Below are 72089 nucleotides of genomic sequence, written 5' to 3'. Positions count from 1 at the left end.
TATGGTAGTTCTATTTTTAATTTTGGGGGGAATTCTCATATTGTTTTCCATAGTAGCTTCACTCATTACAGTCCCATTAACGATATATAAGAGTTCCCTTTTTTCCACATTCTTGCCAACATTTGTTATCTTTTGCTCTTAAAAATGTTATTGTAACAAATGTGAGATGCTAATTGTAGCTTTAACATTTCCTTGATGATTAGTGAACTTTTTTCATGTAACTGTTAGCCACTTGTATGTCTTCTCTGGAAAATGTCTATGCAAGTCCTTTGCCCTTTCTAAAATTGTATTGGTAGAAGGTTTTGTTTATGTTTTGTTGCTATTGAGTTGTAGGAGTTCCTTATATATATTGGATATTATATGTAAGGAACTTCATCAGACATATGGTTTGCAAATATTTTCTCCCATTCTTTATGCTGTCTTTCATTTTGTTGGTTATTTCCTTTGCTGTGCAGAATCTTTTTGGTTTCATGTAATCCTACCTGATTTTCGTTTTTGTTGCCTCTGATTTTGATGTCATATCCATGAAATTATTGCCAAGGCAGATGTCAACAAGATTTTTCCCTAGAAATATTCTTATATAAGTCTCTTAGAAGACATGTTTTTATTTCTTTTGAGGACATAGAAATGAATGTGCTGAAATACAGAAAGGAATATATTTAATTGTACAAGAAATTGACAGATAGTTTTCCAAAGTAAATGTATCATTTTAAACTACCACCATCAATGTATGAGAGTTTCATTTGCCTCATATCCTCACCAACATTTAGCCTTGTTAGTTGTTTTAATTTTGGTCATTATAATGCTTACAAAGTGGTATCTCATTATGGTGTAGTTTGCATTAGTCTGAGAACTAATGATGCTGAGGATTTTTTCACAGAATTATTTCCCATTCATATAAATTCCTTGTGAAGTGTCTGCTCAAACGTTTTCTCATATTGAGTTGTTTACAGTTTTTATGACTGAATTATAGAAATTCTTAATTTTGATAAATGCATTATTTATCAGATGTGTATATTGCTAATATTTTTCCAGTCTATGGTTTGACCTTAAGTTTAATTTTCTTAAAAGTATCCTTTGATGACAAGTTGTTAATACTGATGAAGTCCAATTTATCATTTCTTTATAAGTAAGGCTTTTCTTTTTCCTCCTCTAATAAAGGCTTTCTTACTATGAAATCATGAAGATACTCTTGTATATTTTCTTTCAAAATCTCTTTAGTTTTAGTTTTTACAGTTAGGTCTATGACCCATTCCAAAATAAGTTTTATGCATGTTGTGAGGAAAGTGTCAGGGTTCATTTTCCCCCATACATTTATTTGGTTGTTCCAGCATCATCCACCGAAAATATCTTCCTTTCCCTATTCAATTATATTGGTACCATTGTTGGAAATCAATTCATGGTAACTTCCTGTGTATATTTCTGGGCCTTCTCTTCTCTTCCATTTATCTATTTGTATATTGTTACAAATACCACACTGCAGTGATTACATACTTTTCCATAAGTGTTAAAATAACATAAATTGTCCTAATTGTTTTTCTTTTTTTAAGTGATAAAAATTGTATATATTTATCATGAACAACGTGATGGGTGGAAACATATATACATTGCGGAATGGCTAAATCATGTTAATTAATGTATGTATTACCTCACAGAATTATTTTTATGTGGTGATAACACTTAAAATATGCACTCAGTAATTTTCAAAATATAATACATTGCTATTAACTAGAGTCACCATGTTGTACATAGATATCTTGAACTTATTCCTGCAATGTAACTGAAGTTTTGCATCATGTGACCAACAACTCCTCAACCTTCCACCTCCCAGTCCCTGGTAACCACCATTCTACTCTTTGCTTCCATGAGTTCAACTATTCTAGATTCTACATATAATACTATGTGGTATTGGCCTTTCTGTGCCTGGATTATTTCACTTAACATGCCCTCCAGATTCATCCATGTTATTGCAAATGGCATGATTTCCTTCTGCTTTTAAGGCTGAATAGTATTTATTGCCTATATGTACACCACAATTGTTTGTCCATTCATCTGGCAATGAACACTTAGGTTGATTTTGCATCTCAGCTGTTCTGAATAATGCTGAAATGAATATCAGAGGGCAGCTATCTCTTCGATATTTCATTTCCTTTGAATATATACCCAGAAATGGAATTGCTGGATCATAAGTTGGTTCTATATTTAATTTTTTGAGGAACTTCCATACTGTTTTCCACAGTGGCTGTACTAATTGACATTCCCATCAAGGGCATACAAAAGTTCCTTTTTCTCCGCATCCCTGCTGAGAATTATCCTCCATCTTTTAAAAAAACAGCCTCTCTAACAAGAGTGCGGTGATGCTCATTGTAGTTTTGATTTGCATTTCCCTGATGCTTAGTGATGTTGAGCATTTTTCATGTACCTGCTGGCCATTTGTGTCTTCTTTTGGTGTCTTTTCAGGTATATTGTCCATTTTCAATTTGGATTATTTGTTTTCTTGCTATTGAGTTCTTTATACATTTTGGATATTAACACCTTATCACATGTATGGTTTACAAGTATTTTCTCCCATTCCATAGGTTGTTTCTTCATTCTGTTGATGGTTTCCTTTGCAATGCAGAAGCTTTTTGGCTTGATATAATCCCATTGTCTATTTTTGCTTTTGTTGTCTGTGCTTTCCTGGCCGTATCTAAAAACTCATTGACTAATGTCATGAAGGTTTCCCCATATGTTTTCTCCTAGTACATTTAAAATTACTAATTTTGTTTAAATGATTAATCCATTTTGAATTAATTTTTGTATATGGTGTGAGACAATGGTCTAATTTCATTTTTCTGCATGTGAATATTCATTTCCCTAACACTGTTTATTGAAGAGGCTAACCATTCACAATTGTGTGTACTTGCCATCTTTTTCAAAAACCAATTGACCACAAGTGTATGTGACTTGATGCTTTTCACTGCTGTTTTTTAATTTTTTAACTTTTTTTCACTTGCTGTTTTTAGAATTCTCTCTTTGCCTTTGATTTTTTGACAGTTTGACTATAATGTGTCTCAGAAGAAACCTTTTTGGATTGAATCTATTTGGGGGATTTTTGAGCTTCTAGTATCTGGATGTCCATATCTCTCCCAAAGCTTGGGAAGTTTTCAGCTATTACTTTATTAAATAGGTTCCTATCCGTTTTTCCATCTCTTATCCTTCTAGAATTCGCATAATATGAATACTTGTTCATTTGATGGTGTTCCATATGTCTTGTAGGCTTTCTTCTTTTTATTTTTATTTTTTCTGAATGGGTTATTTCAAAAGACCTGTCTTTAAGTTCAGAAATTCTTCTGCTTGATCCGGTCTATTGTTGAGGATCACAACTGTATTTTTTATTTCATTAACTGAATTCCTCAGCTCCAAGATTTCTGTTTGGTTCTTTTCTTTTTTCTTTTTTTTTTTTGAGACAGAGTCTCACTCTGTCACCCGGGCTGGAGTGCAGTGGCCAGATCTCAGCTCACTGCAAGCTCCACCTCCCGGGTTTACGCCATTCTCCTGCCTCAGCCTCCCAAGTAGCTGGGACTACAGGCGCCCGCCACCTCGCCTGGCTAGTTTTTTGTATTTTTTAGTAGAGACGGGGTTTCACCATGTTAGCCAGGATGGTCTCTATCTCCTGACCTCGTGATCCACCCATCTCGGCCTCCCAAAGTGCTGGGATTACAGGCTTGAGCCACCACGCCCGGCCTGTTTGGTTCTTTTCTATATCTGTTTGTTGAATTTCTCATTCAAATAATAAAGTATCTTCCTGATTTCATTGAATTATATGTGTTCTCTTATATCTCACTGAGTTTCCTTAAGATCACTATTTTGAATTCCTTTTCAGATATCTCATAGCTTTCCTCTTTATGGGGGAGTCTACTACTGAAGAATTATTGTGTTCCTCTGAAGGTATCATGTTTCCTTACTTTTTCATGTTTCTTGTGTTTCCTGTGTTAATATCTATACATCTGGTGAAACAGTCATCATTTTTTCCAACTTATATAAAGTAGGTTTCCTAGGGAAATAATTTTTTCTTGTAGATGTGTCCTATAATGTCAGTTGGGTAGGCTGCTTTGGCTTTGGTTCTGGGTAGGTGCAATCGTGTAGTCTCAGTATGATTTTTCTGCTGGAGCAGGCCTAGGCCCTGGGTCTACTGGAGCTTGGGACACATGGATGACCTGGAGCCTGGGCCAGTCTTGTGTTGGGGCAGGTCTCGAGCCTGGGATTATGGGTGCTGGCCTGAAGGCTAGATCCACAAAGGCTGGCCTGGCTCCTGATGCTACAGGGGCCAACCTGAAACCTAAGTTCATAGGGAAGTTCTGGAGCCTGGGTCTGTGGGAATTGACCCAGCACTGGAATTACTGGAACAGGCCTGAACCCTGAGGGCCAGTCTGGTGGTACAGATGGTCCAGAGCCTGAGGCTGCTGAAGCCAGCTTGGGGAAGGTCTGGTGACTGAGTCTATAGGGCAGGCCTGGACCCTGAGTCTGTGGGGACTGGCCTGGTCCTAGGGTAAGCCTGAAGCTTGGGGCCACTGGGGATGGCCCAGCACTGAAGCCAGTCCAGAGCCTGGGGTCACTGAGGTCAACTATGTGATGGGCCCAGAGACCGGGTTTCCCAGGCAGGCCTGGAGCCTAGGTCTGTGGGATCCAGCCTGGCACTGAGATGGATCTGGAGGATCAGTCTGTGAGTCCTGGCTGGAGTCTGCCAAGTACCAATGAGTCCAGTGGTCACTTCCTTCTCCTCTTCCCAAGAAGAAAGTTATCTCTCTTCATACTATACTGCCTGGCATTTGGAAAAGGATGACACAGGTAATGTAAAACTGTTCTTCCTACTCTCTTCAATATGCCTTTTCTTACTTCTATGCTACACCTGGGTGCTGTAATCTCTTACCTGGTTTCCTTGGCTCTGGTGAAGGTATTTTCATGTGCATACAGTTGTTCAAATTGATGTTTCTATGGGGGAGATGAACACTGTAAAGTCCTATTCTGCCATTTTTCTGATGTCATACCCCCTGCTATTATTCTTTTTCAAAATAATTTTGGCTATTCTAAGTCTTTGCAGATAAGTTTTATAGTAAGCTTGTGAATTTCTATCTCCTTCCCCCGCCCCCCAAAAAATACCTGCTAGAATTTTGATTAGGATTGCATTTGAATCTATGGATCAAGTTGAGATTTGACATGTTAACAATATTGAACTTTCCAAACTATAAATGTTATATATCTCTCCACTTATTTAGGTAGTCTTAATTCTCTTACAATTTGTAATTTTTAGTGTAGAGGGCTTGTATATTTTGTTAAGTTTATTCTAAGTATCTTATGATTCCTGATGCCATTTGAAATTATATTTTTAAATATCATTTTCTAATTATTTGTTGCTAGTATATGCAATTGCAGTTGATTTTATATGTTGATCTTTACCATTAGACAGTGCTAAATTCATTTATTAGTTCACATAGTTTATTTGTAATTTCTTTATTTTTTCCATAAATAAGAATGCATCACAGAATAAACAGAGTTTTACTTCTTCATTTTCAATATATATGCTTTTAATTTCTTTTCTTTGCCTTATTACACTAGCTAGGACCTCCAGGTCAATTTACAATAGAAGTGGTGAGAGCTGACATCTTGGCCTTATTCCCAGTCTTAGCTGATATCTTTGCCTTGTTCAATATTTCATCAGTAAATATGATGCTAAATGTAGACTTTTTGGTCATTCTCTTTATCACATTGAGAAAGTTCTCTTCTATTCCTGGCTTACTAAGACTTTTTATCATGAATTTCTTTAAAATCTGTCAGTATTTTTTCTGAATTTATTGTAATCATCATTGAAGTATTTTTTCTTTATTCTAGTAAAGTGACAAATTATATTGATTTTTTAAAAATGTCAAGCCAACCTTGCATTCCTGAGATAAACCTTGGTCATGCTGTATTGTCCTTTTCATATATTCCTGAGCATTATTTACTAATATTTTGCATCTGTATTTTTTTGCATCTGTATTAATGAGTGTATTGGACTGTAACTTTCATTTGTTGTAATATTCTTCTCAGATTTTGGTATTAAGGTAATATGTGTCTCATAAGACAAGTTTAGAAGGGTAATTTCTCCTCTATTTTCCAAGAGTTCATTTTACACTGATATTTCTAAAACATTTAATAGAATTCATCCTAAACAAGTTCATATTTTTAAAAAAGAATTCAACAGTAAGGGTATTGGATCTGGAGCTTTTTTAAAAATAAGGGAAGTGTTGATTAACTTTTAGGTTTATAAAGTTAGATATGCATTCTAAAATTTCTAGGTTACAATTACAGTAATAAAAATAGGCTGTATATCAGAATTAGTGAGGGGATGATAATTATACCACCCAATCCAAAAGAAGGCATAAAGAGAAAAAAATAAATCAACTTAGGGAAAACAAGTCAAATATATAGCACAAAATAAAGGGACAGAAAAATTCCAAAATATCCATAATAACAAAAAAGTAAATAAACTAAAATCTCCATGTAAAGACAAATATTTTCAGGGAGGATTAATTTTTAAACATCAATCTATATACTATACACAAAACATGCCTTGAACATAATGACAAAGAAAAGTTAGAAATAAAATTATAAAAAAGGGTATACACACAAGTACTAACAAAGTAAAAGCTAATTCATGTCAAACCAAATAGACTATAGCTGTTGAAGCTTAGGGCACAAAGCATTACCGTAAAATGATAAGTTTTATTTCACAGAGAAGTTATTTCATCAAAACATGTATCAGTCTAATATCATAACCTTAAAATATATAAAGCAAAATGGACATAATTGTAAGAAAAATTTAACAAAACCATAAATCAACTGTGAGATTTTCATATACCTGTAGTGGGCCCCCAAAATATATGTCTGTGCTTAAATCCCTGGAACCTGTGAATGTTACTGGCAAATGGCTTTTTAAATTGATAATTAAGGTTTTTGAGATCATCCTGGACTATCCAGTAGGCTCTAAATCCAATGACACATGTCTTTACAAGAGAAGAAAGAGGAGAAAACTCAGGCACACAGAGGAGAAAGCAATGTGAAGACAAAGGCAGAGACTGGAGTGAGGGAGCTGCAAGCCATGGAATGCAAACAACGGCCAACAACCACCAGAAGCCTGGAAACAGGCATAGAATGAATCCTTCCACAGAGTCTTCAGAGGGAACACAACCCTGCGGTAACTGTGATTTTGAACTCCTAGCTTCCAGAACTCTGAGGGAAAAAAATTCTTTTGTTTGTAAGCCACCAAGTTTGTGGTAATTTATTACAGCAGGTACAAGAAATGTATACACCTCCCTCATTCTTAAAAAGGAAAAAACGCATAGACCAAAACTAAGAAAAAAAGAATCAAACTATATAACTAACATTTTTATTTTCTTTTTAGATAGAGTCTCACTCTGTTGCCCAGACTGAAGTGCAGTGGCACAATCATAGCTCACTGCAGCCTCAACCTCCTAGTCTCAAGTGATCCTCTTGCCTCAGCCTTCCAAGTAGCTGGGACTCTAGGCATGCACCAACATACCTGTCTAAATTTTTTAATTTTTTGTAGAGATGGGGTCTCACTATACTAGCCAGGCTGGTCTCAAACACCTGGCCTCAAGCAGTCCTCCCATCTTGACTTCCCAAAGAGCTGGGATTAACAGGCATGAACCACTGCACCCAGCCTAATTAAAAATTTTGATCTGATAGAAAATACAGAGCACTGCATCAAATAATCAGAAAGACTTTTTAAAAATTAGCACTCATGGGCCAGGCATGGTGGTTCACATCTGTAATCCCAGCACTTTGGGAGGCCGAGGTGGGCAGATCATGAGGTCAGGAGATCGAGCCCATCCTGGCTAACACGGTGAAACCCCATCTCTACTAAAAAAAAATACAAAAAAATTAGCTGGGCATGGTGGTGGGTGCCCGTAGTTCCAGCTACTTGGGAGGCTGAGGCATGGGAATGGCGTGAACCCGGGAGGCAGAACTTGCAGTGAGCTGAGATTGGGCCACTGCACTCCAGCCTGGGTGACAAAGCGAGACTCCATCTCAAAAAAAAAAAAAAAAAAAAAAAAATTAGCACTCATGAAATTTTTGTGAACTGGGCATAAAGCAAGTCTCTAAAAATCAGTATCATGAATCAAGTTATCTGACTATATTAAGTTTTAAAAAGATCAAGAAGACTCTTATAGTGTTTTAAAAATCTAAAGGCAAGCATTACAGATAAAATAACATTGGGTATTTTTACGTAATTAGAAATGAAAGATAATGAAAATTCTACATGTCAAAACGTGTGGTGCATACCTATAGCAACAAAGAGAAGTATATTCTTATATGATGAAAAATGAAAATAATAAGCTAAGTATTCAAATTAAGACTTTATTAAAAGGAAAAGAGCATAAATCTAAAGAATGTTAGAAGTGAGAAAATAATAAAGAGCAGAAATTAATAAAATGGAAAGAAAATACTTCATAGAAATAATTTTTAAACTGAAAAATTGTTCTCCAAAAGAACCTCTGGAAGACCGAACGAAAAGAAAAGAAAATACAAAAAAAAAAAAAAAAGAATAAAAGGAGGGTATAACTATCGGTGCAAAAGATATTTTTAAAGCTATGGTGGATGTTTATCTGCTGATTTTTGTTGTTTCCATTTAGATAGGAACTGGCAGTGCATGTGTGTGGCCAGATGAAAGGATAAGCATAAGCTGGTGTGATCTGCAATTTGGGCCATCTGCCTTTTTCTAAAAATTAAACACTAACTTCTGGCACTCTATCAAGAAAAGCTAGTATGAAGTTTTTGACTCCTAAGAGTACTTTTCTTATATTGCTGTGATCAATATTTTGTTTAAACTGTTTATTTGTGCAACGAATCTTGGAATTCTCACACTAAGAACATTGCTAGCCTATTCTAAATAAATTCGTAACATATCTCTATTTCTGAGTGCAGCCTGTTTTCTGCTATAATTAGCACCACGCTCTGATGCTAATGTTCTTTAGTTATGGAGTTATGAGATCCTCCACCACGCATCTATTTTGAAAAGGTGAAAACCTTACTCCTTTTTTTATCAAAAATAAATGAGGCAATCCATACTGAAAATGCTTCAAGGAATAATAGGAAATATAGTTAAAAGTCCTTGTAGTTTTTGACTGCAAAGTGTCACTTACATGCTAATTAGCCACACTATAAGTATATATTTCAGATTAGGAAAGTTGACCTCCCTTACAGTATGGTGTAAAATAACTAACACAATATAATATCCTGCTATGCTTAAGTATTTTAAAGTTAAAGATATAATATCTGCAAATTTGACAAACTCACTCAAAAGTTTAGATAGAAGAACATAAAATTAAGAAGTCAATATAACCCTGAATCATAACAAGATGAATAGGTTTTCCTTCTTATATATCTAAATTTGCCATAAAGTTTTATAATAAGGATAATATGGTATTTGCAATGAGATAAACAAATAAACCAATGAGATCAGAATAGAGACTAGGCCAGAAATAAAGGAGTATACCCTTGAAAAATTGATGACAGCCTGGGCACAGTGGCTCATGCCTATAATCCCAGCATTTGGGAGCCCAAGGCGGGAAGATCATGAGGTCAGGAGACCGAGACCATCCTGGCCAATATGGTGAAACCCCGTCTCTACTAAAAACACAAAAATTAGCTGGGCATGGTGGCCTGTGCCTGTAGTCCCAGCTACTCGGGAGGCTGAGGCAGGAGAATCACTTGAACCCGGGAGGCAGAGGTTGCAGTGAGCCGAGATCGTGCCATTCCACTTCAGCCTGGCAATAGAGCCAGACTCCATCTCAAAAAAAAAAAAAAAAAAAAAAAATTGATGACAAAGCTGACATTGTAAACTAAACATATATTTCCCTATATTTTGTAGGAAACCTTTAACGTTTTTTACACTTAAGATGTAATCCATCTAGAATTGATTTTGTGTACATTGATAGAAGAACCAACTTTATTTTCTCCAAATAATACCAATTGTTTCATTTATTGTATAGCTCTTCCCTTTCCCATTGATTTGCTGTGTCCACTTTGTCAAATATTGTTTTCATCTAATAAACACAATTTTGAGAAAACAGAACATATCACAGAATAATACATCTGTTATTTCTTTTATGTAGTATTTTTAAATGTGCAAAACTAAATTTACTGTTTAGGAATGCACACATTTGAGGTAAAATTATAAAAAGAATACAAGGAAACCATAAATTCAAAACTCAGGGTAATGGTTATTATAGGAAGAAGTGAAGAGTTGCTTTGTTTTATTTCTTCATCTGGGTGAGATACACTGAGGTCCAATTATCTTCATTCTCACTGCATACAGACATTATATATAGTCTTTTAATGTATACTTCATAATTAAAATAGAAAATATATAATGGTTAAAATGAATAAATAGTTGAGACAAATAGTAAAAGAATATAACCAAAAAGTTAATATTGAGCTGAAAGATCTGGTTGAAAAGCTCTTCTAGATAACACCAAGATGGACAAAAAATTAACAATTCAAAATGAAAAGATGAGAAATCCAAAAACGAAAAATTTTCAATAACCATCATGGAGGAAGAAGGAAAAAAAAATGACCGCGGCATATTTAAAGAAATAAGAATCTACCACTTGCAGGTGATGGAAATGTTCATTATTTTGATTGCATTGATGGTTTCATGGGTACATATATCTGTCAAAACCCATCAAATCACACACTTTTAATATATGCAGTCTATTGTACAATAATTATATCTCAATAAAGCTGTAAAGAAAAAAATTCATATGGAGTAAAAACAGAGAAAAACAAACTAGGATTAAAAGCACTTAGAGTTCCAAGTTAGAAACAGGATAGATAAACATAAAAAATAAAGAAAACCACTTAAACACTTAAAATGAATCTTGAGGACTTCTAAGACAAATAAGATGCTCCTAAAAGTTTCCAAAAATGTTTGTAGAGATGAAGAACTGCCTATTAAGGAAAAAATATCACATTGAAATCAGACTTTTCAAAGGTAACATCAGATACAGAGAGTAATGTAAAATTTCCAAAGCCTTGATGAAAATAAATTTAAAACTATGAATATGTATCCAGTGACACTCTCTCTTAAAAGTTAGGGCCCAATATTTTAAATGATGGAAAACCTCAGAAAATTTACCAAACTGCCACCTTATTTGAAAACTTCTATTGGGAAGGTATCCTAGCAAGAAGCAAATAAATCAAGGAGGCTATATTTCACATTGGGGACTGTATGATCCAGAGTTTTATTGATCTCTTCAAGGTACCCTGAAGCCTGACTATTCACTGCTATGGCCTGTGACAGATAAACTGTCAAGTGTCACTCTTGTTCTATTTCTCAGTCAAAAGCAGTTTATTTGCATTTTTCTGGAGAAGGAGAGGGGACAGAAAGTGGAAAGTAGGTTCTGACCTCCTTGCTGACTAATAATTTCATTAATAACATGGAAGATTGTATTACTGTTCAAAATATTTGCTAACCCTCCTGGGGAAGAATTATGCTTTCTCCCTACCACATTGATCTCAGGTTTTACCATGTAATCTCAATGTACCTCCCTGTAAGAGGATGATTTATCTCTGTCATGATTGACTCAAATGTGGCCATGTGTCATACTTTGGAAAAAAAGTCACAAGTATCGCTTCTGAGCACAAGTTTTAAAATCCAGTTTATAGTTCACCATTCCTCTCTTTTCGTAAGTCCAAACACCAGCCATATCCCAGTTTAAAGGCTGCTCTCTAAGTCTAGGTCCTGAGGTAAAGACCATGTAGTAACAAAGCCACAGCTGTCTCAATGACATGTAGCATGATAATTAAATGTTTATTGTTGTTAGCCATTGAAATTTTGGGTCACTTGTTACCACAGCATAACTTGGCCTAAGTTGATGGATACATTCAACTTACGCTTCTGTAAGCCCTATAACCTCTCTTCGACTCTGAGCTGCCGCTACTTCTCCTTCATCCAACACAGATCTTATTGCCAACAGGTAATTTTGGTGAGATAACTTCCATTTCTAGCTGTGTTCATTCATTTGCATGGCTATAAAGAAGTATCTGAGACTGGGTAATTTAGAAGAAAATAAGTTTATTTGGCTCACGGTTCTGCAGGCTGTGCCTGAAGCACGGAGCAGGTATCTCCTTCTAGGAGGGTCTCAGAAGGCATGCAGTGATGGTGGAAGGTGAAGGGGAGCCAGTGTGTCACATGGTGAGAGTGAGCAAGAGAGAAAGAAAGGAGATGTCAGGCTCTTTTAAACAACCAGATCTAATGTGAACTTGTAGAATGAGAACTCACTCATTACCGCTAGGATAGAACCAAGATATTCATAAGGAATCTGCCCCCATGACCCAAACAACCCCTTCTAGGCCCACTTCCAGCACTGGAGGTCACATTTCAACATGAGATTTGGAGAAGACAAAACATCTAAACCATATCACAGGGAATCATAAAGTATCCCAAATCTTTTCTTCCTACTCCAGAATTGACTGGGGCATCTGCTCTTCTGGGGGCCAAGGCAAAGCCTTCTCCACCTAAGTCCAGCAACACTCACCAATCAACTGCAGTCTTTATGTATATCTTGGTGTTCTGAATATAGTAAGTGAATTGTCTCTAGGGGCGATAGAGGTAGCAGAAAAAAAGAGATGACAATGGACTGAGAAGTGAAGGAGGAGATTGTGGCATAGACTATCCTTCCAAAAAAAAAAAAAAACTGGCTATAAAGAGAAGCAAAGACAAGGAAGTAGTTGGGGGATCAAACAGCCTGGAGTTGGATAGCCTTTATTTTTATTTTTATGCATTTATTTTTGAGACAGGGTCCCGCTCTGTCACCCAGGCTGGAGTGCAATGATCCGATCTTGGCTCACTGCAACATCTGCCTCCCGGGTTCAAGTGAGTCTCCTGCCTCAGCCTCCTGAGTAGCTGGGATTACAGGCACCTGCCACCACACCTGGCTAATTTTTGTATTTTTAGTAGATATGGGGTTTCACCATGTTGGCCAGGCTGGTCTTGAACTCCTGACCTCAGGTGATCTGCCTGCCTTGGCCTCCAAAAGTGCTGGAATTACAGATGTGAGCCACTGTGCCTGGCCTAGGCTTTCTTTTATACTCCAAATGCTTAGCTTCCCTTTAGTCCTGTTACAGAAGAGTAATTCCCAGTTTACAGAGGTAAGCCAAAGTTTTGGTTTCATCTTTCTTGTGTCTGTACTCACCATGTTTCTTTAGCACAGCTGGTATTTCCCTGCCATTCCCAGGACAACCAAGGCTGGTTTGAGGGAAGCCAACTCTCTCCAGAGGAGGAAGGGCTACTAATTGTACCCACTTCATTTTCAAATAGGAAAAACTTGAGCAATAACAGTGGTAAAGCCCAATGTATAGAGGGATATATAATAAAACTAAAGTAGAGAAAGGAAGATTATCTCTGTGAAATAGGAGGTAAGAGCCCAAGCTGAGAGCTGGAGAAGCAAGAGTAGTTAAAAAGTAAATAGGGAAATAAACAAACCTGAGACAAGAATTTTTCTGAATCTCCAACAAATGGTGAAAACAGATCAGCTCCACTCACTGAAACAAAAGAGCAGTGACAGCTTGTGGCCAGGGCCCTCACCAGAGTGGTTTTAGCACATCCAGGGGGCCCATAGAGGAGAACTCCCTTCGGTTGTATCAGGCCCATCCTAACAAATTCCCGAGGGAATTTCAGAGGCCACTCAATGCTCTGAAAGTACACAAAAAGAGAAGAGTTATTTTAGAGTAATGAAACTTTTCAACTGTGTTTACCTAGGTATATGTGTGCATGGGCATACACACACTCATGTTCAGAATCAGAGCTATCAGAGACAAGACTAATCCTTTCCAGAGCTTCTTGATCCCTTGATTCTTAATTAGTAGAATTTGTGGCTAGGAGCTTTCTACACTCCTGTGTCCTTAGCCAGACCTCTCTTGGTAACAGCCATGTCAGTAGCCACTCTGTCCCAGGACTAGAGGCCCCTTTGCTCTGGCTAATGCCACCTCATCCATGAGCACTGAGCAATTCCTGACTCTCTGGGGCCTACCACCCCACACCAGGGCCTGCCTGGCACAAGATCCCAGGGATTTGATGAAAGAAGAAATAGAAGTCACATAAACTGATCAGGAGTTTTCCTCAGGACTGAGGGAGTAAAAGGTGATAAAACAAGAGAAAATCCTAAGTCTTAAGAGAGCCATCTCCAAAAAGACCCATGCCTGTGCCAGCAGATACCTGAACACTTCGGCTTTAAGTCGCTGCCTGTCTGTACTTGTCTCTGGTCATATCACTGACTGGAAAGCAAAGTCTACTTTTCCTGGGGTCTGTCTGGAGGCCTCTCAACTCCAGCTGCAGGAACCAAGTCTCCTTCCAGCAGCAGTGCCCTATGGCAACAGCCCAGCTCAGAAGTCCGAAGACCCGTCGGACCCAGAACACCTCTGCTCAGCAAGGTTGGTGAGAGAAACCCGGAGGCATACAGACATATGTAACGGGAGGGATCTGCAAAAACAACAGGTCCAAGCCCCATATCCTACACAGCAGGAAACTGGACACAGATTAAGGATGTGTGTTTCTCAAAGTCAAACACTGCTAACTCAGTCAACCAAATAATGGCTGAGCCAGAAGGTTGAGGCTTCTGCCCTTCCTTCATCTGGAATCTTTCTATTCTGTTTCTTTATGTATCAAGTTCTGGACCCCCCAAAAAGTTAGCCTTTTATTTTAAAATGTGTTACTAGCTGCAGCAGCCAGATGAAGAGTAGGAGGGAGATTTCCTGGAGGATCAAAAATGAAGAGAGCGGAGAATAGGGATAGAGATTTTTATTTCTTCTGGACATTGAAGTTCTAGTTTTAGAAAGGGATTTAGTCATGGAATCCTTGCTTCAATGAAATCCTACTACACAAATCAAATATTATTAAACAGATAAAAGGAGAGACAAATCGATTGGGGTGGCTATGAGGGCAGAGAGGCACCCTCTAACTCCTCACCCCCTCAACACATATGGTGGCCCCTGAAGTGCTATCACAGAGCATACAGGATTCTGTTTAATAGACTTTGTAAATACTGTTGGGGCAGTGTTCTGGGATCCCAGGTCTGGGGCATTTCAAGAGGGCATCTGGTCCAGTCACATGTACCCAAGTGGAATCAAACCATCGAGATGTCCAATGATGATGGGGGGAAGAGACCATGAGACAAATTTTTCTTTAGAAGTTCAGCTTCCTTTGCCCTAGCACTTTTCTCTCACTTCAGTTCAGGTTTCTCCTTTGCCTTTTATCTCTGGAGAAAATAAAACTAGGCTGGGTATTTCCTGAAAATCTCCAAGTCCTTTTTACTGCACACATGCATGCAAATATATATATATATATGTTCAATGAAAAAATAATTTTACAACATCAGAGAAATAACCATGGAGACTCAGAAGGGTAGGAGGGTGGGAGGGGGCTAAAGGATGAGAAATTACTTAAGGGGTAAAATGTACACTATTCAGGTGATGGCTACACTAAAAGCCCAGGCTTCCCCACTACACAATATATCCATGTAACAAAACTTCACTGTACCCTCTAAATATATATAAATTAAAAGAAAGAAAAAGAAAAATGTCCATCAGCCTAATACCCAGTAGAGAAATCTATTTTTCAAAATTCAATGTCAGTCTTTGTTCATACATATATAAATTTTATTTTTATACAGCAGATCATAGGCTATATGGTTTACAAGGGTATGTATTTCGTTTACTCAGTTTTACAAATAAATAAGTTAAGGCTTAAAAAAGTGAACTCTTCCCAGATGATCCCACTAGAATGTGTGGGCCAGGACAAACTAAGCCCCTTACTCTAAGACTAGTGCTCTTTCTATAGTTCAGTTGACACAGAACTATAGAGACCATTGGTTGGGTGTCAGAGCCAAGGAATACTGGCATATATTATAATTTAAGTGAACTCCCTACTAAGCCAGGCGTGGTGGCTTATGCCTGTAAATGCAGCAATTTGGGAGACCATAGCAGGTGGATGGCTTAAGCCCAAAAGTTCAAGACCACCGTGTGCAACATAGCAAGACCCTGTCTCTACAGAAAATAAAAATGAAAAAAAAAGTGTCTGGGCATAGTGGTACATACCTGTAGTCCCAGCTACTCAAGAGGCTGAGGCAGCAAGATCACTCAAGCCCAGGAGGGCAAGGCTGCAGTGAGCCATGACTGCGCCACTGCACTCCAGCCTGGGCAACATGGTGAGACTCTGTCTAAAAAAAAAAAAAAAGTAAACAGAGCCAGAGTCCAAGACCCTTCTAAATCAGGATACTTTGCAGCTATACAGATGGGACATTCATGGAGCCAGACTTACCCTTTCAAAGTATTTTCTCACAAAATATTTAGATGTGTGGGGAGCTGAAGGAAAAAATTTTTTAAGAGGCGAACTCCCTACTAGCAAAGTTGCACATGATCCGCTAACCACACAAGACTCAGCTCTAACAATTCAAAACCACCAAGTATGATGCACTTGGATGCATACAAGACTAGCTGAAACACCTGGTTCTAGTTTCAACCTTGACTGGTTTTAGTCCCAATCTAGTCCTCACTTTGCTATGAGACCATAGGCAATGTATTCTCTTCATTTGTAAAATGAAGGGATTAAAGTATAATATGTAAATATCCTTACATAGTGTGAGTCTATGATCTTACCATTCTGAGAAGGAATCATTTTCCCATAGACCTCCCAATGCTTACCCAGAGAAGATTTTCTAGGCTTTGCCACTGGGGCAGTTTGTCTCATTTTGACTCTAGGACCTACCTGATTCGTATGCACTTGGTACCTTTACTAAAGAGTGATGGAGGTATAGAGTGAAGGCTTCAAGATCATGCAGAGACAGTGCTAGAAGGTAGGAAAGAAGGGCAAGTGAGGAGATTGTATTTAAGATGACACTTCCTTATCCCAAGTTTCCCATTTTGGGCCATAGGTAAGAGGTATACTTATCTGTTAAGTAGAAAACTCCTGTTCAGTGAGAATGACTCAGATGAATGCCCTGCCAAGTAGAGAACCATTCATTTCTTTTGAGGGAGGCAACCATAATAAATGTCAATATTAGTCCTGAGTTTGTCCTTCTGGAATTTTCCAGTGATGCAGAGATCCAGACCATGATATTTGTGCTAATCCTGGTGATTCATCTCCTGACTTTGACAGGGAAGCTGGTAATGATCCTGGAGATCAGGGCTGATTCTCACCTGCATAGACCCATGTACTTCTTCCTTGGACATCTGTCCTTTCTGGATCTCAGCTACTCCTAGTTACTGTGCCCAAGATGCTACAAAACTTCCTCTTAAAAGAAAAACATCTCAATGTGGGGCTGCCTCACCGAGTTTCTCTTTCACTCTCTCTGGGGGAACAGAAGCTTGTCTGCTCTCTGCCATGGCCTGTGATCACTACGCTACCATCTGCCACCCTGTGGTCTATACCGGTGACTGTGAGCATTGCTTGGGTAGCGGGATTTCTGATTTCCTTGATGTACAGTCTTTTCATCCACAAGTTACATTTCTGTAGGTCTGACATCATCCCCATTTTAGCTGTAAGCTGCCTCCATTCTTCCCTCTGTCCTACATTGGTCCCACTGTCAATGAGATTCTTCTAGCTGTGTCATGGGCATTCTGGTGGCTACTGACACTTTCCCTAACCTTCTTCTCTTACTCTAGAATCACATCTGTCATACTGAGCAATCGCTCCTCTGAGGGCCAAGGCAAAGCCTTCTCCGCATGCCCTTGCCATCTCACTGTGGTTCTCTCATTCTATGGGACAGCTTTTTTCAGACACCCAGACTCTACTTCAGGCTCAGTGTTGGGGCAAGTGGTCTGTGTTCAGTACAGTGTGATCATGTCCTTGGTGAACCCTCTCATCTATAGTCTGAAGAACCAGAAAGTAAAAACAGCTCTGCAGAGGATGTTGAGGCCAAAAAAAAAAGAAAAAAAAAAAAAAAAAGAAGGAAAAGTATGTCTTAGGGAAAGAAAAAGATACGTGATTCTGCTGCTTGGGAAATAGAGAAATAATCTCTAAAGAAGAAAGATTTTTGCTCTTGAGGAGATGTATAGCCAGTCAGAAGCACAGGTCAAAACTTGGAGCTTTCAATTGGCATCTAAAGTGGTCAGTCTTATGGGACTGAGCCCTTAAGCTGTGGGATCTGATGTTATCTCCTGGAAGATTGTGCCAGCATTGCTAACACAAATTAGGGGATGACCACTGGTATACACTTGAGAAATGCTTGGTGTGTAGGGAAAAAAACCTACAAATTTGGTGTCAGAAGTATTGCACTGAGTGACTGAGAGTAGAGAGTAGGGAAAATCACTTTGGTTTTTCCTATCTCACTAGAGAACATCTTAAAATTACTACCACAGTTCTACAGTATGAAAATAATCCTAAACGGATATGGAAAACAACTTTGAGACTATCATTCCAACCATTATATGCAATAAGTATTTATGATCTCATAATTTTAACCCAGCTTCTAACTCTTTCTGCCACTGGGTCCTAGACAGTGCCAGGTATTTGTCTATAATGATGCAACAATATGGCCTACTTAAAATATTTTTAAGTCACAGATGACAGAATTAAAGAGTACGTTTTCTGTAGCATACTAAAATGTAGTGTTCAACAAAATGCTTATATGAAAATATAAGATGAAGCAAATAAGTCTGCTTAGAGCAAGTTTTTGTGCTATTTTAAAAAATGATAATTTGAAATTACACCACTTAGAAGCTGTCCTAGTATAACATATTTCACAAGTGCTGTCTTGACCCAGTCTTGATGTCATGAACTCTCAGTTACTCTTGAGAACAGTGTAGTAAGATCCTAGCCCAACTACTTCCCTTATCAGGCTCTAACACTCCTAAGTTAAAATATACAATACCCATCTGCCAGAGGTCCCCAGATCCTTAACACCCAAGACCAGCCCCCTCTTTCTTTTTTTTTTTTTCTTTTGAGATAGAGTCTTGCTCTGTTGCCCAGGCTGGAGTGCAGTGGCGCAATCTCAGCTCACTGCAAGCTCCGCCTCCCGGGTTCACACCATTCTCCTGCCTCAGCCTCCCAAGTAGCTGGGACTACAGGCACCCACTACCACGCCCAGCTAATTTTTTGTATTTTTAGTAGAGACGGGGTTTCACCATGTTAGCCAGGATGATCTCATTCTCCTGACCTCGTGATCTGCCCACCTCGGGCTCCCAAAGTGCTGGTGCTGGGATTACAGGCATGAGCCACTGTGCCCAGCCCAGCCCCCTCTTTCTTTAGGCCACAGAATTATTCAAAATATCCAATCTCTGGGAAACCCAAGATACCTTGCTAACGCCATCCTGTTTGCCATACATAAGCCTCCTGCAGCTCCAGCATGAAGTTTCTTTGTCCTTGGGTGCAACCCTCTACGTGGCCCTGCATGGCAACCTTCTCTGCTTTGGAGCTATACATAACAAAGAGATCTGCCTTTAATCTATCCAAGTGTCTCTGTGTTGTGTCCCACCATCAAAAGAATCTTTAAATCCTGTCACTGACAGCTGCCTAGGGTTCACTATCTACACTGACTACAAATTATTTCTACCAAGTAATGCCCATTGCCAACATCTTACATTTGAATTGGGCTTTATAAACTCATATCACATGCCTATACTTTTTCTTTTTTCTTTCTTCTTTTTTTTTTTTTTGAGACAGAGTCTTGCTCTGTCACCCAGGCTAGAGTGCAGTGGCACCATCTCAGCTCACTGTAACATCTCGCCTCCTGGGTTCAAGTGATTCTCCTGCCTCAGCTTGCAAGTAGCTGGGATTACAGGCACCTGCCACCAAGCCCAGATAATTTTTTTATTTTTAGCAGAGACAGGGTTTCGTTATGTTGGCCAGGCTGGTCTCGAACTCCTGACCTCAGGTGATCCGCCTGCCCTGGCCTCCCAAAATGCTGGGATCATAGGTGTGAGCCACCATACCCGGCCTATTTTTTCTTAATTTGGTCATCATAACAGCTTTTAAGGAAAAGAAGAATGACATATCTATTTGATAGATGAGGTTAAGGATCTAATCTGTCACCCAGAGACATAGCTAAGATCAAAAACAAAGTCTTTGGTTCTTAACTTAGTGCTACTTCTTTTCTTTTCTTTTTTGTGAGATATAGTTTTGCTCCTGTTGCCCAGGCTGGCGTGCAATGGCACGATCTTGGCTCACCGCAACCTCCGCCTCCAAGGTTCAAGCGATTCTCCTGCCTCAGCCTCCCGAGTAGCTGGGATTACAGGCATGCACCACCATGCCCGGCTAATTTTGTATTTTTAGTAGAGATGGAGTTTCTCCACGTTGGTCAGGTTGGTCTCGAACTCCTGAACTTTCTACCACAACTCCTGCCTACTTCTTAATTTAGTGCTGCTTTTTTTAATTAAAATTTTCCTACATAAAGAGTCCACAAGAAACTGTTATCCTCTGGTAAGGCCACTCATTCCTTCTCCCTCAATATCATGAACAGTAGCAATTAAAAGGGTAGGCCACAGAACTTCTTAAGCCTTGATACCACTCCCACTACCAACTCCATTGCCAAGTATGATGTAAGGTACCCTCAGAGCTCTGGTACTTCTGAAATATACCCCTCCTGTAGCATTAACCCGTCCACAACAGGACTGAAAGAGGGCCGACAGAGCTCAGCACACTTGTAGTGACACCTTCATTCTATGACCCATACAACTTCTACTCAGCCCAATCAACCACTGCACCTCACCTCACCACTGATTAGCTGACCGAGAGAGCAGTCTATAATTAGAACTAATTATCCACCTCACTAGATGACTACTAATCCCATCATGCCCCAGATCTTTGCTTCTTCCCATACTCACACAAGAAGCCTTGCCCTCCAGATCATTCCTCATCATATAAATTCTTACCCTATTAGAGTCACCTACATTGCCTAACATGAATCAGGCTCCAACCCCAGCACAACCCCTTACTCCTTCCACTGTAACCTATGTAATTCAGGGTCAGTCATCCATAAAATTCCCTAGATCCTTCAACTTCTATGATGGATGTTTCTTTTACCCCCTTTATCTAACTGAAACCTGGTTCTCTCTTATGGAAATAGTATGCTTCCCTTTCAGCCCTCAAAAGAGGTGGCAATTTTTAAATCCTATAATCTACATAACAAAGGCTTTTCAAATGGTGGATTACAACCCACTAGTGAGTTGTGAAATCAATTTAGTGGATAGTTAACAGAAAACTTTAAATCAAGTAACAATATAAAACTTCAGCATATACTGTATGTAGTTAAACATTGTTTTATGAAAATTTTGTTTCAATTAAATAAATGATGGGTGTGCTGGATCATAATCTAAATGTATTTTTTGGCCGGGCACGGTGGCTCACACCTGTAATCCCAGCACTTTGGGAGGATGAGGCGGGTGGATCATCTGAGGTCAGGAGTTTGAGACCAGCCTGACCAACATTGTCAACCCTGTCTCTATTAAAAATAGAAAATTAGCTGGGCATGGTGGCACGCGCCTGTAATCCCAGCTACTTCGGAGGCTGAGGCAGGAGAATCACTTGAACCTGGGAGGCAGAGGTTGCAGTGAGCCAAGTTCACGCCACTGCACTCCAGTCCAGCCTGGGCAACAAGAGCGAAACTCTGTCTCAATAAAATAAAATAAAAATAAATGTATTTCTTGCTGTATATCACAATATATATTTTGAACACACACATATATGCACATATATTTGTGGGTTTTAAAAATTATTTATTTTTAGACACGAGGTCTTGCTCGGCTGCTCAGGCTGGAATGCAATGGTGCAATCGTAGCTTATTCTAGCCTTGAACTCCTGAGCTCAAGTGATCCTCTCACCTCAGCTGCCCAAGTAATTAGAAATGCAGGTGCACACCATTAAGTCCAGCTAATTTGCTTGAGAGGTGGAGTCTCGCTATGTTGCTCAGGCTGGTCTCAAGCTCCTAGCCCCAAGCTATCCTCCTGCCTCAGCCTTCCAAATAAGTAGGATTTCAGGCATGAACCACTGCACCCAGCTATATACATATATTTGAAAGCCATTGCTTTATATCACCGAGAGTTACAAGTGCAGTAAATGTTCTCTTTTCTCTTCATTGCTGCTTCAAGTACCATTTTCATCCTTCCTCTCTAAATAATGTCCAGCTGCATTGAAGCACATGCCATCAAACTATTCCACACACACTCCTCCTTGTTATTATTACCTACAATACTCCTGGTCACTCACCTTTCATTTAAGACTCCATCAACTGGCTTACTATCCCTCTCTCCATAATGCCTTCATTATTCCTAGTGACTTCAACACCCATGTGGACAATGCATCTCCTGCATATGAGTATGTGCAAGTATAACTGTATTCCTTGCTAAAATACTGAAATATTTTCATAGCCACTGTCAATCCTCTTCAATGTCATGCCTTAATACTCTAGCCCCTCATCAGGATTCAACAGATCTCTTCACAATTCAGAAACAAAAAGTAATCATCTAACACAACAAGGTGCCTGCAGGACCCTGCACCAGCATTATGGGCTACATCTATTTTGACCGGTCCATGCCATGCTAGTAGTGGTAGTTAAATATTTTGAACCCCATCCCTGCTAGCACTCTAGTCTCTCAGTTCCTTGGCTTTATTTTACCTTAAATGATTGTGTTCACCACTGCAGCCACTCACTGTCACAGTCATACCCTATATCTACTTGTGACCAACAGCTGCAGGAAGAATGCTGCTATGTCCCAAGGAACTCTGTATTCCACACATTGGAATCCACCTGTGTGCCCAACTCATTCCAGTTACCAGAATTCCATCAAAAGAGCAGCCCAGGACCACCAAGTCTCCTTACAAAGATATAATTAGGACCATCAGGTGTATCACTTCCTTTTAAACACAAATATAATGACTCCCTATCACCTGATATAGCAAATAAAAAATTATTCATCCACTACCTTCATCCACTATTCTACCAATTTCCCTGTTTCTTCTCTACTCTAGACCGACACCCCCACATATGTGTGTTCTTCATTCCACAACATGCCACAGCATGTCCATTTCTGCCTTCTGATGCTATATGGGATGCCCTTCCTACATTTCACCTTCAAAGCTGATCTCGAAACTCCTCCATCAGAAAGTCTGAAAAAGATGGAATCATCTGCCTGCTATTCAATGCATATTTAATTAATCCCTGCTGTAACACTGCACAGGAGTTTGTACTTGTCCCTATAATTTCTGTAAAAGGTAAGGTACCACTCTGGTGAAAGGTGCACCCGGTGAGAAGTCACACTAGGGCTCAATTCCTGATTGTGCCTGTTGGCTCACTTAATGTCCCTGAACCCATGCAGATCTACACCTTGCAGAGTTTGTTAATTGATAACTAAAGAGATGGCACACAAAAGCATAATATAAAGACGTTTTGCATTTATTCCTTGTGATGTTTAAGACAAGGTTCTGTACAAGTACTGACAACCAAAGCAAAAATGAACAAACGGGGTCACATCAAGTTAAAAAGCTTCTGCACAGCAAAAGAAGCAATCAACAAATTGAAAAGACAACATACAGAATGGGAGAAAATATTTGCAAACTACTCATCTGATAAGGGATTAATAACCAGGATATATAAGGATCTCAAGCAACTCTACAGGAAAAAAATCTAATACTCTGGTTAAAAAATAGGCAAAAGATTTGAATAGACATTTCTCAAAAGAATACATATAAATGAAAAACAGACGTATGAGAAGGTGCTCAATATTACTGATCATCAGAGAAATGCAAATCAAAACTCCAGTGAAATATCATCTCACTCCAGTTAAAAAGGCTTATATTCAAAAGACAGGCAATAACAAACACTGGTAAGGATGTAGAAAAAGGGGAACCCTCATACACTGCTAGTGGGAATGTAAATTAGTATAACTACTAGGGAGAACAGTTTGGAGGTTCCTCAAGAAAACTAAATATTGAGCTCCCATACGATCCAGCAATCCCACTGCTGGGTATATACCTAAAAGAAAGGAAATCAGTTTATCAAAGAGATATCTGCATTCCCATGTTTGTTGCAGCTCTATTCACCATAGCCAAGATTTGGAAGCAATTTAAGTGTCCATCAACAGATGAATGAATAAAGAATAAGTGGTACTTATACACAATGGAGCACTATTCAGCCATAAAAAAAGAATGAGATTTAGTCATTTGCAACAACATGGATGGAACTGGAAGTCATTATGTTAAGTGAAATAAGCCAGACACAGAAAGACAAACATCACAAGTTCTCACTTATTTGGAGGATCTAAAAATCAAAACAATTGAACCTCTGGAGATAGAAAGTAGAAGGATGCTTACCAGGGGCTGGGAAGGGTAATGGGGGAATGGGGACAGTGAGGATGGCTAATGGGTACAAAAAATAGTTTGAATGAATCCATAAGACCTAGTATTTAATAGAACAACAGGGTGACTACAGTCAATAATAACTGCACATTTTAAAGTAACTAAAAGAGTATAATTGGATTGTTTGTAACACAAAGGATAAACGCTTGAGAGGATGGATACCTGATTTCCATTATGTGATTATCATGCATCGCATACCTGCATCAAAATATCTCGTGTACCCCATAAAGACATTCACCTATTATGTAACTACACAAATTTAAAATTATAAGTTATTTTTAAAAAGAAAAGATCTGATATAAAGAAATGGTATACATTTAGCCTCTTTTTTTTTTTGAGACAAAGTCTCACTCTGCTGCCCAAGCTGGAGTACAGTGGCACGATTTCAGCTCACTGCAACTTCCACCTCCTGGGTTCAAGCGATTCTCCTGCCTCAGCCTCCCGAGTAGCTGGGACTACAGGCATGCACCACCATGCCCAGCTAATTTTTGTATTTTTAGTAGAGATGGGGTTTCACTATGTTGGCCAGGCTGGTTTTGAACTCCTGACCTCGCGATCCGCTCGCCACGACCTCCCAAAGTGCTGGGATTACAGGCGTGAGCCACTGCGCCTGGCCTTTTTTTTGTTTTTTGTTTTTTTTGTTTGTTTGTTTGTTTTTTAAGGAAACAATCTCACACTGATTTGTTTCCCAAAACAGTCGAGGAGAGTTTGAGCTATTATAATATCTATCAGTTCTTTCTAAACATTCTTCTCAGGTAAAGTCAGGTTTAGGTACTTGGTTATGTTCAATTTAACTCTGTGTGACAGAGGCAATTCTGTGTCCACCAGCCCTCATTCCCTTTTCTAGGAGGCACACATACTTTACTTCCCAGCCACGCTGCTGGGTGGGGCCATGTAACCATGCGCATAAATTCCAGCTAAGGCATTGGGGTGAAAATGATACACAGCACTTCCAGGACTGGCCCCTAATATCTCTGACAAGTTAACCACAGCTAGCCTCCCTCATCTGAGGGCCACAGATTTGGCTACATTACCAAGGCCTCAGGGCATGGTAGAACCACCAAATGCAAGAAGCCTGGTCCTTCAACGAATGCAAGAAGTACAGACCCCACCCTCTGGCCCCAACCAACTTGTTACCACACTGTGACTTGTATGAACATAAGTCTTTATGGAGTCAAGGTCCGAGATACTGGTTTTGCTAGCCTACCCCAATTAACAGACCTTATATTTATCACCAGTGGTAGCATAAGTGAAAAGAACTCCTGGTCTTAGTTTCAGACCTGGGATAAAAATTCTGGCTCTACTACTCCCCACACGCCCCCATGATCTGCTCCTAGAATATGCTCTATACCCTTCCCAACTGCGTGTCTACTGCATTTTCCTCTTTTTCACTACAGAGCCCTCCCAACTCTTCTCTGCCTCACGTTTCTGTCAGAGGGAGGCCTTCTCTGACCTCCGTCGCATACATGTCACTTCTCTTTGCTCCAAGTGCAGCGTACATTCCTCTGTTTTAGCATCTACTATGTTTTATTGCAAATATTTGTTGACGTGTGGTTCCCCAGACTGTGAATCCTTTCTTTAATTTCCCGCATTTAGTTACAGTGTCTGGCGCATGTAGAAAATAAGTATGTATTAAATGAATGGTTGTCACATATGACCTTAAGTGAGTCACTTATTATTATTATTATTTTTTTGAGACGGAGTCTCGCTCTGTCGCCCAGGCTGGAGTGCGGTGGCGCAATCTCAGCTCACTGCAAGCTCTGCCTCCCGGGTTCCCGCCATTCTCCTGCCTCAGCCTCCCGAGTAGCTGGGACTACAGGCGCCCGCCACCTCGCCCGGCTAGTTTTTTGTATTTTTTAGTAGAGGCGGGGTTTCACCGTGTTAGCCAGGATGCTCTCGATCTCCTGACCTAGTGATCCATCCGTCTCGGCCTCCCAAAGTGCTGGGATTACAGGCTTGAGCCACCGCGCCCGGCCGAGTCACTTATTTTTTAAGTCTACTAAATAAAATTTTTCAAAATTGTTGTAATGATGAAATAAGGAATGTGAATGTGACTTGTAGGTTATAAACAGATTCTAACAGTAATGGGTTTACTCACTGTTTGTAGGCCCTTCTCATCTTTTCCAGTCAAATCCATCTTAATGCTCCAAGGTAGCACTATCCAACAGAAATATAATGCAAGCCATATTTGTAATTCTAAAACTATTTGTAGCCACAAATAAAAAGTTAAAACCAAGTGAAATTAATTTTAATATATTTAACCCAATATACCCAAAATATCAGTTTTTAAATTAAATCTTCGAATACATCTCTGTTCAGACCAGTCACATTTGGAGAGCTCAAGTGTCACCTGCGGCTACCGCTCCGGTAAATTGGACAGCAGCCGCAAGGCCTACTTCATATAGCAACCTGACTTCCCCTTAGGCAGAATGAGTGACTCCTCTTCAGTGTCTCTCAAGCCCTTTATCCTATTGTGAAAAGTGGAGAGTAAGCTCCATGAGGAATTCCAGACTCTTGTCTGGAGAAACCACTCTCGGCCTCGGTCTGGCCTGTATCGGGCCGTTATGCAATTCCAGGTAACTGATGAACCCCTGAGGACACAACTCCGTGGGAGGCCCCGTAGCCAGAGCGGAAAATGGTCAGTCTGGCAAGAGTGCGGGCAAGTGGCCACGGCAGGCTGCGATCCCGGTGCCCGCCGCCCTCCAAGCGCCTCGGGCCGTATCCTCCCCAAGGCAGCGGGCGCGGAGGTCCCGGGTTGGGCGAGTTCGGGGGCGCCTCAGCCGCAGCCCCGCCCCCCTCCCACGCCTCTCCCTCCCACGCCTCTCCCTCCCACGCCTCCTCCTCCCACGCCTCCTCCTCCCACGCCTCCTCCTCCCACTCCTCGCGCCTCCGCCGCCGCCGAGCCCCGGAAGCGGGCGGGGATTTCCTGTGCCCGCCCCGCCCGCGCCCGCCGGGCCGCCGTCTCCGCCTGTCTCTGGCTCCGCCGGCCGCTGGCTCCCAGACGCAAGCGGAGGGCGGAGGGGAGGGGCAGGCGGCGCCCGGGAGGGAGGCACCGGGCCGCGGGCCAAGCCGACCGGGGGTGAGTGGAGCCGGGCTGGAGGGAGCTGCGGCTGGAGGGAGGGACTCATGGCTTCCCGGGGCGGCGGGTGGGGGCTCGGTCACCCATGGGGGCGGGGAGGAGGATCGGCGCGGCTTCCGGGTTGCTGCCTTTCCCGAGGGTCTGCCCCGCTGACATTCTGTGCCCGCCCCTCGCCCTGTCTCCCCGTGCCCATCGCAGCTGTCAGGCCCTGCGGGCTTCCGCCGCTGTCACTCGCGCACGGGTTACCCCGTGGCTCCCTTTCTCTTCACTTGCTCATGCCCCAGCTAATGGGAAACCTGTTTTCTGACCTCACTTCCCCTGCTCCACTTCTGCCTTGCTCGGATTCTCTGAAATCTGACCCTTTCCAGGGGCACTGTGACAAGAAAGAGGGAAGAAGCAACCTTACCCCTGAGCAGGCTCCCGTCCCGCCCATGCCCCACCCGTGGCAGGGGCCAGGGTTCTCTTGATGGACGGAGCACAACTCGTCCGTGTGCCCTTGGGCTACTCATTTTTATAACATGGCCCCTTTTCTGTTCATCAGCACTGGCTGCAAAAACTTCCTTTTGAAGGTCCCTTGCTACCCATATGTGTGAAGAAAAGGGGGAAATGAAAGCCCTAGAACTCAGACTCCAGTGGGCATGGGATCATCCTGGAACCAGGAGAAAGGAGGTTAGGGCTACCACCTTAACCGCCCAGGTGCTGGCTCTGCTTGAACATCTTAGGAAATGCAGGCTGAGGACAGGTACCCATCCCATCCTTTGCTGAGATTGTTGCTAGCACTTCCACGGATTTCTATCAGTGGTATAGAAAGGCTAACAGCTGGCCCAGTGGGCTCTGCAGAAAGAGGCTTTCCATTAAGTGACTCTGCTACCAGGGGGAGATGGAGAAAGGGTTTGAGACAAGTGTCCAGATATGTAGCTAGAGGTAAAACCTTCAGGGAGGATTTGCACAGGAGCTAGAGAACCAGAAAGATGGGACGGACGAAGAGGGGGAATTAGTGCCCTGTGTATTAAAAGTGGATACAGAGCTGGAATTCAGAGAAGAGAGCTAAAATGGAAGTTTCCCTTCATTGCTTTAGCAAAAATTTTCCTTTCTCATGAAAAGTATCTGAAAAGGAAACGTCCAGGGTGCTCCCGTGAGGCCCTGAGCCATCTTTGGACTTTTGAGATGAAAGGGGAATTTGTTTTTCCTGTGCATTGGCTTAGGGTTCCCACCTACCTCTTTTGTCAAAGACAAATAGGCAAGAAAATAGATGACTTGACATCTGTCATTAGCTATCCTGGCCTTCAAGGTTCTTCCAAATGTTATTAAAAGGATGTAAGTAAGCCAGGATAGTTACCAAGTTTCTGACTGCTCTTGGAAGTCTTTCACGGACTCTTGAGTGTTTGGTTATTGAATAAGAATACCCAAAATATGTTGCCAAGCAGAAAGAGATTCTCAGATCTCAGATTATTTCTCTGCCATAAAGCCCTATCACAACAGAAGTGTGACCCCCCCATCCTGCTCTTAAGATGTCCAAAGAAAAAGAAGAGCCCACTATCTGGTTTTGTACACTGCAGGATTATTAATAATTAAAAAATAATAATAACCTAAATCTCTTTTCTTGCAATCAAGACCCATTTTTTCTGTTTGACCTATATAGAGATAGAAGGGACCTCTGTTTTTATTCATTAGTTAGCATCATTCATCAGCCTTCTCCAGACAGAGAAAGCTACATCTGACATTTTTAGCTTTCCCAGTGGCTGTATTTCCCATCCCTTTCTTGACTTTCATGTCTTCTGATGAACACACCCTGGCTTCTCCATATGCTTCTTTCAAACTGAATATATTTTTCTAACGAGATCTGACTGGTGCCTGACAAACAGGTTTGTTCATCTGGGTCATGTTAGCAGTACTTCTTCCCCCTTTTCCAGCTCTGGTTCACACTCTTTCTGTTCCTTTTTACTTTTCCTGATTAAACTTCAGCTCCTCACTGACCAACAATTTCTCTTACCTGTTAGGATTACTTTGGAGTCTTACACCTGCTTTCCAAGTTATTAGTTTTTCTACCGTATTTACTACCAGTTCTCATTGGATGGTAGACCAAGTGCCTTTTTGTTGAGGCTTGTCCCAAGTGAGGTACCTTTTGGCTCAGCCTCATGAAAGAGGTGTGTGCTCATGATACAAATACACCCCTTGGTTGGGACTTCTACCTATAGTAATCATTTCATTCTAAACTGGTGAGACTGTGATTTGTGGCAGAAAATCTTCTGTGTGGTTACATCCATCTTGTTGAGTGCAGGTCTATGTGCATTTCTTTCTGTATGTTTCCAAATTGCTTACTTTCCTGTACTTCATGTGCTTGAAATTAAATGGATAGCCTTTGAATTTCTGGGACAGTTCTTTTTTAAAAAATGAACTTCTTCTAATCTTCAGGTATATTCTGTTTCCATCATGAGGTCCACAAAATACCAGTTAGTGGCTTTGCTACATAGCACCTGCCAATTTCTTAGTTCCTCCAGGAAGCTTGGTGCAGGCTCAGTTGATCGGAACACATCAAGCTTTTAAAGTTCATCTTGCAGCAAGCTTCTCCTATCTAGTTTCATCTATTATCCCTGGGCCTGTTCTTCACAACTCCCTTAGGAATATCACTCCTTTCCCATTTTCATGGGCATTGCTGATATGAATTTGTTCCAGGTCACAATTTGGGTCTGCAGCAAAAATGCTTTCAGAACAGACAGCAGCTCTGGGGACAGGATGGGAATCAATCAATGTACAGCTGGATGGAGCAGAGCCCCAGGTGGAAAGGGGAAGCAAGGAAGAGGGGCCATGGAGAACAGTACCAGGGCCTCTGGAGCACCTGTGCTGTGACCTTGAAGAGGAGCCACAGTCCCTTCAGGAGAAGGGTGAGAGCCCGCAGAGTGTGTGGGAAGCACAGTGCGTAGTCTCCTAATATTTGTTCCAAAGGTAGGGCTAAAGTAGGGCTAAAAATCTCCAAATTGCCATGGACTAAATAGCATAAACTATACCAGGACCAGCCTATTCTTTCTGAGACCTGGTCACAGGTACAGAATAGGCTTCTGAATTCAGGAAACCATGCAACTGGGCTTCTCTTGTTTCTTCATAATTACTCCTTCCACATACAAATGCGTAATTAGTGATACTGAATGAGGGAGATGAAGGAAATGACAGCAACCTGATTACTGTTGGATAACTCATTCAGTAAGATGCACTTTACTAGATGAAAATTACATTCAAGTACTGTAAATTCAAACTATAGCTAGTCTAACTAAAAGCCATCTGATACCCTTTCAGAACATTTTGAGTGATGGCCTTCTCATCTACATTTACGCCTTTGAGTTTTACCAGCGGGCATAGATACAAAAGCTGTGGCCCTTAAGCCTCTCTAAAATGGGGCCCAGGCCCTATTGAGAAAGGGTAGATAGTTATTCTCTAATGTTTCTTCTCTCTCCTCATCAGCTCAGTCTGCTCCCTGGGTTCCTGCAATTCCCCAGGAGGGGAACACTGGAGACTGGGAGATGGCAGCTGCACTTCTTGCAGCTGGATCACAGGTGAGCTCTGCTTCCCTTGGCCTCTCCTGTGGTCCCATCACTGCTGCCTTTGTATTGCTTTCGCATCAGCCCATTGATGAGTTGGCTCACATGATCATCAATGGTATGTTCATCTTATAACTGAATAGAATCTATCCCTTTCCAAGGGGTCATAAGACCCTTGGAAAATTAAATGGAGCCACAAGAAAGGGAATTCTTGAGGTTAGGGTTTTTTGGGGTTTTGCTTGCTTTGTTTTTTGTTTTTGAGACAGAATCTCACTGTGTCGCCCAGGCTGGAGTGCAGTGGTACGATCTTGGCTCACTGCAACCTCTACCTCCTGGGTTCAAGCAATTCTCCTGCTTCAGCCTCCCATGCAGCTGGGACTACTGGCCCATGCCACCACACCCTGCTAATTTTTGTGTTTTTAGTAGAGACAGGGTTTTGCCACGTTGGCTAGGCTGGTCTTGAACTGCTGACCTCAGGTGATCTGCCCACCTCAGCCTCCCAAAGTGCTGGGATCACAGGTATGAGCCACTGTGTCTAGCCAAGGTTAGGGTTTTTAATGGATGGCTGTGTTTGTTATCCACAGGAGGATTTTAAGAATAATTACCTCCCTTAGGAAATAAATCTGGAAAGATTAGGAAAAGAGGACCTGAAGAAAGCTTAGAAGAACCTAAAGTGGAAGGATTGGGTGGATGATGGAACATTTACGGAAAAGAAGAGGAAGAAGGATATAAAGAGGGGCAGAACCTGGGAGGAAAATAGGTTTAGATTCAGAAGGCAATAGGAGAGCTGTGGAAAGCTAATAACAGTAGTGTTAGTACTAATAGGAGTACACCCCCAGAGTGCTTATCATGTTTGCCATTTTCTGGGTGCTTTATGTATATTAACTCATTTAATTCTGAGAACAACTCAAGTTATCCAATTTTACAGATGAGAAAATGGGGCAGGAAGAGATTAAGGCACTTGTGTAGGGTCATGCTGTGAGAAAGTGGCAAAGCTGAGTCACTTGGCTCCAGATTCTGAGCTCCTAACCACCATACTGTGCTGCCTAAAAATATAAAGATATGGCCAGGCACGGTAGCTCACGCCTGTAATCCCAGCACCTTGGGAGGCTGAGGCGGGCGAATCATGAGGTCAGGAGTTCGAGACCAGCCTGGCAACATGGTGAAATCCCGTCTCTACTAACAATACAAAAAAATAGCTGGGTGTAGTGGTGGGCGCCTGTAATTCCAGCTACTCAGGAGGCTGAGGCAGGAGAATGGCTTGAACCTGGGAGGTGGAGGTTGCAGTGAGCCGAGATTGCGCTACTGCACTCCAGTGACAGAGTGAGACTCCGTCTGTAAATAAATAAATAAATAAAGATATGCTGTGGCAAGGGAGGCAAGAAAGAATGTTTTATCTGTAGCATTTTGTGCTGATAGAAAAGGCAAGGTCCAGTGGAAGAAGGAGGAAATGTTACACAATTTCTTCTTCAAAAGAGTAAGGCCAGGGAGAAGTGACTGAGTAGGCACCTGTCAACAGAGGGGGTGATGAGTTTGTGGTGCCTCCAGCTTCTCGTGGCCCCACTTGGGAAATTCCTCCAGTAACATTACACTCACTCACTCCTTGACCATCTACCTTCACTCCTCTCCTCATTTCCCCTTTACCAAAACTGTGTGCCCTACCCAGGGACTTCTGGGCAGCTCTTTTCTCAGATCATTTCTCACCCTCTCTCCTCTACTAAATTAGCCTTTCATACTGAATTACACTTTCCTTGAAAAACAGCTGCTGACAGAAGATGCTACATTTTGTTTCAGGGCCTGGTAACCATCAAGGATGTGTCACTGTGCTTCTCTCAGGAGGAGTGGCGGAGCCTGGACCCCTCTCAGACAGACTTTTATGGAGAATATGTCATGCAAGAAAACTGTGGGATAGTAGTCTCTCTGAGTAAGCATGACCTTCTCCAGCCACTAGAAGATTATACTCTGGGAGGACAGAGCCATCTGCTTCAGGGCTACTGGATAGTGTCTGTCTAGAACTCCTTCTGTGGCAGGGAATCTGTCTATGCTTCTGCCAGAGAAAAAACACTAGGACCAATCCCAAGAGAATGAAAGAGAATAAAGCATCATTAAAAAATAAAAATAAAAAAGCAATTGATGTTGAATTGTGGAGTAAAGAACTTGAGATTTTTCTTGGCTGGGAATTAGGAGGTTCTCACAAAGCAGAGAGAACTGGAACTGGGTCCTTGTAAACTTGGGAACCATATAGAGGAAGACAGGGATGCAGGGGGTAGGACTGTTGTAGGAGGACTAAAGTGAAGTTATGCCCAGAAAGGCCAGTTGGGCTGGAAAATCTGAGTGGAAGAAAACAGGTTCATTGGGAAGGAGAGTGATTTTCTAGGCAGAGAAGAGGGACTTAACAGAGATGGGTGGGGGAAGAGGTTGGGGTGGGGAGATGTTTTTTTCTTGACCTTCTTTTGTCTAGAGTTCTAAACAATAGGAAACAGTTTTTTGTTTGATTGCTTCAGAAATACAGAATTGCTGTTGAACTAATTGACAGCTCTGTTCTCCTTCCCCACGAGCAGGATTTCCAATTCCCAAACTGGACATGCTTTCTCAACTAGAAGGAGGAGAAGAACAATGGGTCCCTGACCCCCAGGACTTAGAGGAGAGGGACATTCTGAGGGTCACATATACAGGTAAGAACCTAGAATAGGCTTTCAGCCATTTCCTTCACAGTTCAGGGCATCATCACTCCATGTTCGTCTCATCCCTACTCTGCCTCAGAGAGTTCCAGAGATGAAAGGTTTAGAGATCTTTTTCTTCAAAAGCAAGGGAGCGTAACAGCATGGTGTAGTAGGCACTTTGTGGATTGGAATTCTGGACTGTACTTGTGGGATCTTTGAAAAGTAATAAAACTCCCTTTGGTTTCTTCATCTGTAAATTATTGTGAAAATTAAATGTACGAGTATAGTAGAATATTAGAACAGAACAGTGCCAAGCACGTAATAAGCACTCGATAAATGTTGTTGTTATTGTTGATATTGTTGTCAACCTCCCACCCATTTCAGGAATGCCTTGAGGATTGCTGACAGTTGTCATTCAGCCAGTGACAATTGCAGCACATTCTGTAACTCTCTCCATCTATGCTTAGATAGAAAGATGCTGATTAATAGTAATATATAGTAGTAAATAAATAATGGTAATAAATAATAACAATAACATATACCATTTACTAAGTACTTAAACTATGCGCAGATTCTGTACTATCTATCTTATAACCACCTGAGAGAGAGGTATTTCTTCCCATTTTACAGAAGAAATGAAGGTTTAGAGAAGTTAAATGGGAAAGCTGAGATTCCATCTTGGGTAATCTGCCTCTTAAGCCTAGGCTTTTAACCTCTATATCTGTTGCACTATCTTGTATGACATTAGACTATGTTCTCTCAGCCCTTCTGGGGTCAAGTCTGGGCCCTGGCAGGTATCAGACAACCTCATTTGTGACTTAGGAAATGTTGTGACTCTTCTCTTGGGGTTGGTATTTCCCCTTCTCCACAGGAGATGGAAGTGAACATGAGGGGGATACTCCTGAACTAGAAGCAGAACCTCCCAGAATGTTATCCAGTGTGTCTGAAGATACTGTTCTCTGGAACCCGGAGCATGATGAGAGCTGGGATTCCATGCACAGGAGCTCCAGAGGAATGCTCCTGGGGCCCCCTTTTCTTCAGGAAGACAGCTTCTCAAACCTGCTGTGTAGCACAGAGATGGATTCCCTGTTAAGACCCCACACATGCCCCCAATGTGGGAAACAGTTTGTGTGGGGCTCCCACCTTGCCAGGCATCAACAAACACACACTGGGGAGAGGCCCTACAGCTGCCTCAAGTGTGAGAAGAGCTTTGGGCGAAGACATCACCTCATCAGGCACCAGAAAACTCACCTACATGACAAGCCCAGCAGGTGCTCTGAGTGTGGTAAGAATTTCCGATGCAACTCCCATCTGGCCAGCCACCAGAGAGTGCATACAGAAGGCAAATCCTGCAAGGGCCAAGAGGTTGGAGAGAGCCCTGGCACAAGGAAACGGCAGCGTGCCCCACCAGTGCCAAAGTGTCACGTGTGCACTGAATGTGGGAAGAGCTTTGGCCGAAGGCACCACCTTGTGAGACACTGGCTGACCCACACTGGGGAGAAGCCCTTCCAGTGCCCTCGCTGTGAGAAGAGCTTTGGCCGAAAACATCACCTGGACAGGCATCTGCTGACCCACCAGGGACAAAGTCCCCGGAACAGCTGGGACAAAGGAACATCTGTCTTTTGAAACCTGTTTCCACTACAGCTATGGTCAAGTCTATCAGCCGGTGCTACTAGGAGTCACTGCCAGGGCTGCTGTTCTTCTGAACCCCAGGGGCCAGAATCATAAGCCCTAACCCCATCCCTAGAAAGATGAGGTCCCAGCAATGGCCAGAGCATTTCTCACCAGTTCTGTGAGATAGCACATAAAAATAGAGTTCTTTGGGCAAAACTTTTGGGAAGCAATGCATCCTACATGGGCTGATATTCAGCCTGAGCCATTCTCAAGAGAGTGGTACCGGCAGTTTATGGCTGAAATCCATTCTGATTTGTTGGAGTCTATGCTATACCAATTGTTAAATATTTTGAGTATCACTTTTGCATACTGTTACTATTATATTTTCTCTCTCTATATAGAGAAAGGCCATTTTAGCATAGTAAAGGCTCTGAAAATTTCTGCAGTAGACCAAACTGAAGATTCTATTAATGCAGTGTTTCCTAAATGTATTTGACCTCAGTATCCTATTTGCATCCCACAGAACTGGTGACTATGAAACACTCTGGTGAACACTGGGTTAGAGAGTAATGAGGAAATGAGACTTAGTGATCAGGCATCCAGAGCCCCTCCTTTTATCCATATGAAAGCCAGCGGGGCCAGGCATTGTTTCTGTGTGGGTCTGCCTGCCTTACCCCAGTCAGCAGTATATATACATCTACACCTCTCACGCTCACCTGCTGAAAAACAATAACCTTTTTACCCCTTATTCCTCCTCCCTTCATCCTGCACATACATATATCCAGCTGAGAAATCATACTACAAGGCTAAGAGATGACCTAATACCCCCAAATAACCCAGGTCCACACAGAAAAAAAAAAAAAAAAAAAAAATTTATCCCCTTGAGCAGACCCCTCTCTCGACTGTCTTTATGTGTCTTGTGTATTTGTGTGCAGGGTCTTTGAAGAGAGCATGCTATGTGCAAATTGTACAAGCTAGGTTTTCTAGGGGCTGTGTTCTGGGGATGAGGGTAGTGGGGATTATATGGGTTTCTGTTTCAAGACAGGAAGCAGTCTGATTAGGGAGCACTAGTGGAAAGGGTTAAATGACAGGTTAAGTTGGAGTTGAGTACAAAGCTTTCCCAGTTATTGCTGAGATCAAGACAGTTGTGAATGTGTGTGTCTAGGTCTGAATCTCTGGGCTGCAGATTGCTTTTAACTGGGCAGAGAAAAGTCTGGGGAGGTGAGCTGTTTCTTGTTGATTTCAGGCAAGAGGCACAGAAACTTTGTATTGAGTGGGGATTTTGTTTGAAGTGCTGGAAAATTAGAGCAGGAATTACCATGTTTGCAAGTTGTTGCCATCACTCTTGTTTGACTTTGCCTCATCAAGGGGCAAGTTATTCTTGAAGATCTCATTCTCCCAGAAACAGAACTTTAGGGGAAATGGCTGTGGCTTAGCTTTTCAGCTGATGCAGGGTAATGAGCTTTCTGGTTGGTTTTCCTTCCATTTCTGGAAAGATGTCCACGCTGAGACCCTTAACTCTAGGGCTTGCATAAGTATTCTAGCATCGTTAGTTGGTCATTTTTTCTCTTTATCCATGATTGTGTTAATATCAATCTTATAACTTAAAAATTGTCTTGTATGCAAGAGCCGTTTCGGGTTAGGGAGGAAGAGGAGCAAAGTGGGATATTTTCTTTTTAATGCTTAGATATTGTTTCTTCCCTAAGATGTGTTTCACAACCACAATTGGTGGAGTGAACCAGAGAGGCAAGAGGAAGTGAGTTGCAACAATTTAGTGACTGTGCCTTTTGCAGGAAAAACTGGGTGAATCACAGCCCCTCAGAGTCCTGGACTCAATTAGAATTGAAGATAGACTTATTTTGCTGACTGGGCTTCTTAGAGTTTATGTGACTTGAGCAGCTTGGCTCCTGCCTCCTGCTACTCTGAGCAGCCTTCCTTCTTCCTGAAATGCACTTCTCTTGTTTATGATCCTATGAATAAGGCAAAATGGCTGGCCTTTGTAAGGCACGTCTTGCCCTAGGTTCTCAGAATCAGGAGCATTTTAGGATCAGTATTAGGAGATGCCCCAGGGAGTAAGAAAGCATTGGGTTCAGTGATAAATCTGGACTCTGCCACTTCTTTTACTCTCCCTCTTTAAGACTAAAAGCTCTGCATAAACAATGGTTCAGAACATGTCTTGGGTATAGACCTGTTGTACCTGACAGAAACCTGACAGAAACCAGAAACGCACTTTTGAGAAAAAGACATTTGTAATTCACTCAATTTTCCATACACATTTAGCAGGTTCAAAGCCCATCTGTGGAATCCCTAAACTGCCTTCAAAGAAAGGAAGTTACCCTGATCTAAAATAATCATTATATATTTGTGTCAAGAGGCAAGGGTCACTAAATATTTTAAGGATTAAGGTACCAGAGGCATCAATGTATAAGGATATAGTCTGGTCTTTAATTATGACAAGGGTATTGATTACATTTTACTCTCTGGGTTTCAAAAAGATCTGACATGCTGACAAATCCAGCTCCTCACAAATCTTGTGTGAAGGACTTGTGGGAAGTGGTATTCCTTACTATTAGATCACGCCTCTTAATAACTACATGTTAACGTCCAGCCTTTTATCTGTTTGAGTAATTGTAGGGATAGAAAGTGAAGCCCCCAGAGTTAGGTGCAAGTATAGCACCCAGCTGAAAGGCATCATGGAGTCTAAGGACCTTCTACAGAAGGGGCAATCCTTTGGGTTATTTCTGGTGTACCGCTGTCTTCTCTACCTCGGTCCAACACCACCTCCCTTGGACGAAAAATAAAACAAACAACAGCCATGAGATGAGTGAATAGATTTGAATGATTTTTCCCACAGGGAATAAGCCTCAAATGTTCATGTTCCACCCTGTCCCCTTTAAAAAGAGTCTCTATGTTCTCTTTGGGCAAAATGTAAAACAGGGACATCCATCTTCAGGAACTTGTCACATTTTTCCATCTGTGATGCCTCCACCCTATTCTGAGTATCCTCCCCTTTCCACTCCAACATAGTATCTTTCAAAGAATTCCTTGCAGGGGAGAATGTATCCCAAAGTGTTAGCTTTTCACAAGGCTATTTACACTTTAAGCCTTAGTTCTCACTGTAGAAGGAAAAACTTTTGCTTTGTCAAAGTAATGTTATGGCTTTAGAGAACTAAAGAGGTGATAATTTGGGACAAAATTCCTCCCTTTCCAACATTCCTGCAATCAAACTACTGTTTCCTGTTTCCATAAAGGGCAGGTCCTGACTCAGACCTAGAGAGGGGCCAGAAGGCCAGTTCTTTCCATCTCTGTATTAGGATGAATGCACTGAATGGGAGTGGGTGGGGCTGGGCAATAACAGAAAAGTGAAATCCATTTATTTAGAGACTTAGCCTCAGCTAGCAAAATTTTCCTCTGTTCCCTTGTGTGCCACACCAAACTGTGGCTCTCAAATTTAGTCTTTGGGCCAGCAGCATAAATATCACCTGGAAACTTGTTTGAAATGCAAATTCTTAGCCCCTGCCCCAGGAGAACTACTGAATCAGAAACTTAGGAAGGAGCTCAACATTCAGTCTTTTAATATGCCCTCCAGGATGTGTGATATAAGCTAAAGTTTGAGAACCACTGGCTAGGAGATTCATATTTCAAGCAGTGGTACCTCACTGTTTTCAAATGGATCTTCACACTCCTGTTGTCAGGTTTATTCTCTGCAGCCTCACTAGGCTAGATCTCAGTTCCATTCCCCTTAGTTGCAAGGTCTTCTTCCACTCTTAACTCAGTAAAAGAACTGGGGCTAGTCACCAATATCAGAAACTGTGGTGGGGCAACTACCAAGCCCCTATGATTGACTGGGGCTGGGGCTTCCAATATGGGCACTGAGGATACTTGGGTCCAGAAATCTGAAAGGACAGAAAGGAACAAACAACTCAAAGATAGAAAATCCCATGTAAAACTGAAAAACTGACATCCAAGGAAATGTTTCCCCTTTGCTTTGTCCTTTTCACTGGCTCTTCTAATAAAAGGCAGGTGGAGTGGGCATCTAGCACAAAGGTAGAGTAAGGCCTGCTATGCCAAGCCCTTAAGGACCCATGCTTTCCAACATAAAAATTGGATTAAAGACCAACGAGGGGCCATGGAAGGGATTTCTAACCATGATTTGGCATACCCTATGGGCAAGGGAGCAGGAACATCAGAGTAACCAGGGCACAAGAGGGAACTAGGTTTTTCTAGTAAGATTTGACAAGCACGATTTAAATCCAGACTCTGCTTACTAGGTAGAGGTTGTAACCAATGAAGCCATGGTACCCAAAATGCATTCTGTTGCTTAGAAGATTCTGACAGATTCAGGCTGTGGGGAGGAACCTGCCTTGCAGTCTCTGACCCTGCTACCTCCTCCAGTTCCTCTCCCAGGCGCACCTATGAGGACAGATACAATTCTGCCCACAGGGCTTGTCCACGGTCAAAAGATTAGACCCCTAGGCTGAGACTTTCTTCAACTCCAGGCCTTATGCTCTCTCCCTCTTTCCTGCCACCACCTCCATTTTCCCAACAGGTAGCATTCTTTCTCTACTCTTTGTTCTTACTCTTTTTCAGATTTTTTGTTTGTTTGTTTGAGTTTTGCCTTGTTCTGACTGAGCAATAACATGCCTTTCCAAGGGCATTTGTTCCCTCCAGTCCCCATCCTTCTTCCATTCTAGTTTATCTCTTCAAATTTCTGGCCAATTCTATTCCATCATGAGCCCACTTACTACCTATTCCTCTGCCTACTGTCCAATGTCTTTTCTATCAGCTTTAAGCCTACTAAGCAGGGGTCAATTCATACTTCCCACTCTCATCCTCCAAATTCTTGGTTTGGCTATAGCAATTCATCAGCCTCCTCACCACTCTGCCCGTTTCTCATACACACCCCCACAGGACACCACCACCACTCCACCCCCTGCCTAGTACTGCCAAATCTGATTCCTCCATTTCCTAGACGTTCTTCTTCCTTTCAGATAACTTCCAAAGTTGTTTTCCTCTTTTCACCATTTTTAATTTACTTCCTTCCAGTCTCCTGTGACTCCTGAGAATCAAACTCTTAATTCTACAAGCAATTTTTTGTGTCCTTATTACGTGCCAGGCACTGGGAATTTCAGGCCTGGGAAATCAAATGCGACCCTTGCTCCTGCTCTCAGTGTGTTCTTCAGTCAAGCCCTTCCCCACTTTCCTGCCTTGTCTCTTGCCACCAGGCACCTGGGCATCTTCTTCCAGGAAACTTTGGGGATGAATGCCGACTTGCCATGCAGCCCAACTGCTCCGTGCCTATCAGATTTCTAGCTATTATCTGAATTGGTTCCTTCTGATGAACTGCGAACTTCCTTGGGTTACCCAACAGGGGACTTATGGTCCCTGTCAGTTTAATAAAAGTGTTGGCTGTGTCACTTATTTCTTCTCTAGGTCTTCTCCTTCACTTTTCCCTCCATTCCTGCTCTTTGCTCCTGACAAAAAGACTACCACAGAACGGGGGAACATAAGTCGCAGAATCTTCTGAGAACCACCTCATCTCACTGCCTGAAACATAAGCCTCCAGACACAACAGGTTGGGCCTCGCCACCTCCCTCTGGCATCCTGGCCCCCATATGCTCTTGAGTCAGCCAGACACTCCATCCAACCTGGAGAGGCTGGAGGATTGGGCTGGTGGTCTGCTCCCAGGAAGCACTTCAGCAGCAGACTACTGAGCAGGGCCAGGACTAGGGAGATTGCCCAGCACATGAGTTTAAGGAGGCCCTCAGTTTCAAGGCCCTGCAAGGGCTGACCTTGCTCTTGAAGATCTGAGAGTGCTGAGCTCGAGTCTGGAGCCACCAAGTGGTGGCGGTAGTGAGTGCGACTTGGCCCCTTAGGCGTGTTCGCAGTAATTGGATATTCCTGGGATTGAGAGGATAGGGTAGGAAATGGTTGTGGGAGAAAACATGGAAAGCAGGTGTGGAGGTAGGGCCAGAAGCCACTGTACATTAACTCAGTGACAAAGCCTCCCCTCTTGGACAGGAAGGGCATGTGGTGAGTGCAACTCAAAGGTGTGGCTCTTCCTCTACAGGAGTTGCCTTAAAAAGCCTCAAGCGGCCGGGCGCGGTGGCTCAAGCCTGTAATCCCAGCACTTTGGGAGGCCGAGGCGGGCGGATCACAAGGTCAGGAGATGGAGACCATCCTGGCTAACACGGTGAATAACACGGTGAAACCCCGTCTCTACTAAGAAATACAAAAAACTAGCCGGGCGAGGTGGCGGGCTCCTGTAGTCCCAGCTACTCGGGAGGCTGAGGCAGGAGAATGGCGTGAACCCCGGAAGCGGAGCTTGCAGTGAGCCGAGATCCGGCCACTGCACTCCAGTCTGGGCGACGGAGCGAGACTCCGCCTCAAAACAAAAAACAAACAAACAAAAAAGCCTCAAGCCTGTTGCTTAGGGGATGAATGATCCTCAGATGCCTTGCAGCTTTCCTTACCCCAGCCAGATTGTTTTGTTGCCCCGGGCCTCATAAGTTTCCTTTTCTTGTGTTCACTCTTACTTCCCCTCAGCCACTTGGAGTCTGGTCTTTTCCATCATCAAAAAGGGAAGAAGGTAAGGGAATTGAGAAAAGGGAAAAGAGAAACACAGCCACTATGACTGTCAACTAGCTAGAAATCTGGCAGGCACAGGGATGGTATAAACTCCCACCAACACTGTAGATGAGTGCCTGTTTCCCCACAGCCTTACCAGTAGAGTAGGCTCTCAAACATTTGGATTTTTGCCATCTGATTAAAAACACTTTTTTTTTTTGGTATTAATGTGTAGTGTAGTTTAAATATGCATTTCTAAATTGGACCTTTTCATGTTTTTAAAAGGACATTTTTGTTTCTGTTAAGCGTTTTTCAAACAACCATTGAATATTTGTTCTAGAGGACATCTAACATTTGTTACAACTCAAGTCCAACAGTGATGTGATCAGCATTACACTAAGCAGTTGAGGTAAAAGAAAATCAAAGAACTGGGTCAGGGTCATTCAGTTTGCTCTGACTAAAGTTAAATACCCAAATGTGCCACTCAAATGTGAGCTCAGAAAAGTGGAGATTATGTTTTATCCATTTTAGTATTCTCAGCACAGGGCCTAGAATCTTGCAGGCACTTAGTCATTAATGAATACTAGAGATGAGATTAGCTGTTCTTGGGAATGCCTCTGGCTGAGTACCCAGCCAACATTATGATCTTGATAATCTGGGTAGCTTGCTAACGAGATATGGTCATTTCTTATATTTCACTGGAGTACAGCCACCCTAAAGCTTATCAATGAAAAATAATCTCAGATGACCATTGTTAGCTATATAAGGTCAAGATCTGGGTCTCTCATGTCTGCTACTGTTCCTGCATATGGTGGGCACTTAATAAATTGGATACATTTTGATGAATGAATGGGAGTTTGAAATGAAGAAACCATCATAAAACAAATATAAGTGTGATGGTTTTTAGGAAATCTAGAAAACAAATTTTTCCCAGTATCATTCCCATCCTACCTTAGAAGAAAAAGGCTAATACTAGACCACCTAGTATTGCAGCCTTCTTACTAAGTTTAGTGAGGTCTGAGTTCTTGTCCCACGACCAAGAAGGCAAGCGGACACCAGAGAGTGAGTAAGGCAGAGTAGCATTTACTAAGCAACAGAAAAGCTCTTAGCAGCAAGAGGGGACTCAAAAGTGGGTTGCCAGAAATTGGGCTGAGTTATGGGTTTTTTATGTGGCAAAAAGAAGTCTTCTGTGGGTTCTGTCATAGTGGGAGGGGTAAAGTTCCCCCAGGGGTGTTGCACCATAGTGACTCCATCTTGGTTGTTACCCAAGCGCCTTAGTGAAAGCCATGGTGGTGGGGAGGTGCCCAAACCACAGTGCTAATGATATTACAATTAACTCTGGGTCGTGTTCAGGACATTTAGTTGATCTATTGTGCCTGTGCCTAAGTTGGGACAGTCCCTTCTGAGCAGACATCCTGGTATAAGAGGAAATTCTTAACCACATTTCCATCTGCTAGTTACACCGTAGGGACAATACAGGTGCAGTCCCACGGGTGCTGTCTCTCTCCCAAGACCCTCCCTATCTACCTAGCCAGCCTCTAATTGCCTCCTCTCTCCCTGGTTCTTTAGGTAAAAACATCCTAAGACTAGAAAGGGGGTAATACATCTGGCTATCATCAGGGTACTTGATTAACTTTATTCTAATTGTGTTCAGTAGACAATGTTTGATTTTCTCATTGCCTCTTTTCAGAGGCCTTCTTCCACACACATTCATGTGCATAATAAACTTAATTACAACATGGGGAAATATCAAGTTCTGATCATCTATAGATAAGATAACGCTACAAGAATTCTGCAGTTACTAGGCTTTGCATAGGCTTAAAGCAGTGATTCTCAAGGGTGTGAAAGGGTAAATATTAGCATCACTTAAGGGTGGTTTTTTTTTGTTTGTTTGTCTGTTTTAAATACACATACCCTTGTAGGACATATCATACTCTCCTAAGGAAAAGCTTGGTCAGGTATACCTGGAGAAAGCTCCCAGGAAGTTCTAATACCTTCCCACTGCCACTCTTACCTCTTTAAGAATAAAAAGCACTTCCCAGCCACTTCCATGTCCCCATTCCTTTGACTTCGGCTGAAAACAGTTACTCCTTTCCTTGAATCAGCTACTTTGACGTTTTACTTCCCTAGGAACCATTTCTGTGTCCTGTCAGCCTATGGCATGAGAACTACTCCTGCACTGTTTTTGATCCCTGCATTCAGAACTAAAATCATACATTTATTTCATACTTGTTACACAGTGCTCAATGTATGTTGTTATTGTTAAGAAAAGCAAAAGACCTATTCATTATCTAGCCTTCTCCATCTCCTTGTATTTCTGCTATGCATTCCGTAAATCTTCATAATTTCCTCTTTAGGAGTTGGCACTTTCTCAGAAGAAAATTTCTTTATTGCTGAATTTTGTCAAGCAAACCATTATGCCATGATGTTTAAGTCCCCTTTTCATTTTAATGACATTTAAATCACTTAGACATCATCTTAGCTCAATCCCAACATTTTACCGAGAAGGAAACCAAGACCACGAATGGTTAAGAAATAACTCAGCAAAGGTCAGACTAGCAGTCTTAGTACATACTGGTTCAGTAGTTTTCTGCTGTAGCACCTTACCACCCCATCGAGAATTAATTATACAAATATTTAACTCTCAGTGATGAGTACCTACCCTATGCCAGGCCCTATGCTGGATGCTTTCACACATTTATTCAACTGAGGATTAACATAAGAATATTTTTTAAATTAAACTAGGTTATCAATTCAAGGCAAAAACTACAAACTCATTATAATCAATTTTGGGAGGACTTTGTCCTAAAAGGAACTTCAGGTAAGAACACTACGAATCAGTGGGGCCACTCAACTTAAAGACTGTCCACTCTTGTCCCAATATGCCCTCCTCCCCAGAACTCCATTTGAATTTGCTAGAGTATCTAGCAACTTCAACACTTGTTAAGCTGCTGGTTTTCCTCTGTTTTCTGTCCTAAAAGACATTTCTCTGAGTTTTGCAGCAGGAACAGAATCTGTTAATTTACTCTCTTCGCTGCACGTTACCACCACCCACCCCTTCCCTTCCAGGTGCGGCAAAGAGGAAACAGACACAAGGTGGTCGAGAGGTCCATTTCATTTCAATGAGTGTGAGAGCCGCTCTTCTTGGGGCCTATGCAGGAAAGGCATTTGTCCGTGGTGGGAGTGAAGCTGCTCCCACAAGATTCACTCCCGACTGCATTCCGAAGACCTTCAGATTTAGGGAAGGTCTTTGTGGAAGTCTTTAGTGGAGTCTTCCCCTGCCCGCTAGATGTCCGGTCGGTTTTAGCCGGCGTTGGTTTCTGGATGGTCCGCTGTGCGGGCTTCTTAGGCTCCTGCTTCTCTTCCCTGGGCTTGGAGCTTCGCCTCTTGTCCTTCCCTGACCTCGGCCTGGTGTGTTCCTTCGCGGCCCGTCCTCGCCTCTCGCCTGCCGCTGTCGCTCCCGCTTCCACCTTGGCTCTGGCACACGGCGGCTCCTTGGCTCTCGGCCTCGCCCTCCTTGTCCTCCTCGCCCTGGCATTGGCCTTGGCTTTCGCCCTCGCGTTCAGTCTCCACACTTCTCTGGCCTTCCTGGCCGCCTTGCGAAGCGGCTGGCGGCGCCTCCGTGAGCTCCGGGACGCGGCTGCGGTCCTCCGGGTAGCGCGCGCGCCCTCCTCTTGCCTCGCGCGCCCCGGCTTTCTCCTGGGCTTGGAAACCTTCCAGACCGTGAAGCAGCCGGCGGCGTCGCTGCCGCTGACCCGGAGGAACGTGGCCTTGGCCTGCCCTCTGGGCGCTTTGTGGCGGCCGCTCTTCCTGCGCACTTCGTAGCCGGCGTTTCTGAGCTCCTTCCTGAGAGCTGCCAGAGTCAGCCCTTTGTGAGCGGTGATGGCCCGGAGCACCAACTGGGGCACTTTGAGCACGGACCGCGAACAGCGCCTCCATGGTCCCCCGACAGTTTTTTCCGCTAGCGGCTGAGTGACTGAGTGGCCTCGAGATTCGCCACTGGGCCCAGGCGCCTCAGCCATGGCCCCACTCCCGCCTCTGCGGGGCCACTGGCTTTGGGCCTCACCAGTCAAGGCCTGTTGCATAACTGAGGTGGACGGGGCCACGTCACAAAGGCTGGGCTGGCAGAGATTTTCAGGTCCTAATTATGAGGCTGGCAGATCTCACCCAGGGAGGGGCCCTTTTCACTTATAATAACCAATCAAATGCCACTTCCTTCTAGGTCTAAACCAATCCAAGTCTTCAGCGCCTATCCACCCCCAACAATCGCCTATACAGTCTCCAGGGTTTTGTTCCCAAACCAAACTTAGTGATCTTGATCTCCACCGCTTTCTTTAGTTGGCTATTCTGTGTGTGTGTATGGTCCCGCACACCATCTACTCACAGTCCTTAAGGCGAGAGAAGCTGCTCCCAACTATCCAAAACAAGCAACACACTGCCTGTAGAAAGCACACGGGGTAGTCCATGAAACACAACCCAGCCTAGAAACTACCACCTTTAATTCCACCAGTCAGGTATCTGAAGTCATGTCTCCCTAATTCTACACAGTGGATTCTGTGCAAGAGCATGAAGTAAAAGAAGGAACCAACTGTGTGGTCCCTCTAACCTAAACACTGATTCCCACACCTGGGAAATTTAGATGACGCATTCAATTGGACTGAAACAATCTAGATTTCACATCGCCTGAGGACACTGGTCTAATCCTTATTCTTTGAACATACGGTGTTTTTCTGCCTCTCATCCCCTCTCTTGGATTGCTCATCCTCTTTGTCTGCCCAGATTAAGTCCTGCTCATCTTTCAAGGTACTGCTACATTATCCTTCTTCACTGAAGACTCCCCAAACTCTTTCAAATGATTTCTTGCCTCTTAACTACCACAACCACAAAAATTCCTTCTGCAATCTTATATGGCTTTTTCTTTAAACTAATTTGGCATTAGAGGGTATAATGTGACACAATATTTTTTAAAAAGAAAAAAACTTGGACTTGGAGCTGGAAGATACGGATGCATATCCTAGCTCTTTAGGAGCCATACGACATTAACACATCCCTTAATATCAGCAGTGTGGCTGTGGGATGGATGTGCCGGCCATCTGACTTCTTACCTAACATCACATTCCCTTCCTACCAACATCACAGAATTATTGCAGAGTTTCAGAAGAGGTAGATAAACAAGGGCTACCTAAATATAAGGAATAAATTTACTTTACTTTGAATGTTTCTGTCTTGTCTTTCCAACTAAATAAAAATATCCCCAAGAGCTATAGGCTTTGAACTTCTATGCCCCATGCTGCACCTAACAATATGCTTCATTATACATAGCGGGCATTTAATTAAGCCTGCTTACATCATTCCTCTCTGGTGAGGAGAGTTTCTCTAGATTCAGAAAGAAACTTCCAGAAGATCAGGAGAAAGGAGCAGAGCGAATTTCAAAGGGTTGGAAATGAAGGGGGCCAAGTAAGGATTAGCTTCTCAAGGACCTATTTTGGATACAGTTTAGTTGGGAATAATTCAAAGAATTATTCTAAGAATACTTCAAATTGCCAAGCATATCATACTTTTCCAGAGGGCAATCACATACATTCGGCAGTCACAGGCTAGACAGTGACAGTTTCTTTTAAAAATCAAAGCTTCAGGAAGTAGCTTAGACCAGTGCTTTTTTTTTTTTTTTTTTTTTTTTTGAGACAGAGTCTCACTCTGTCGCCCAGGCTGGAGTGCAGTAGTGCAATCTCAATCAGGATCACTCCTGACCTCAAGTGATCCACCCGCCTTGGCCTCCCAAAGTGCTGGGATTACAGGTGTGAGCCACTGCATCTGGCCTGTATTTATTTATTTATTGGTAGAGACGAGGTTTTGCCATGTTGACCAGGCTGGTCTCAAACTCTTGGTCTCAAGCAATCCACCCACCTCAGCCTCACAAAGTGCTGGGATTATAGGCATGAGCCACTGCGCCCAGTCAGACCAGTGCTTCTTAAACTTCAATGTGCATATTTAGTACTCTGGGATACTCATAAAGCACAGATTCCAATTCATAGGTCTGAAGATAGGGCTAGAGGTTTTACCTTCTAAGAAGCGTCCATGTAGTTCTATCTGGTTAAAACACAGGTGTGTGTTGAGGGGCAGGGAGAGGGTAGACAATGAGAAGGAAGTAGCAGGAGATGGGACCGAAAAGGTAGGTAAGGGACGTTGTGAAGGACAACTAATGATAATGACAGAGCTGTAAGTGGTGACACAATAGCAAGTGGTAAAGTTTGGAACCAAACCTAAGTCTACTTAATCCTAAGGCCTAAGTTCTTAAGTACTGTGTTAGGTTTCCTTTTCTCTAGGGTTGACCCTCTCCCTATTATGTAACTCCACCATAGAGCAGGGGCTAATTTATCTCCATAATCACAGTTCAGAGCTGCTCAGATTCAAGAGTATCTAAAGGTACTCACTGTACCTTTTCCCATCTTTAAAACCAGGGCACAGTAATGTGACCCTGAGGATTTACACGGCAGGGCACTACTGCATCAGCACAGGGACAGTGCACTCAGGAAGGACTGCCAGATGGAAAGGCAGGACCACATTGAGCAGGATTTCTCCCATTTGTATAGTCTCTTGGTCTAGCTACCCTTCCTGGTTGCAGAGACCAGTGGCCACAGGATGGGGGCAAACACCAGATAAAAAAGAGGCAAAACTGTTTGCTTTGAGAATAAGGAAGAAAATGAGTGAAGTCAGACCCTTAAAGTCAACTGATCCAGAGAAAAATAGACTGACTGTACATAATGGTATAGTCATGAAAGACAGGAACAAAATCAACCAACCATGTTTATTGATGCCCCTGTGATCAGAAGGGAGGCCAAGTAGAAACCTTTGGGAGAGGCCAAAATCAAAGGAAAACAAATAAATGAAAAAAAATCAAAAACATCAACAGCAAAAAAACAAACATTTTCATTTATATATATAACCATTCATTTTTGTATAGATCTCTGTATATATATGCTGTAAGCAGCAGAGGAATACTTTTTTTTTTAAGTAAGAGCAGGAAACAAATGTCCCACTTGCCACTCAGCTGGCTCAGAGGGCAAGAAAGCTAGCTGACAGATATTTTCCAAATCACCAATCCCTTAAGAGTTCTTTTCTTCCTCTTTGGAAGAAATCTACTTACTAACTCTCTTCTTCTGACATCCCAAAAGGAAAAGATACTTCAGAAAAGTGATTTCTTTAGGAAAAAAGTCAGTAAAAACCAGCACCACACCACTAATCCAGAGATACCAACTCCAGCTCCACAAAAGCAAGCCTGAAGTATTTCTTTGAATTTTAATGGTCTATGATTATAATTCAGAAGTTATCACTTAAAGAGGATGGCATCAACCTTTTGTGAGAAAGAGCAATAGCTCTTAATGAAGCTTTGTGGGTCAGGGGTGAGAGGGTTGTAGGGAGGAAGAAGGATACTTGGGAATGATGTCTAACCTATATCCTTCTGCTTTGAGTTCCAGAGCAAAATAGTTTTTGTTCTTGGAAGTCTCTAGAGGAGCTTGGTTGATTTAAAGAGTAAGCAACATTTAAATGCTAAATTCCAAGAACATCAGAGGTTTCATTAATCTCACTCCCTCATACCGAGTTATACTGATTTAATTTCACCAAGGATAACTCCATGCCAGAGCATAGCAAAATTCAGTAGCATACTGATCTAACGTTAGTCTATCTCACTGCCCCTCCCCTGGATCCACAGGCCTGGGAGTCCAAGGTCCTGAGTCTTTCTGACTCAATTATCTTTTATAAGGAATCTTGTATTTTATCCTACTCCAGGGGATTGCCAGCAAACAACCAGCACACCTTTCCCTTCCCACCAGTCAACTGATGGTCAATATGTGGGTGAAAGCCCTATAGACTCTCCCTGCTGTACACCAAGGAAGTACAGGCAACTAATCTGTGTCCTCTCTCTCCTCACCAGCAATGAGATGGCCCCTCAGAGGCAAAGCCTGTTGCCTCCTACCCTAGGACAGGCAAGTGTGGCAGTGGCAGATTCGGCAGAGAACCCTATCAACAGCGCAGGGAAGCTAATGCTCTGGTCAGAAACCCAGGAGTGGGGAACCCCAGGAACCAAAGAGTGAGTAGAGAACCAAGAAAGTGAGGGGGCCGGAGAAAGGGCACATTAAAGTTAGTGTATGGAGTCCTTATCTCACCCCTAGTTGTACATGCTAAGATTGATGAGAATCAGGGCTGGGCGCAGTGGCTCACGCCTGTAATCCCAGGACTATGGGAGGCTGAGGCAGGCAGATCACGAGGCCAGGAGATTGAGACCATCCTGGCCAATATGGTGAAACCCTGTCTCTACTAAAACACAGAAAATTAGCCAGGTGTGGTGGCATAGGCCTGTAGTCCTGGTTACTCAGGAGGCTGAGGCAGGGGAATCGCTTGAACCCAGGAGGCAGAGGTTGCAATGAGTCGAGATCACGCCACTACACTCCAGGCTGGTGACAGTGAGATTCTGTCTCAAAAAAAAAAAAAAAAAAATCTAAATAAATTTCATAATTAGAAATTTCAGTAATAACAGAAATAGTAAAATCACTGTAGGGGTTCATAGCAGAATAGAGATGACAGAAGAAAGAGCTGCTGAACTTGGAGATAGAAAGTATCCAATCTGAAAAACAGAAGAAAGGCCAGGCACCATGGCTCATGCCTGTAATCCCAGCATGTGGCTCATGGCCTGTAATCCCAGCCAAGGTGAGCGGATCACTTTAGGTCAGGTATTCAAGACCAGCCTGGCCAACACGGTGAAACCCCATCTCTACTAAAAATACAAAAACTGGCCAGGCATGGTGGCCACACACCTGCAGTCCCAGCTACTTGGGAGGCTGAGGCAGGAGAATCACTTGAACCTGGGAGGTGGAGGTTGCAGTGAGCCGAGAGCTGAGATCGAACTACTGCACTCCAGCCTGGGAGACACAGCAAGATCCTGTCTCAAAAAATAAATAAATAAATAAATAACAGAAGAAAAAAGTTAAAAAAAATAATTCTTTTAGAATCAGATTTGACCCAGCAATCCCATTACTGAGTATATACCCAAAGGATTATAAATCATTCTACTATAAAGACACATGCACACATACGTTAATTGCAGCACTACTCACAATAGCAAAGACTTGGAACCAACCCAAATGTCCATCAGTAATAGACTGGATAAAGAAAATGTGGCACATAATACCACAGAATACTATGCAACCATAAAAGCAATGAGTTAATGTCCTTTGCAGGGACATGGATGAAGCTGGAAACCATTATTCTCAGCAAACTATCACAAGAACAGAAAACCAAACACCACATGTTCTCACTCATAACTGGGAGTTGAACAATGAGAACACGTGGACATAGGGAGGGGAACATTACATACTGGGGCCCGTTGGGGGATTGGGGATTAGGGGAGGGATAACATTAGGAGAAATACCTAATGTAGGAGATGAGTTGATGGGTGCAGCAAACCACCATGGCACATGTATACCTATGTAACAAAACTGCATGTTCTGCACATGTACCCCAGAACTTAAAGTATAAAAAAAAAAAAAAAAAAAAGAATCAGAGATCTCTGAGATAGTATTTTTTAAAAAAACACGTTTGTGTTACAAAAGTTCCAGAAGGAGAGGAGAAAGACATTGGAATAGAAAAAAATACATATTTTAATAAATAATGGTTGAAAACTTCCCAAATTTGGTAAAAGGCATAAACTTACAGATCCATGAAGTACAGCAAAACCAAAATATATCAATTTAAAAGAAAACCACAGTCAGACTACATAATCAAACTGTGTAAGATAACTGGGAAAAGACATGGAAAAAAAAAAAAAACTCTGAAGCAGACAAATAAATATGATAAGATTCAAATGATTGTATTGAGGCCAGAAATAAGAGGAACATTTAAAAAATGTCTAGTAATTGGTCTACACGGCTTGTAAAATCTCTTCTATGGGTTGTAATTTGAATACGATATTTCCATACAACTGGATAAGCAATTGTACACACACAAAAAAGGAGATACTGAATAATTCACTAAAGCTTAATGCCTTCTCTGCATGAAAAAGATTAGAAAGCACAAGAAAAGGCCTTACAATTCTCTAGGGAAGCGATTCTCAGAATACTGTCCTTATACTCATAAGGAAACCAAACCCTTTGGAGGAAATAACACAAAGTCAAAACTATTTTCATAATAATTCTAAGATGTTACCCACCTATGTTGATATTTACACTGATGGCACAAAACCAACAGTGGGCAAAATTCTGGCCTCCTAGCAAAAATCACTGTATTCTTCATCACCACACACTCACTGGGAAGAAGAGAAAAAAGGCAAGTTTGATTTTCAATATCTTTGATGAAGCAATAAAAAGTATTAATTGTACTAAATTTCAACTCTTGAGTACTGCCTTCATCTGAAAAATCACAGTTCAGTGGGAAGATGCCACCTAAAAAGTCTAAGATCCTTGCCCCAAATGGACTGTGAGAACTAAAAGAGGGTATGTTTGAGTTCCCACTGCTCTGAATTTCAAGATTTACAGTCAGACTCACAGGATGGCAGTTGTTTATCTGTCCTTAACTAGCATTTGGTCTGCTCAGGACCCCTCCCTGTCACCAAACGGGAAATGCAAGGAAGGAAGGGTTGGCTGCTGGGCTGCTGACAAGCTAATCACAGGACTCAGTGACCTTCAATGAAGAGGCCTTTACTGGACTCATCTCAGTGAAACCTGCCCAGGAATGAGACACAGGAGAACTACCGACATAGTATTATCCAGGCATTATATGGGCAAACTCCGTTTGATCTCTTGGTTAGAGAAAGAAGATGAGTTGATGACAGAAGATGAAATTCCCCAAGTACCTGTTCATATTTGTAGGTTCTACTTAAAAATCAAAGGGTCAAATCTTAAGTAGGACATTTTTAGGTAAAACGTAAAAGTCAACACAATTGCACAAAAATGGAAATAAGTCATCTTAGAGAAACACTCAATGAATATCATCAGTGTAAGATGTAACCTTATTCAACACAAGAAAATTCAAACTGGTGAATTTTCTGCTCTGCATATAACTAATATGAAAAATGTTTCAGTAGTAACTCTTAATTTCTGAGGTACACGTGAACACAAAATGGAGAGAAACCTTACGAATATAAGGACTGCAGAAGGCCTTCAGTTACCACTCATCCCTTTGGATACACATTATAATTCACAAGCACAATGACTGTCAGTAGCATTTTCAAGTCTTTAGCATTAGATCTGTCCTTAGAGAAGAGAATACTGAGGAGAATCTCTATAAATGTGTTTGATACAGAAACGTTTTCAGTATAAGTTCCACTCCCATTGTGTTCATGAGAATTCACACTGGGGAAAAACCCTGTAACTGTCATGATTATATTGGAAAAATATTCAGGAAACACTCATTTTTGAGGTACACATGAAAGCTCGAACTGGAGAAAACTGTAATCAATTTGGAAAGGTTTTCCCTTACTGTGTACAAGAGAATACAAAATAGAATGCAAAGACTGTGGGAAAGCCTTTAGTATTACTTCATCCCTTAGAAAACATGAGAAACCACACTAGTGAAAAGCCCTATGAATGTAATCAGTGTGAAAAATCCTTCCAATATAATCCTTCATTTACTGCACGTAAAAGTATAGAACGGGGAAAATCCCTATGAATGTGGAAAAGCATGTATTGATCTGTAATCTGTTAGGCACATGAGACAATTTATATTAGACATCTTATGAATGTAGCCAATGAGTAGGGGACAATTTCTCTATCCTTAATTAACCAGTGAGCAGTTGCAGCAAAGAGAAACACTTCGAATGTCATCAATGTGAGTGAGCCTTTCATTGTGCACAAGACAAATCACACAACAGGAATACATAAGCAATGGCTATCCTTCATCCATTGGAGAAGAATCTTTTAATATAATCAGCAAGGCTGGCTTCATGGACACGTTACTACACAGGGCTTCAAGCTTGGGTTTTAATGCTGACGTTGCTGTCTTACAATTCTTAATTTATTTTTGAATTTATGTTTTGTAAGTGAAGTCTTATGGAACAATGTAATATGTACTAGAAGCCTTAAAGTTCATGCTACCTCCCCCATTACTGGGGAAAGATTCTATATAACCATATACACAAGAGCTCTAAAATTATTTTTACAGATAAATAGTATACAAAAATGTTTTTTTGACTCTAATGTATACAAGTATGCCAAATAGAGACACAGTCTTCTTTACAAATCCTAAAATAAATAAACTCATGGATCCATGGACTTAGGCTAGAAATATGAATCATGTAACAATACTGCAACCACAAGCCTCTACAAAACTTAACAGATAAAAGAGTTAACTTTAACAAAGCACCTAAGTTGGTTCAGAAGTTATACTCTTTAAAACAGAGAATTCTATTAATACACTGTGCTACATAAACATTGATCTAGCACTAGCTGCCACAAGATGACAGCAAGTCCTGGAAACAAATCCCACATATTTCAACCCCCACCTTCATCACTACCAGAAGCAAATCTGTCCCTCAAAAACCAAATGGCTCTGCTATAATCGCAGCTTTGATGGGCCAATACTTCAAAGGACAACTCCAACTTAAAATCAACCCAACATTTTTGCTATACGGAAATATTTGGTAAGTTTTTCCTCTAACACTGGATTCCTGTTCACTTATCAGCCTCCATATTTCTCAGATTTCAGAAACATTGAGATGTTCTTTCTCCACCACTCATTTCTAATTTCCCTTTTTGGATGCTTGGGAAATACTTGCCTTCATCATACTTGTCCCACTGTCTTATATGCTGCTTTCTTCAACCATCAAAAGAATAAATAAAATTTAGTTTATAATTGTGTTTTAAACTATTTTAAAAACCAGTGGGGAAAAAGTCTCTAGGGCTTCTATGAAGCTTTTGGAGAGAAAAATGTATTTTTAAACATTAGAAAAAAGTTGAATTTCAGGACTAGTATCCGAAGGCCTTAATTAACCAGAAGATGGTAAAATCTCCTTCATCTCATATCTTATGATTCTAAAATATGACTTTCTAGAAGACAAGGATCAGGCTACATGTGATTTACTTTACAAAGGGTCTGTTTTGTTGAGAATTATTATTTTGACGCTTTATAAACTTTCAGATACAGTTGCTACTTTCTCCTAGTCCACTAGTTGCTTACATATAGCCATTCTTCATAAGCCTGTCACCTAAATGGGTCTTTTCTCCATGATCCGTTTGCCTTAAAATCCCTAAGACACAAGTACCAAGTCTCTTCATCATGCACCAATAATAACAGCAATGCCTACAGTTGGATAAGACTGAAGAAGGCATCCCTAGTCCTAAAAACTTCGAAATAATATGTTAGATAAACAATTCTGTCCTGTCTGCAGCTCCTGAACTTCAACAGTTATTTTTCTTTTTAAATAATAGTTATATCCTACTTTTCTGACTCATTAATATAAGTGCATTGCATAGAATGCAGAAAATACAAAAAGTGCTACAGACCACGGGTCTCCAACCTCCAGGCCACCAACCGGTACCTGTCAGAAACCAGGCAGCACACCAGGTGGTGGGCAGCCAGCATTACCTCCTGAGTTCTGCCTCCTGTCAGATCAGCGGCGGCATTAGATTCTCACAGGGTCAGCACCCTATTGTGAACTGCTCATGTGAGGGATCTAGGCTGCCCACTCCTTATGAGACGCTAATGCCTGATGATGACTATCATCCTGAAACCATGTCCCCAACTCCCACGTCCATGGAAGAATTGTCTTCCACAAAACTGGTCCCTGGTGCCAAAAAGGTTGGGGACCGCAGCTACAGACTAAGGAAAATAAAGTCTGCATATTCCTAAGGCCTTATAAATGAAATCACCTACTCTGAAAAAATTAAGGAAGACCTTTTTTAGAAAGACAAAAAAAGTGAGAGAAGGGAGAGAGCCCCCAAATAAGTTAAGACTGCAAGGAGGATTGCTCCTCTTATAGTCACCAAAACGTAGGGGCTTTTCACTTCTTAAAAGAAAGGGAAAATTTCCCAAAGAAAACGGAATACGCAACACATCCTCTGCTTATTCCATCTTCCTTCTGTTCACTTTACCTGCACTGATTGTATAATGGGTCTTTTTCCACCTCTTCCATTTTTAGGAAAACGTTTGTCTTCAGAAAACCTCCATTCCCGGTTCTTCTGAAAACAAAAATTAAGATTAAGAATTATTTAAAAGATTAAGAACTTTCAAAAATTCTTAATCTTTCCCACCCTAGACGTGTGGGCTCATAACAGGAAGACCTCATAGTGACATGGGCAGAAGGCCCCAGGGGAGCTGGAGGGACCCTCAGAAGGCCAGGGGAGTCCCAGAATCACACAGTAGCTCACGGTGCTGGCGAATCTCCTTTTCAGAGATGGGTGAGCCACCCTTCCACTCTTCCAGAGCTGCCTGGACAGACAAAGGTAGGGGATGGGCCTTGAGACTCAGGAAAGCACATGCTAAACGGCACAGAAGCCCAAGAATTAGGGTGCTGCTTCCGTCCAAGAAGAAAAACAAAACAAAACATAACCAAAAGCCAAAAAACTGAAATTCTCCTCCCAGGAGTCTCCGCGCGGTGGGAAGCAAGCCCGTTGGCCGAGAGCGCCGCCGTTCTCCTGGCTCCGCCCCACCGCGGTCCCGTCTTATTTCCGGAGGTGGGAGAGAAATGGCTCCTGAGACCCTTGCTGGGGATAGTTACTGAAAGGGGCACTTTTTTTTTTATAGCCCATAAAGAGCAGTTTCCCGTAAGGAGAAGCAGAATAACAAAAAAGACAAATTGTCAAAGGGCAAAATGTGCGCATTTGGATAAGGCCCTGGAGTGAAGGGAACACAAAGGGGATGACTTCTGAGAGGTTGAGGATTGAAAGATACTGGCCAAATGGATGCCTGAGACTTTTGGAGTTGAGGAGGAGATGCTAACCAAAGGACTAGGCTGGGTAGAGAACAGGAAGCAAGACGTTTAGTTAGAAGGAATGGCATAGGCAGAGACAGCCTTTCTCCACCATACAATGCAGATTTTTTATTTTATTTTGAGACAGGATCTCCCTCTGTTACCAAGGCTGGAGTGCAGTGGTGCCATCAGGAGTCACTGCAGCAGTCTTGACCTCCCCCAGCTCAGGCGATTCTTCCACCTCAGTTCCCCGGGTACCTGGGACTACAGACGCGCGCCACTACAGCTGGCTATTTTTTTAATGTAGAGATATGGTCTCCCTGTGTTGCCCAGGCTGCTCTGGAACTCCTGGGGGCAAGTGATCCTCCTGCCTAGGCCTTCCAAAGTGTTGTGATTACAAACGTGAGTTACCTGTCTGGCCAAGGATCTGGAATTTTTGTTGTTAACACTCCAGGTAATCGGATAGAGAGAGAGAGAGAGAGAAAGAGAGAAAGAGAGAAAGAGATTGATTTTATGTATTTATTTATTTATTTTGTTGCTGAGGCCAAGATTTTGCCACGTTGCCTCAGGGTGGTCTCAAATTCCTGGCCTCAGCAGTCCTCCCCCATGGCCTCCCAAAGTGGTGGGATTACAGGAGTGAGCCACCAGGCCCGGCCCAGATTTCTGAATAATTAAGGAAGAATTCTTTTTCCCTCCCTCTATCCATATGCAAGGGCTTCCTCTCTCTTCTGACAATCTTTCCTGCTACAGGCTCTCTGTTTAGCATGCCTAGGGAGTGGCACTGAGTGTTCAGGCTTTCTCTTTACTTTATTCTGCCCATCATCAAGTTTTTAGCTAGCCATATTATTAAAATTAATTCCCAATATTACTGCTAGTTTATGCCTTAAAATGTGCAAATAGTAAACATAACAAAATGCTTGTAAGTACAAATATATCCTCAGGGGAATTTCAGTTTTTTTTTTGTCATGGTGGGACCTAATTATCAAACGTTGTGCTTTGGAAACATCTGAAAGGTTTAAAAATCACATTGGACCAGGCATGGTGGTTCATGCCTGTAATCCCAACACTTTTGGAGGCCGAGGCAGGCAGATCACTTGAGCTCAGGAGTTTGAGACCAGCCTGGGCAACATGGTGAAACCCCATCTCTACAACAACAACAACAAAAATACAAAAAATTAGCCGCTCGTGATGGCACATGGTCCCAGCCACTCGGGAGGCTGAGGTTGGAAGATCACTTGAGCCCAGGAGGTGGAGGTTGCAGTGAGCTGAGATCATACCACTGCACTCCAGCCTGGGTGACAGAGTGAGACCCCATCTCAAAATAAAGCAAAACAAAACAAAAAACAGATTGCTGGGCCCTACCTGAAAAGTTTCTGGTTTAGTAAGTTTAGGGTGAGGCTCAATAGTTTGTATTTTTAACAAATTTCCAGATGATGCTGCTGTTCTGATGACCACACTTTGAGAACTACTGGTCTAGCATATCTGATAACAATAGGTAGCATTTACTGAAGTTTCTGCAGTGTGTTAAAGGAATGGTTGACTTAACATGCAATTCTTTTTTTTTTTTTTTTTATACTTTAAGTTCTAGGGTACATGTGCATAACGTGCAGGTTTGTTACGTATGTATACTTGTGCCATGTTGGTGTGCTGCACCCATCAACTCGTCAGCACCCATCAATTCGTCATTTATATCAGGTATAACTCCCAATGCGATCCCTCCCCCCTCCCCCCCATGATAGGCCCCGATGTGTGATGTTCCCCTTCCCGAGTCCAAGTGATGTCATTGTTCAGTTCCCACCTATGAGTGAGAACATGCGGTGTTTGGTTTTCTGTTCTTGTGATAGTTTGCTAAGAATGATGGTTTCCAGCTGCATCCATGTCCTTACAAAGGACGCAAACTCATCCTTTTTTATGGCTGCATAGTATTCCATGGTGTATATGTGCCACATTTTCTTAATCCAGTCTGTCACAGATGGACATTTGGGTTGATTCCAAGACTTTGCTATTGTGAATAGTGCCGCAATAAACATACGTGTGCATGTGTCTTTATAGCAGCATGATTTATAATCCTTTGGGTATATACCCAGTAATGGGATGGCTGGGTCATATGGTACATCTAGATCTAGATCCTTGAGGAATCGCCATACTGTTTTCCATAATGGTTGAACTAGTTTACAATCCCACCAACAGTGTAAAAGTGTTCCTATTTCTCCACATCCTCTCCAGCACCTGTTGTTTCCTGACTTTTTAATGATTGCCATTCTAACTAGTGTGAGATGGTATCTCATTGTGGTTTTGATTTGCATTTCTCTGATGGCTTAACATGCAATTCTTAGCAATACCATAACAGATAGGGGTTAATATTTCTATCTTATAGGAGGAAACCTGGCTGAGGATAATGACTGAGATTACTTACTGTGAGAGAAGGCTGCTGAAGTTTAGAAAAACACACTTATCCACCATCAGGTGGACCACAGGCTTCACATTCTTCTTTTATCTAAAAAGTAAGCAGGCATAGAATGTTATGTGCTATGGTTTTAAAATACCTTTGCTGAACAGAGTGTTCTCTCAGGTAGTGGTTTTGGGCAAGTAATTTCACCTCTGCAAGTCTTAGTGTCCTCAAAATGGGGGACAGATTGGACTACTGTAGTTAGGCCATCAAGAGCCCTAACCTGTTACTATTTTCCCCCATTGGGTCCCATGTTTTGAATGATTTTTATTTTTATTTACTATTTTATTTTATTTTATATTTTATTTTATTTTATTTATTTTTATTTTTATTTTTATTTTATTTTATTTTTATTTTTATTTTAGAGACACAGTCTCGCTTTGTTGCCCAGGCTGGAGTGCAGTGGTGCGATCTCAGCTCACTGCAAGCTCTGCCTCCCGGGTTCATGCCATTCTCCTGCCTCAGCCTCCCCAGTAGCTGGGACTACAGGCGCCTACCACCATGCTCAGCTAACTTTTTGTATATTTTAGTAGAGATGGGGTTTCACTGTGTTAGCCAGGATGGTCTCGATCTCCTGACCTCGTGATCCACCTACCTTGGCCTCCCAAAGTGGAACAATTTTTATTATATTAACCAAAGACGTTTTTGTTAGCATAAGATAACCATGGTTGCCACCCTGAGTTGGTATTTCAGCCAAAAACAAAGAAACAAGGTTTTATTTAGCATGCACAAACTTAGGTAGCTATGTGATTTCTCTTAGAACACTGAAATATTGAGAGTTGTTTATGAATGCCTAGAGGTTTGTAGACCACAGGCTCGACACAATAGAAATGGTTTGTTTTCAAGGTTCTTTCTTGTAATACTAAATGCATCTGTAAGACTCAGTGCTGATGTAAGGTGTGGAAACTTGTACCACAGCAGTCATCATTGCCTCGACCAGTGCTTGAGTATGTGGGATAACACCTTCGATGCCTCTGTTTCTATACTTTTGCCAAGAGATGAAATAGGAATGAGAAGTTGAAATGGAGTTCAGGAAAATGAGGTTCTGTTTAATACCAGCACACTACTGTCCCTTTCATTATTAATGTCTGTTAACTCTGTGGGGCTCTTTCTATGATATTACATTCTCTGTGTTTCTATATTTTCAAATATTTCACTGTGGATAAATTTAACTTTCTCTCTTTTAATATAGATAATGCTCTGTTCGCCATTGGAGATGGCATGTTGTTATTGCCAGCGGTAGTAGCATAAGTATTGGTATTCCCATTTCATTCCTTGGCAAAAGTATAAAAAGAGAAGCATTGAAGGTGTTATGCCACTGACTCAATACAAAATCCATACATTTTTCCATGTAAAATAATTCTTGCACTATCCTCAAAATGCAAGAGGAGTTGAGAAAAAAGACATATTTTTAAGGAAGAAATTGACTGTACTACATATCACGTATTTGAGATAACCATTTGCCCAAATAAGCATAATGGCCGCGTTAAACAGCAAAACTGTGTTAGGCCCTTATAAAACAGTCAAAGGCAGGGACCATCCATTTGTTCTTTTTTGCCCTCAAGACTTTCAAAGACTAGTAGACTACAAATGATAATATTACCTCATGTTATTGAGCCCTTATGAGTTGTTTTCAATAACATCATTCACAGACTGAGGCCTCCATCCCAGAGAGGTCTGTGCCACCATATCACTAACTCCAACACAGTGACTGGGTCCTAATCAAGAACCCTTTATGAAATTCCTCACTGGTTTTTTTTTGGATCAGACCATAGCAAGTATCCTTGATAATTCACACCATTCAAAAGTGCTGGATGAGAAGTCTGAATACAATGCATCTCACTGTTGGAAATTTTCTATTCTAACTATTAATGTAGCAGACTACCTTCTTTTGATTATCAGGCAGACATAAAATGCCATCAACAAAACAGAGTGTTTTTATGTGTTATCACTATCAACTGATATGCAAAGAAATAATTGAGATAAGGGTGTTACATCTTCTTGGGAACCCACTATGTAAAGGATATATCCTGTGAGGTGCTATGGACAGGTAACTAATACTTTCACAGACTAAATATAAATACTTTTACAAACGAAATGAAATCTTAATTATCTGCAGAGCAACATAGGCAAAATCTATATAGTTGTAGAATAAATGGCGAGGTAACCAAATTGGTATTGTTGATACCATTTTTAATACCCTGAATTGATTCACCTTGAATATCCCCAGGCCAGCCTTGATTGTAACCTTTTCCTTGTTCTCTCTTGTATTCCACTGGTCCCTGAAATCACCTTCTCCTTAACCGCTCCCTGATGAAAAACCAGCTAATTTTCTAGAAACCCTTCCATTCTAAATAAAAGAATACATTTTATCATTCAGTGATAGAATTAGTCACTTCTTGAGACTTCCTCTTTATTTGGATTCCCAAACTTAATTCAGCTATTGATTGGTGTTTTAATTGATTGAATAAAAGAATTAAGGGCATACTCTTACCAAAATTTAATTATACCATTTGTTATTAGACTCACTATGTTATAATAAATTTCTTTTTTTATTTACTTAAGTATTGAAAAGTTATATTAGGCAAAATATGATCTAATAAATAATTCTACTAAAAGTATTACTGGTGGAGGGTGTCCAGATTCTTGGCATTTTGAACGAAGAATTGGACAAAATGCACAAATAATGCAACAAAAGCAAAGCACAGATTTATTTAAAAGAAAGTACATGCCACAGAGTGGGAGCAGGCTTGAGCAAGCAGCTCATGAGCACTAGTTACAGAATTTTCTGAGGTTTAAATACCCTCTAGAGGTGTCCCATTGGTTACTTGGTGTATTCCCTATGCAAAAGAAGAGGATGAAGTAAGCTTACAAGGTTATTTACTTGGTGTACACCCTATACAAATGAAGAGGATGTTTCCTGTCACAGCTGAAGTGAAGTTACAAAGTTACCTACTTGGGCATAGAAAGTTGGGGTTTTTTCCATTTGATTTAGTTCTAGGAAGTCCTTAGTCTCACTGCCTCCAGACCCTATTCTCCTGCCTCAATAGGATAACAGAGGAAAATTGCTAAATCAAAGAAATATTTACTGGTAGGAAACACACAGGATGTGAAATCTTATTATGTGACCTTTCTTGTTAGTGCAACAAACATTTCCAGATATAGATATTCCCTGACCTTGGCTTCCACTAGTCCTTGGTCACAAGAACAACATCTTCATCATTTAGGAAATGTTTGGGAATGAAAAGTGCAAGGATGTATGTCACTGTTACCTCTAAGGTCATTGTGAGGGTAGATGAGAAAATGTTTGTCAAGCATTTAGTGTAGTGCCTGGAATATAGTAAACCAATGAATAAATGTCAGATGTATTAGCTACACAGCCTGTGACAAGTTACTCAGCTTTCTTACCTATAAAATTGAGGTACTAATACCAGCTTGGCAGGGTTGTCATGACATTAGTAATGATTTATAATAAACTGTCAAACACTGGCCCTGGTACCTAATATGTATCTAATAATTAATTTAAAATAATTTAAGAATACATCTTATTTACTATTTTAAAAGTAACATGATTAGATGGGTTAGCATTTCCAACTTTATAGCTGAATAACCATGAAGCTTTGTAATACCTAATAAACACAGTACCTCTTTTCCACAATGAAGTGTTCTCATGTGTCACAAAGCTGGCCAAAGACTGAGTCTCTGATGGGCCATTTAGTGACTAATGAATAAGAGGTTAAAAAATGTAATGAATAAGCAAGTTCAAGTAGGCCTACATGGTAAACAGGAGTACGAACAGGACTTACACATAAATCAAGATTACGGTCTGATACGGATCAGGCTCCAAGTGAAATCACCACATAGACTTTGAAGTGGTGTTATAGAGAAGAGTAAGAATGAGGGCTTCTGTGGGTCCACTGTAGGAGTTTAGTGTATAACACTGTGATGACATGTGAGATTGATGTTAGAAAGTTTTGAATACACTCAAGAGTTTAGAAACAATTAGAAGATATAAGCGAAGCACAGCTGCTATAATATGATTGGATCCAGACAGTATTAAAACTAGATTAGTGGTATATCTCTAGAAGAGTGAGAAAATGGTGCAGATTTCATTTGAGTTTTACTTTTAACCCTTATGAGATAATAATAATAATAATAAATATAATAATCAATCTTCTTGAGTGATTAATATGTCCAAAGGTCACTTATTTTACATTTATTCATTTAACTGATATTTCTTAAGCACCAAGTATGTGTTAATAGGCATTACTCTAATTGAGAATAGGATAGATAACAAGTCAGACAAGATTCCTGCTGTTGTTTGGCATATTTTCTTTTTTTTCAAATTTTTTTTATTTTTTATTTTTTTTATTATTATTATACTTTAAGTTCTAGGGTACATGTGCATAACATGCAGATTTGTTACATATGTATACTTGTGCCATTTGGTGTGCTGCACCCATCAACTCGTCAGCACCCATCAACTCATCCTTTACATCCGGTATAACTCCCAATGCAATCCCTCCCCACTTCCCCCTCCCCATAATAGGCCCCGGTGTGTGAAGTTCCCCTTCCTGAGTCCAAGTGATCTCATTGTTCATTTCCCACCTATGAGTGAGAACATGTGGTGTTTGGTTTTCTGTTCTTGAGATAGTTTGCTGAGAATGATGGTTTCCAGCTGCATCCATGTCCCTACAAAGGATGCAAACTCATCCATTTTTATGGTTGCATAGTATTCCATGGTGTATATGTGCCACATTTTCTTAATCCAGTCTGTCACTGATGGACATTTGGGTTGATTCCAAGTCTTTGCTATTGTGAATAGTGCCGCAATGAACATATGTGTGCATGTGTCTTTATAGCAGCATGATTCATAATCCTTTGGGTATATACCCAATAATGGGATGGCTGGGTCACATGGTACTTCTGGTTCTCGATCCTTGAGGAATTGCCATACTGTTTTCCATAATGGTTGAACTAGTTTACAATCCCACCAACAGTGTAAAAGTGTTCCTATTTCTCCACATCCTCTCCAGCACCTGTTGTTTCCTGACTTTTTAATGATTGCCATTCTAACTGGTGTGAGATGGTATCTCATTGTGGTTTTGATTTGCATTTCTCTGATGGCCAGTGATGACGAGCATTTTTTCATGTGTCTGTTGGCTGTATGCATGTCTTCTTTTGAGAAATGTCTGTTCATATCCCTTGCCCACCTTTTGATGGGTTTGCTTTTGTCTTCTAAATTTGTTTGAGTTCTTTGGAGGTTCTGGATATTAGCCCTTTGTCAGATGAGTAGATTGCAAAAATTTTCTCCCATTCTGTAGGTTGCCTGTTCACTCTGATGGTAGTTTCTTTTGCTGTGCAGAAGCTCTTTATTTTAATTAGATCCCATTTGTCAATTTTGGCTTTTGTTACCATTGCTTTTGGTGTTTTAGACAGGAAGTCCTTGCCCATACCTCTGTCCTGAATGGTATTAACAAGGTTTTCTTCTAGGGTTTTTATGGTATTAGGTCTATCATTTAAGTCTCTAATCCATCTTGAATTAATTTTCATATAAGGAGTAAGGAAAGGATCCAGTTTCAGCTTTCTACTTATGGCTAGCCAATTTTCCCAGCACCATTTATTAAATAGGGAATCCTTTCCCCATTTCTTGTTTCTCTCAGGTTTGTCAAAGATCAGATGGCTGTAGATGTGTGGTATTATTTCTGAGGGCTCTGTTCTGTTCCATTGGTCTATATCTCTGTTTTGGTACTAGTACCATGCTGTTTTGGTTACTGTAGCCTTGTAGTATAGTTTGAAGTCAGGTAGCATGATGCCTCCAGCTTTGTTCTTTTGACTTAGGATTGTCTTGGCAATGCAAACTCTTTTTTGGTTCCATATGAACTTTGAAGCAGTTTTTTCCAATTCTGTGAAGAAACTCATTGGTAGCTTGATGGGGATGGCATTGAATCTATAAATTACCTTGAGCAGTATGGACATTTTCACAATATTGATTCTTCCTATCCATGAGCATGGTATGTTCTTCCATTTGTTTGTGTCCTCTTTTATTTCACTGAGCAGTGGTTTGTAACTCTCCTTGAAGAGGTCCTTGACATCCCTTGTAAGTTGGATTCCTAGGTATTTTATTCTCTTTGAAGCTATTGTGAATGGGAGTTCATTCATGATTTGGCTCTCTGTTTGTCTGTTACTGGTGTATAAGAATGCTTGTGATTTTTGCACATTAATTTTGTATCCTGAGACTTTGCTGAAGTTGCTTATCAGCTTAAGGAGATTTTCTAAATATACAATCATGTCATCTGCAAACAGGGACAATTTGACTTCTTCTTTTTCTAACTGAATACCCTTGATTTCTTTCTCTTGCCTGATTGCCCTAGCTAGAACTTCCAACACTATGCTGAATAGGAGTGGTGAGAGAGGGCATCCCTGTCTTGTGCCAGTTTTCAAAGGGAATGCTTCCAGTTTTTGCCCATTCAGTATGATATGGGCTGTGGGTTTGTCATGAATAGCTCTTATTATTTTGGGATATGTTCCATCAATACCGAATTTATTGAGAGTTTTTAGCATGAAGGGCTGTTGAATTTTGTCAAAGGCCTTTTCTGTATCTATTGAGATAATCATGTGGTTTTTGTCTTTGGTTCTGTTTATATGCTGGATTACATTTATTGATTTGCGTATGTTGAACCAGCCTTGCATCCCAGGGATGAGGCCCACTTGATCATGGTGGATAAGCTTTTTGATGTGCTGCTGGATTCGGTTTGCCAGTATTTTATTGAGGATTTTTGCATTGATGTCCATGAGGGATGTTGGTCTACAATTCTCTTTCTTTGTTGTGTCTCTGCCAGGCTTTGGTATCAGGATGATGTTGGCCTCATAAAATGAGTTAGGAAGGATTCCCTCTTTTTCTATTGATTGGAATAGTTTCAGAAGGAATGGTCCCAGCTCCTTCTTGTACCTAAGGTAGAATTCAGCTGTGAATCCATCTGGTCCTGGACTGGTTTTGGTTGGTAGGCTATTAATTATTGCCTCAACTTCAGAGCCTGCTATTGGTCTATTCAGGGATTCAACCTCTTCCTGGTTTAGTCTTGGGAGAGTGTAAGTGTGCAGGAAATTATCCATTTCCTCTAGATTTTCTAGTTGATTTGCGTAGAGGTGTTTATAGTATTCTCTGATGGTAGTTTGTATTTCTGTGGGGTTGATGGTGATATCCCCTTTATCATGTTTTATTGCATCTATTTGATTCTTCTCTCTTTTCTTCTTTATTAGTCTTGCTAGTGGTCTATCAATTTTGTTGATCTTTTCAAAAAACCAACTCCTGGATTCAGTGATTTTTTGGAGGGTTTTTTGTGTCTCTATCAGAGTTCTGCTCTGATCTTAGTTATTTCTTGCCTTCTGCTAGCTTTTGAATGTGTTTGCTCTTGCTTCTCTAGTTCCCTTAATTGTGATGTTAGGGTGTCAATTTTGGATCTTTCCAGCTTTCTCTTGTGGGCAATTAGTGCTATAAATTTCCCTCTACACACTGCTTTAAATGTGTCCCAGAGATTCTGGTATGTTGTATCTTTGTTCTCATTGGTTTCAAAGAACATCTTTATTTCTGCCTTCATTTCGTTATGTACCCAGTAGTCATTCAGGAGCAGGTTGTTCAGTTTCCATGTAGTTGAGCGGTTTTGATTGAGTTTCTTATTCCTGAGTTCTAGTTTGATTGCAATGTGGTCTGAGAGACAGTTTGTTATAATTTCTGTTCTTGTACATTTGCTGAGGAGTGCTTTACTTCCAATTATGTGGTCAATTTTGGAATAAGTGCGATGTGGTGCTGAGAAGAATGTATATTCTGTTGATTCGGGGTGGAGAGTTCTGTAGATGTATATTAGGTCTGCTTGGTGCAGAGATGAGTTCAATTCCTGGATATCCTTGTTAACTTTCTGTCTCGTTGATCTGTCTAATGTTGACAGTGGGGTGTTGAAGTCTCCCATTATTATTGTATGGGAGTCTCAGTCTCTTCGTAAGTATCTAAGGACTTGCTTTATGAATCTGGGTGCTCCTGTATTGGGTGCATATATATTTAGAATAGCTCTTCCTGTTGAATTGATCCCTTTATCATTATGTAATGGCCTTGTCTCTTTTGATCTTTGATAGATTAAAGTCTGTTTTATCAGAGACTAGGATTGCAACCCCTGCTTTCTTTTGTTCTCCATTTGCTTGGTAGATCTTCCTCCATCCCTTTATTTTGAGCCTATGTGTGTCTCTGCATGTGAGATGGGTCTCCTGAATACAACAAACTGATGGGTCTTGACTCTTTATCCAGTTTGCCAGTCTGTGTCTTTTACTTGGACCATTTAGTCCATTTACATTTAAGGTTAATGTTGTTATGTGTGAACTTGATCCTGTCATTATGATATTAGCTGGTTATTTTGCTCATTAGTTGATGCAGTTTCTTCCTAGCATCAATGGTCTTTACATTTTGGCATGTTTTTGCAATGGCTGGTACCTGTTGTTCCTTTCCATGTTTAGTGCTTCCTTCAGGGTCTCTTATAAGGCAGGCCTGATGGCGACAAAATCTCTAAGCATTTCCTTATCTGTAAAGGATTTTATTTCTCCTTCACTTACGAAACTTAGTTTGGCTGGATATGAAATTCTGGGTTGAAAATTCTTTTCTTTCAGAATGTTGAATATTGGCCCCCACTCTCTTCTGGCTTGTAGAGTTTCTGCCGAGAGATCTCCTGTCAGTCTATGGGCTTCCCTTCCCTTTGTGGGTTACCTGACCTTTCTCTCTGGCTGCCCTGAACATTTTTTCCTTCATTTCAACTTTGGTGAATCTGACAATTATGTGTCTTGGAGTTGCTCTTCTTGAGGATTATATTTGTGGCGTTCTCTGTATTTCCTGAATTTGAATGTTGGCCTGCCTTACTAGGTTGGGGATGTTCTCCTGGATGATATCCTGAATAGTGCTTTCCAACTTCGTTCCATTTTCCCCCTCACTTTCAGGCACCCCAATCAGACGTATATTTGGTCTTTTCACATAATCCCATACTTCTTGAAGGCTTTGTTCATTTCTTTTTCCTCTTTTTTCTTTAGACTTCTCTTCTCGCTTCATTTCATTCATTTGATCCTCAATCGCTGATACTCTTTCTTCCAGTTGATCGAGTCAGTTACTGAAGCTTGTGCATTTGTCACGTAGTTCTCGTGTCATGGTTTTTATCTCTGTCAGTTTGTTTATGGCCTTCTCTGCATTGATTATTCTAGTTATCCATTATTCCATTCTTTTTTCAAGATTTTTAGTTTCTTTGCGCTGGGTACGTAATTCCTCCTTTAGCTCTGAAAAGTTTGATGGACTGAAGCCTTCTTCTCTCAACTCATCAAAGTCATTCTCCGTCCAGCTTTGATCCGTTGCTGGTGATGAGCTGCGTTCCTTTGGAGGGGAGATGTGCTCTTATTTTTTGAATTTCCACCTTTTCTGCCCTGCTTTTTCCCCATCTTTGCGTTTTTATCTGCCTTTGGTCTTTGACGATGGTGACATACTGATGGGGTTTTGGTGTGGGTGTCCTTCCTATTTATTAGTTTTTCTTCTAACAGTCAGGACCCTCAGCTGTAGGTCTGTTGGAGATTGCTTGAGGTCCACTGCAGACCCTGTTTGCCTGGGTATCAGCAGCAGAGGCTGCAGAAGATAGAATATTGCTGAACAGCGAGTGTACCTGTCTGATTCTTGCTTTGGAAGCTTCATCTCAAGCTTCATCACACCCGCTGTGTGAGGTGTGGGGTGTCGGTCTGCCCCTAGTGGGGGATGTCTCCCAGTTAGCCTACTCAGGGATCAGAGACCCACTTGAGCAGGCAGTCTCCGTTCTCAGATCTCAACCTCCGTGTTGGGAGATCCACTGCTCTCTTCAAAGCTGTCAGACAGGATCGTTTGTGTCTGCGGAGGTTTCTGCTGCTTTTTTTTGTTTGTTTGTTTAGCTGTGCCCTGTCCCCAGAGGTGGAGTAAACAGAGTCAGGCAGGCCTCCTTGAGCTGCTGTGGGCTCCACCCAGTTCGAGCTTCCCAGAGGCTTTGTTTACCTAGTTAAGCCTCAGCAATGGCAGGTGCCCCTCCCCCAGCCTGGCTGCTGCCTTGCCTTTAGATAGCAGACTGCTGTGCTAGCAATGAGGGAGTCTCCGTGGGCATGGGACCCTCCCGGCCAGGTGTGGGATATAATCTCCTGGTGTGCCGTTTGCTAAGACCCTTGGTAAAGCGCAGTATTGGGGTGGGAGTTACCCGATTTTCCAGGTGTTGTGTGTCTCAGTTCCCCTGGCTAGGAAAAGGGATTCCCTTCCCCCTTGCACTTCCCAGGTGAGGCAATGCTTCGCTCTGCTTCAACTCTCGCTGGTCGGGCTGCAGCAGCTGACCAGCACCGATTGTGCGGCACTCCCTAGTGAGATGAACCCGGTACCTCAGTTGAAAATGCAGAAATCACCCGTCTTCTGTGTTGCTGGCGCTGGGACCTGGAGACTGGAGCTGTTCCTATTCGGCCATCTTGCCAAAAATATCTCTATTTGGTATATTTTCTATTGGATTTCATGGGTTATCATATATAAGTCTTCCAACAATGTCTTATAAGTATTATTAAAATTGTTTTATAGGTAAGGAAACCTGAGGAACAGACAAGTTAAATAACTTTCTAAAACTCACAAAGCCAGCAAGTCAGGAAATAACTCCAGTTCTCTGACTCCAAGGTCACTGTTTTAGTCAACCTGGGTACTAAAACAAAGTACCATAGCCTAGGTGGCTTATAAACAACAGATATTTATTTAATATTTATTTATTAAATATTAATATAATATTTATGGAGGCTGGAAGTTTGAGATCAGAATGCCAGCATGGTGGAGTTCTGATGAGGGCCCTCTTCCAGGTTGCAGACTGCCAACTTTTTATTGTAGCCTCACATGGGAGAAAGAGAGGGAACTAGCTCTCTGGCCTCTTCTTATAAGGGCTCTAATTCCATTCACGAGAGCTCCACCTTCATTATTTAATTACCTCCCAAAGATCCCACCTCCAAATATCATTACACTGTGGAATAGATTTCCACATATGAATTTTAGGTGTATATAACATGTAGATCATTGCAAAGGCCTTTGGATATTAACCAATAATATAACCAATAATTGGATATTATCTAATAACATGGATATTAGTTCAGTGCTGCAATAGTCCAACTTTTATAAACCCAATTAAGGACATCAATAAATGTAACCAAGTTAATATTATAAGTCAGAGACTTTTACAACTTTCCATAAATTTGAAGTGAAAGAATTTTTAGAGCCCAATTTTCACAACATTGAGTTCCTCAAGAACCAACTAATAAAATATCCTAGCACCCATTCGTCATAACAAATGTCAGTTGCAATTGGAAATCCACATTAAATTTGAATATTCCCCAATAGTTTAAAAAGTAATTACAAATATTCTTTTCTATCTACATGTATTTATTTATGTATTAGCCCATTCCCAGCAGATTTTATTTCATTCTTTCACATTAAACAAACTCAGGGAATTTTTACTGTAAGTTTTACTGTGGTTCAAACCCAGTAAGTTTTACTGTAGTTTTTCATGTTAACAGTTTATATGGGCTAAAATAAGTTTTACTGTAGTTTTCATGTTAATGGTTTATATGGGCTAAGACTTGTACCCTCATTCTTAATTTTGTAGTACTCTATAGTCACCATATGAAAGAAAATAAAGTTACTTTTGGGGAAATTACACGAATAAGGTCAAATGAGATCTGTAACTGGGGGATACAGTTTTGTCAACATTTTAAAAGGCCAACCAGGCTTTGGTCATGGTACATTTATATGGTATAGGCCTATGCTTTTGTTATATTCGTTTCAAAGTTCTGTATTAATTATGAAATAATGGCTCATTCTGAGAAGAAATGATTATATTTGATTTTGAGAATTTTGCATTTGAGCTGATAAAATAAGATACACCAGAAAGAAGTGAAAACATGAAAATTAAGCTTCAGTGAAAGTGAAGTATAGGAAAGTTTTAAATATTTTTATAATGAATAGATTATATATCATATGAATATATTATATATTCCTCCTTGACCTCATTCCTGAAATCTCACCCAATCCTTGTCCTTCCCTGGCAAAGATCAAAATTGAGAAAAAGATCAGGAGTGGGGTAAGTCTCAGGAATAAAATACGAGGGCACCTGATGTTCACATTGGTTGGTAATTAAAAATAATAAAGGCTTTTTAAAGCAGTGTTAATATGTCACCAAGGTCATTAAATCAGTTTGGAATCTGGCAGCATTTGCGCACACGAGTAACCAGACTCCCTATTGCAAGCCCTCGTGTAATTTTGAAGTGGGTCATAGAGTCTAGGGAGTTTTGAAAAAACTTTTTTCCAGTGTGAGCTCTTTTCTCTATAGCTACTATTCTTTGACAAGCCAGGTCAGGTAGTCTGGATTAGTCCCTGCTTGTGTAATGCAGGCTGCTACTTTTAAAACACGCTTTCATTCATTTTTAAAAGAAATGCATGCTTATTAATCACAGTTTGGAAATACCAGAAATTACAAAGAAGAAAAAATAGCTCATAGCTTCACCATCCAATACCTTATGCAAATTTAGAAGTATTTTCTAAATCTTGTTTTACCTTGTAAAGTTAAAAAAGACACTTGAAATCATATTGATGTATAATTATGAATGCTGGATTTTTTTACTAAACATTGTATTTCACTATGTTGTTAGACACATAAATATTAACTTTCATGTATTTAAAAAAATAAATTTTTTAAAGATCAAACTTAAACTACTGCATAGTATTCCAGAGTTTATTTAATTATTGCCCTTTGACAGTTACTTAGATTTTTTCCTGTTTTTAATACTGCAAACATGCTACACTGGATATCCTTTTATATT

General features: G+C 41.3%; 2 protein-coding genes across 2 annotated transcripts; one reads left to right on the top strand and one right to left on the bottom strand.

Annotated features, from left to right (window-relative positions):
- The first annotated feature begins 27318 nt into the window (after positions 1–27318).
- Positions 27319–40700, top strand: ZNF641 (zinc finger protein 641). The gene is made up of 6 exons (XM_023211258.2): positions 27319–27470; positions 30147–30355; positions 30930–31021; positions 32801–32930; positions 33568–33681; positions 34541–40700. Exons 2-6 carry the CDS (start codon positions 30172–30174, stop codon positions 35293–35295), a joined length of 1275 nt encoding a protein of 424 aa, XP_023067026.1. The 5' UTR covers positions 27319–27470; positions 30147–30171; the 3' UTR covers positions 35296–40700.
- Positions 40701–44947: 4247 nt separating this feature from the next.
- LOC111542060 (testis-specific H1 histone) lies at positions 44948–46236 on the bottom strand. The gene has a single exon (XM_023211259.3). The coding sequence runs from the start codon at positions 45933–45935 to the stop codon at positions 44970–44972; it is 966 nt and encodes a 321-aa protein (XP_023067027.1). The 5' UTR covers positions 45936–46236; the 3' UTR covers positions 44948–44969.
- Positions 46237–72089: the final 25853 nt, after the last annotated feature.

This window comes from Piliocolobus tephrosceles, chromosome 10 (genome assembly GCF_002776525.5).
Source record: "Piliocolobus tephrosceles isolate RC106 chromosome 10, ASM277652v3, whole genome shotgun sequence".
In the NCBI taxonomy this organism is placed as follows: Eukaryota; Metazoa; Chordata; class Mammalia; order Primates; family Cercopithecidae; genus Piliocolobus; species Piliocolobus tephrosceles.
Note: the sequence above shows the minus strand (reverse complement) of the source record. Positions and strands in the feature narration are given on the sequence as shown.

Coding starts and splice junctions, on each gene's coding strand:
- ZNF641 (XM_023211258.2), top strand. CDS start 30,172: ATGCTTTCAGAACAGACAGCAGCTCTGGGGACAGGATGGGAATCAATC. Junction 31,022..32,800: donor TTCTTGCAGCTGGATCACAG/GTGAGCTCTGCT, acceptor ATTTTGTTTCAG/GGCCTGGTAACCATCAAGGA. Junction 32,931..33,567: donor TGGGATAGTAGTCTCTCTGA/GTAAGCATGACC, acceptor CCCCACGAGCAG/GATTTCCAATTCCCAAACTG.
- LOC111542060 (XM_023211259.3), bottom strand. CDS start 45,935: ATGCAACAGGCCTTGACTGGTGAGGCCCAAAGCCAGTGGCCCCGCAGA.